Source organism: Pan troglodytes, chromosome 7, assembly GCF_028858775.2.
Source record: "Pan troglodytes isolate AG18354 chromosome 7, NHGRI_mPanTro3-v2.0_pri, whole genome shotgun sequence".
NCBI lineage: Eukaryota > Metazoa > Chordata > Mammalia > Primates > Hominidae > Pan > Pan troglodytes.
In genome coordinates, this window is record NC_072405.2 from 121,050,295 (window position 1) to 121,122,383 (window position 72,089).

The 72,089-nt window shown below is 34.4% G+C and overlaps 1 long non-coding RNA gene across 1 annotated transcript; it reads right to left on the reverse strand.

The window, feature by feature from the left end:
- Positions 1 to 4,855: 4,855 nt before the first annotated feature.
- Positions 4,856 to 44,996, reverse strand: LOC107976518 (uncharacterized). Its single transcript, XR_001720563.3, has 4 exons — positions 44,765 to 44,996; positions 42,923 to 43,422; positions 8,135 to 8,215; positions 4,856 to 5,112 (listed from the first exon to the last, which is right to left on the reverse strand). It is a non-coding gene; the product is annotated as an uncharacterized LOC107976518 (long non-coding RNA).
- Positions 44,997 to 72,089: the final 27,093 nt, after the last annotated feature.

The following is a 72,089-nucleotide window of genomic DNA, read 5'->3' on the forward strand; positions in this document are numbered from 1 at the left end:
GTGAATAGTGCTGCAATAAACATGGGAGTGCAGAGATCTCTTTGCTATGTTAGTGGAAGGTGAAGGGGAGCTGGCGTCTGCAGAGAAAACATGGTGAGAGAAGAAGCAGGGAGGGGTGTGGAGGTTCCAGGAACTTTAATAAGCAGCTCTCATGGGAACTGAGTGAGAACTCACTCCTTACTGGGAAAATGGTAAGAAATCATTCATGAGGGACCTACCCCCATGACTTCAACTGCCATTGGGCACCACCTCCAACATTGGGGATCAAGTTTCAACACAAGGTTTGGGGAACAAATGTCCAAACTATAGCAGTGTATGTATATTTTCAATTCATATATCCTTTTGCTGAATTGACCTGTTTATCATTATATAGTTACCATCTTTGTCTCTTTATAGTCTTCAGCTTATAGTCTATTTTATGTAAGTTATATTCATTCCTGTTTTTTTTGGTTTGGTTTTACATGAAATATATTTTTCTATCCATTTTCTTTCAGTCTATGTTTGTCTTTATAGGTGCAGTGTGTTTCTTGTAGGCAGCATGCAGTTAGGTCATTTTTCAAAAAAAAACATTTAGCTATTCTGTCTTTTAATTAGATAATTTAGCCCTTTGCCTTCAATGTTATTATTTATAGGAAGGGAATATTGCCATTTTCCTACTTGTTTTCCAGTTGTTTTGTAATTCCTCTCTTCCTTTGTTTCTTATTGTCTCTTTTTTTGTGGATAAGTAATCTTCTATAATAATAAAATTTAAGTTGTTGCCTTTTACTTTCAGTATATCCATCACAGGTTTTTCCTTTGTGGTTATCATAAGGCTTACAAGAAAAATCTTAACAGATGTAACACATTATTTCAAACCAAAGACAAGTAATTCTTGATCACAAAGAAAAGAAACAAACAAACACGGAAAAATTGAAAAAAAATCTACACATTAACTTCAATCCCCACCCCCAACATTTTTAGTTTTTGTTTTCTCAGTTTACATATTTTATATTGCCTATCTCTTAACAAGTTGCTGTAGCTGTTGTTATTTTTGATAGATTTGTCTTTTAGTCTTTATACTAGAGACCTTAGTGATTTACATACCACAATTACAGTATTAGAGTATTCTGGGTTTGTTCATGTGCTTACTTTTACCACTGGTTTTGTACTTTCAATTTTTTTTTCACATTGTCCTTTCTCTTTCATATTTAAGAATTCTCTTTAGCATTTCTTGTAACATTGAGTGTGGTGATGAAGAATTGTCTCAGTTTTATTTGTCTAGGGGAGGCTTTATCTTTTCCTGTTTGAATGAGACTATATCCTGGTCACAAGACTGCTTCAGGACTCACACCATAACCAACCAAGGTTGGTAGGCCTGCCTTTGTTGTAGGATTGTTTCTCCTGCTGTGTCCCTGAGTGGAAAGAACTGTTCTTGATCTGTAGCTGAAAGAAGCTAGAGCCAAGTGACATGGCTGTCTTAGGATCTACAGTTGAAGTGAGGTTGGCTGGTTTCCCTCCCAGTTTCCCTCCCAGGACATGGATAGGTATGTCTCCCAACAGGTTCCTGAATGGGCAGGAATATGCCAGAACCATAGTTGAGAAGGCTTTAGCTGGATCACAGGCTATTTCCAGGTCCACAGCCGTGATCAAAGTCATTGAACCTGTTTTCTGAGACATGAGTGAATGTGACTGCTCTTGCATCTTTGGCAATGGTGGACCAAAGCCAATGGGGCTTTAGCTTAGTCCACAAAGGTTCATGGATGTTTTCCATTGTATAGCTAGTACCATGATCAGTGAACCTGCCATCTGGGCACAGTCCTCCCTATCAAAATGGCTTTTCTCAGTCTTGGGCTCCACTGGGGTTTTGCAACCACATCCTGAGTTCTAAATCTCCCACAAAGTCATGTTAGTTTATAGATAGCTTTCAAATTATTGTTTTTGTGTGGTCTATAAGTAGAGGATTTCTTATTCTATCAACTTACGGGAATTAGTCCTTCAGGCTTTTCTTAAATGTCATTTTCTCATTGAGCTCAAAGGGGAGGGAGAAATTAAAAACAAACCAACCTATTTTCATAGTTACACTTACATGCACTTGAACAAAGTAAGTACAGGTGAGATTTTTTTTTTTTTTAACCAGTGGTATTTAAAGTGTGGTCCAAGGAAACGTAAAGTTTCTGTTGAGACCAGGCAATCTGAATCACCAAAAATATGTTTTGTAATAATAATAAAATGATATTTGCCTTTAATATGATGACACCATCATTTTGACAGCTAACAGAATATATGAATATGTATTCCTGTTTTCTCAAGAAGTTGGATAATTTTAGGGCATATATGTGTACATTTTCAGATATTAACTCAGATTGTACTCAGTATTACTGATATGCTCTTGCTGCCAGCTTTCTGTTATATGTGTTATCTTTTTAACTTCATTTTCATCCAGAATGTTGATATTTTGAAATCCCTAAATTTTCCTTGAGCCCATGTGGAAGGACACACACACACATAAACAAGTGTACTTTGTTGTCTTAAAAGCATTTAAAATTTAAAGTTTAAAATGACTATTATTTTAGTATTTGACAATTATTCTGGAACAAGTACTTGCCTTTTATCTTTAAAAATTGATTACTGAATTAAGAAAAATATTAGAAGACTCACTTTCTCAATCGCAGCTGAACTGTCTAGATCCAAATATGGTTAAAATGATATAACTGACATATCAGAGAGTTCTTTGACTTATGGAAACAAGAAACTCTTCTGGACAGAATTGTAAATAAGGAATAAAAATACAAAAAGGAAAACAATAAAAACAAAAAAGAAAAAATAAAAAACATGATAATAAAAATTTTTAAAAGAAATAAGAATATGACAGATCTATATTTGACTTTGTAAATGTCAAGTAATTTGTTTAATCTTTTGAAATAGAACTTTATTGAATAGTATACATAATGCTAGTTGTGTCATCATTTGAAGATCAATGTTTTAAAATTTAAAAGAAAATGTTAAATTTACATGAAGATCTTTGTTACAAATTTTACACTGGAAACAAAAAATATGGAAACACAGACTAAGTTATTATATTGCATTTCTTGAAGATGTGAGCCCAAAAAGCTAAAAGACTAAAAAAGTTGTGTACATTTTATATTGTTAAATGCTAGCAGAATAAAAAGTTAGTAAAGGAAACCACAGAAATGCCACTTTTAAATGATACAGTAACTTGTCAAATTGAAGATTTATTAGTAAATGTATGAATAATGTTAGTACCTCATTTAGAGTATTGTACTTTGTGCTAGTGGCAAAAAGCAACGGTAGGTAAAACTGTTGACATTTACACACAAATCAGTAATTGGCAATACATTGTACTAGTTATTGCATTCTTTACTACCACATAATCTTAGGAGAAAAAATAAATTCTTTTGGTTTTCAGTTCAGTATGTAAGGAGCTTGGAAGTCATCAATCTTGTTCTCACAACAGAAAATAGTTGAATATACTGAAATTTAATAGGTCTTCCTTGATCAATCAAAGAATTGAGGTCACGGGGCAAACTGCTGTCCTCAGAATTGTAGAGACAGAGGTATACGCGGAATCACAACATACTGAAGCAGAAGCCCAAGATAAAAAACCTCCACTGGGGAGTCCCCATAGAGCTCAACACATTGAATGCTCCTGGCGGGTGGTGTGCCTGGGGAGGGCAGGGAAACTTGGCACCCCTTCCTCCATACCTCAACCTGAGGTCTCTTCATCTGTATCCTTTTTAATAACCTTTATCATAAACCAGTAAATGTAAGTTTTTTCCTGAGTTCTATGAGACACTCAAACTAATCAAACTCAAAGAAGGGGTGATGAGAACCTCAATTCGGAGCCAGGTGGTCATAAGTTCTGAAGGCCCAGACTTGTGGCCGGTATCTGGGAGGAAGGGAGTACAGTTTTAGACTGAGACCTCATCCTGTGGGATATGATGCTATAGTATAGGACTGAATTGGAAGACACCCAGCTGGGGTCTGTTGCTTGATGTGTGGGGAAAGAAACCCCACACATTTGGACAAAGAAGTCTTCTGTGTTGATAGTTGTGGTGTGAGAACAGAGAAAAAACCTGGTTTGAGAGATTTTTTTTTTCCTAAATAATTGGTATCAGATTAGTGCGATTTGTTGGAATAGCCTAGGCTCAGGGAAACATGTAGTTTAGGAACAGAAAAGATGAAAGGGTGGCAAGTGAGGAACATTTGGTTCCTCAGTGGCTACCTGGTCACCCATGGCATGAAGCTATATTGTTCTCAGTTACTAAAGGTAAAAGTTATCAGTGGAATTTGGTATCAGATGGAATATAGAGATGGATCAAACTCCCAGGAAGATGGTTCACTAGATGCATAAAGAAATCTACACTAATAAGAAAAAAGGCAAAATCAATCCCTTGGTTATCATTATCTATAATAGCTAAAATGAAATTGAAGCAGAGTGCTGGGTCTGACCTTGATGGTACACCAAGCTTAGATTTCAGCGAGTGTGACTTTTAGCCCCCAGCCTCAGACCTGATACCTAAGGACAAAATTATGCAGAGACAACAGAAAGTACCTCTGAGACCTGTGGTTACCAAGAAAGTAGTCAATGTGGGGGAAGGACAAAACCACAAAACTATTGAAACCAAATGGTAAAGTGTGAAGAAATTATTCCATTTTGTTGTTCCGTATCATCAGCTTTCTGAGGAACCTTTACTAAAATTGATTGTGCTAATAACTAATTTAGGAGCAGTGTCTTCAGTTTTAAACTCTGCAGAGTGGAAGAGCATGTTTAGTTGATACAGGACTTACAGCTACAGTCACCTGACAGGCTCTTCCTGCCTCCAACACACATAAAACCAGTTCACTGAGACAATGGTATTGCAGTAGAGTTTTATTGTCAAGAGGCCAGCCCACATGGGAGAACTGGAGTTACCACTTAAATCAGATCAGTCTCCAGGAAGGCTCAAAGATTAGAGTTTTTATGGGCAATTTGGTGGGCAGTAGGCCAGGGAACAAGTGCTGCTGATTGGTTGAGGATGAAATCATAGGAGTGTGGAAAATGGTCCCTATGTGCCTCTGGGTGGGGCCACAGAATCTGTTGAGTCATCAGTCATAAGTCTGGGTGGAATCAGTCTGAAAGATTCAGAAAAACAATCTTAGGTTCTACAATCTTAGGTTCTTAGCTTTATCATTTTTAGGAGAAATTGGGGAATTCACAAATCTTGTGACCTCTGGCCACATAATGCCTGAGCAGTAAGGGATTATAGAAACTATGCCTACAGAGTAGCAGAGTTCATGACCCTCCCATAATCCTGTTCTTGTGGCCTTTCATTAGTCTTACAAAGGGAATCTTTGGTCCCTGAGCAAGGAGGGGATTAGGGAGAGACTATTTTCATCCTTGCTTTCAAGTTAAACTATAAACTAAATTCTCCCCAAAGTTAGCCTGGCCTATACCCAGAAATGAGCAAAGACACAGCTTGGAAGTCAGAAGCAAGATGGAGTCAACTAAGTCAGATTTCTTTTTCTGTCATAATTTTGAAAAGGTGATTTCACATCTCATTATCAAATAATTACAGATTATCTGGACACACAGGAAGTTATTCTTGAGGAAATGGCCAGCCTATTGGACTGGATAAAAGCCACTGTAAGATATTTATACCCTGAGAAGGAGGATGTCCAACTTGACCTATAAATGCCAAGTGGAGTACCCTAGATGAAGCAGCTGATATGCTTCATATGCCCAAGCCATGTGGGATTGGCTTTATGATGACAGGGAGATTCACCCACTGAATATTCCCATTACTCAGGTCATGGAATATGCTATGGTTAAGGGGGCGCTTTGTACATGGGCACCCCAAATGACATTAATCCTGCAGACTCAAACAATAGTTCAAGAAGTTTTATCAAATTTGTCACCTCAGCCTCTCCTCATGGGTCTTATGATGCTAATAAAAACATTAGGTTAATTAACAAGAGAATGGTGAAGGGTAGAGGGGAGAGTCAAAGGATTCATCCAGAAAAGTAGAAATTTTTACATGGCTATTTGAAAATAAGATGGATAAGGAGAACATTGATAGTGGTAAAACTAAGAGGAAAAAGAATGAGGAGCGTTATGGGACTTGTCCCATAGAGTGGAAATCTTTAGATGATTATTTAAAAATGGAATGAATAAAATGGGAATTGGTAAGGTTAAAACAAACGTCTTAATACAATATTACCAATGGTTGGGTGGACCAAAGGGAGTCCTGCTGTTCCTCCAACATTAAAGAGCCCCAAACCAGTTTGCTGCGTTTCTCCCCACTTGGAGACATTTTAAAAGCACAAAGGTAAACATTACAATTAGGAACTGCATCTAAAATTGCCTAGGGACAATGGTTAGACAGGTTAATCAAGGTAAAAATTCACAGAGAGGCCAGGGTCTCTTGGCCCAATCCTTGGCTGTGAACCCAAAACCTTTTGTACAAGAGAGGGTAAAATGGTCTGGGGGTGGAAAAGAGAAGTTTCTGGGAATAGAACATAAAAATGTAAGGGTTGATAAGATTATGAAAGTTGGTATATGCTTGTTGTGCCTGTTTTAACTGACTGTATTATTGAAATGCACATTGTATCTGACTGGGGAATGTTGCCCCTACCTAGCACTGTGAAACAGCAGGCATGTAAATCCACCATTCAAGCAACTTTAATTGGACAAACTTAATGGGAATCAGTAATACTGTCTGAGCCCACACAGTGTAGAGTAGAACCTGGAATGCTGGTAGGAAGGAATTCTCCACCTGATAGTCCTCTGTGGAATGTGTGTACTAGGGCTTATGGCAAAAGCCTGTGAGCACCTCCCAGTGACTTTGGACTTTGGGCTGCAGGATTTTCACTTGAGGTGCATTTACTGCCTTAATATGGGAAGTTCACTGAAGCTCCTATTACTGAAAGATGTAAAATGATCTCAACACCTGAACTACCCCTGCTGTCTTGAATGAAGTTAGAGAAACATTCTAATGGGGACAGTAGTACCCAGAAGAATACTGTAATAAAATAGAAATGGTTTATTCAAGATTATGCTATCTGGAAAATGCAAAAAGAGAATACTAAAAAGTAGAGAGCTTTTTAATCCTAGGGCTGTCTTTGGAGTGGTGTGAGGAGCTGCTGGATTTTATGGATAACTAGACAATGTCCTAGGAACAGCTCTTGATTGACCAACAAAGATTTTCTTGGTTTACTGACAGCAGTTCCAATGTGAATAGACAAAATTCTGTTTGGAAGTCTGTTACTTTGGTCAAAGAAGGTTAAAAACAGATCAACTCAGTGGGCTGAATTGCATGAATTAAATAGTGGTAGAAGCCCCTGTTTTGGGATTTTACTGACTCATGGGCAGTGACCAATGGCCTGGCCATAGAGTCAGGCAGAATGGCAATGAATGCCTGACCTATTAAAAGAATGTCCATATGGTGTATGGCCCTATGGAAATTTATCTGAACATTAAAGTCAAATAAGTCAATGTCCATCAGGATAATTTCCTTACAGGCTCGGAAGGTGACTGGAATTGACAAGCAGGTATCCTCTTGTGCTCCTTTAATGTGGTCACCTGGGTCCATGAAATAAATGGATGTGGGGGTACTGCAGCAGTGCAGAGAAGGGCTGAATCTAGATAATGTTCCTTTTGTACCTTCTCAGGTACACAATGCCAGTAAGAACTGTTCTGATTTTCAACAAAAGAGAGACTGACCATGGCTGTGGGGCAGATTCCCTAGTGGGAAAGCCATGAACATACCTGGAAAGACCTGTGAGGTAAACTGACATTGATAGCCCTAAGGGGCTACAAACGGGTCTTGACAGGAATAGACACAGACAGGCTTTGCTTTCCCAGTAGAGGATGTAAATAATGAGAGTGACAAAAAAAACAAAAACAAACAAACAAAAACACCACGTGCGCGCGCGCACACACACACACACACAAAACAGAAGATATTGCATGGTCAGGCATTACTTTTTCAGATCAAGGAACACATTATACATCTCATAATGTCCAATAATGGGCAGAGAGAGAGAGAGAGAGTTAGCCTGCTCAGTGCAATAGTTTGATAGAGAAGTAGAACAGGCAATTAAAACATTGGTTGTCTAAACAGGAGGAAATGAAAACATGAAGGGCTGGCTTACTCACCTTCATGAATGTGTGCTCACATTCAACATGAGTGGGAATAAAGGTGTTTCCCCAGTAAATTTTTCTGTTTTCCTGGGTGATCTGGGGAAGAAAGGGTGGGGAGGATGGATACTACTATGACTATGTAACTCTTGACAAAGGGAGAGTACATTGGTATAATGAATCAATTTTGTTCTTTTTTCCCCAAATTACCTATAATAATAATTATTTTTTTAATTTACTACTTGATGCAGTGGTCCTAGGACCAGGGCTACAAAAAGTGCTAGAAACAGGTATGGTTTCTAAGCAAGAAACTGTAACCATGTTTTCAAACATTATGTTAAAATTTCTAAAGGCCTAATGGGGGGTAGGTTATACTTTCACCCCATCTAGCAAAGTTGGAGCTAATCATGAATGCACCTATATTACCTGGTGGCAAAAATAGCTCATTAGTTCTGTACCTATATAACCTTCCCCTATCTGAATGAGAGTAGTCTGAGGAGGGGGTACTTGCTAGACTAGTATTGAAGCCTAAATACAGATCAACACAATGGCAATTCAAATGATAGCCATTTCAAAGGTGAAAAAATTTGAATAATAATAGAGAGAAGAAGGAATCATAGCTGAGAATAAGGAAGTCAATAAGTGGATTATTAACCGAGGGAAATTCAATACTACATTAACAACTCCAAAGAGTCTCAGAGCAAGAGATGACACTGTGTCCTAGCTCAGTTATTCCAGATGCCTGACAGTGTGAAGCTGTGTATTTACCAATGGCACTCCTGCTTTTGGAACCTGACAAGTTTGAAAGGAAGACTACAAAGCTGAGTGATCTTATACTGAGAGATACTCATTCACCATAATGGACCAGACTAAGTATTAATGACTGAATGGGATTCTAGTAATGTGGTGGTGCCTTTTGAGTTGTATGTTCTTTTGATGTAAGGGATCTGCTCTCAAAAACCATGTGGAGGCCTGTGTTGTTGTAATATATTTATATATTGGCTTTTGTCCAAGGTTCCTGGCTCCTAACTTTCATAGTCTTTGTTATAACGTTGAAGCACTTTAGGGCTTCAGGAAACAGAATCTCTCTCTCTAAGCTTCTTCTGTTCTTCTTTCACCTGTCCAAGGCAGGACTCTAATCCAATTGTGGGTCAAAAGACCTTTATTCCAGAGTGCGTCCAGCTGGGGCCGCATACCCTAGAGGAAGGAATGCTACACAGGCCAAGAAAAGTCTGAACAGATCGGCCTTGCTGGGTTTAGATCCTGTGATTTTTGACCAATCACATTTCTAAACAGTTGTCAATCATGCCTATGTAATAAAGCCTCCATAAAGACCACAGAGGACAGGATTCCAAGAGCTTCTGGATAGCTAAACAAGTCATGATTCCTGGAGGGTAGAGCCCCTAGGGAGGGAGGGCATGGAAGCTCTTCTCCACCACCTTGCTCTAGGCATCTGTTCATCTGTGTTCCTTCTAATATTCTTTATAATAAACTGGTAAACATTAAAAAAAAACAAGCTTCCATGGGAGTTACTATCAGATGTATCATGTCCATTTTCAACAGAAAAATGACAAGGGATTCTAAGACAAAAAATATACCTTGAAAAGACGGAGTAAGTGTGAGACTGAAACTTACACATGACAGATATTGCTATTATAAAACTAAAAATTTAAAAGAACTATGATTAATATGCTAAAGGCTATAATAGAAAAAAGTGCACTGTATGCAAGAATACATGGGTAGTGTAAGCAGAGAAATGAGAAAGTATAAGAAATAATTAAAAGGAAATGCTAGAGGCCAGGCACTATGGCTCACGCCTGTAATCCCAGCACTTTGGGAGTCCGAGGCAGGTGGATCACGAGGTCAGGAGATCGAGACCATCCTGGCTAACATGGTGAAACCCCGTCTTTACTCAAAATACAAAAAAATTAGCCAGGCATGGTGGCGGGCGCCTGTAGTCCCAGCTACTCTGGAGGCTGAGGCAGGAGAATGGTGTGAACCCCCGAGGAGGAGCTTGCAGTGAGCCGAGATCATGCCACTGCACTCCAGCCTGGGTGACAGAGAGAGACTCCTTCTCAAAAAAAAAAAAAAAAAAAAAAAAAGGAAATGCTAGAAATCTGGAATAGCTGTATAACTCATCAAACCAATATTTTCCAAATGACCAATGCGTTATGGTTGAAAATTATGAAAGAATCGTAAGATCTATTTAAAGTACAAGATATATACTTTTAAAAAATTTAACAGTGTATTAAAAGACCATTCATATTATTTCAGATGCCACATTGCAAGTGCCCTGTAAGAAACAACTGCTGGCCAATTTTGGTATAGAATCAGTAAAGAATATTCAAAATTGTATGAAAGCCTATAAATATACTGTGCTCTTTTTCAACTGTATCTGTGTGAGCCCAGAATTCTTTGAAATTTTTAGCCAATATCACAACATATTGCAAGAAAATGCAGATAAGACAATCCAGTCTTCTTTTATTAAATCAGATGTTAAAGAAATTTGCAAAAATATAAATTTTCATTGTTCTTCTCAGTAAATTTTATTTTATTTAGGAAAATATGGTCATTTTTAAATTTGAAATTGTTCTTATACTAAGACATTTTTGTGTCTTTAATACTTGCGTAATCAAATGTCTTTTTAAACATTTTACAGTTTTAATTACTAACAACTCACATAAACTAAAGTTGTTTGGGTTTCTGAATTATTTTAAAAGTGTGAAGTGATATTGACATCAACAATTTCAAGAATCACTGCTGTTACCAAATGGGTAAATTTTCCCACCATCTAATTAAAACAGTAAAGATGGGGTGATACTTGATGACTTAAACTCAAAATTGAATTTTTTTAAGTTTTGTTTCTACACATATCGAATATAATTTCCATTTTAATTTACTTTTTATTTATTTGACAATGGGTACATATTTTACCCCAGTATGCATTTTTATAAATGTAACAGATTATTATTTAACTTATCTATTTTTTGTTACTGAATGTACAAAAATGATTATTTTATCATCCTTGCTTTAAGCCATACTTAAAATGCTGTGGTATAGGTCTCCTTCCAAAGCAATATAAAAAGTGCTGTGACAGATGACTTCAAAGGATTATAAGATCATAGCAAAGGTTTGCCTAGAATAATAAATACCTGCCTCATAGAACTTTTATGAGGTAAAATAATATTATTAATAGCTTGAAATATTGTCTAAAAAATAATTCTAAGTTCTATATAAATGTTTGTTAAACATATTCATACTTTATTGGTAAAATAAAGCTCAGAGAATACCATCCTTTCCACTTCCTCCCAGAAAAATTGGAACTTCTCTTGACCTTTTAATTAGAGACCTAGCCCAAAGGAATGTTCAGTCTGAGCGTTTTAAGTTAGATGCCCTTCTCTCAGCTTTTTCAGAATAAAATTTATTCTCATCAAATGAGAAGTACTAGTGAAGCATTACACTTAAGAATTGTTAAAGAATGTCTGTTGCTTATGATATAAAAGTTCAGCCAATTGGCATTTTAGGGCATTTCATTTTTTATTGACTCCTGCTCTTCTGAACAACTCTTACAGAAAGTGCACTACTGTAGTCATTATTTTGTGATGTAGAAAATAGAAAAGTAATAATCTCTAACTCTACACAACTACTGTATAGAATACAATAAACATAAACTTTCTTCGGAGCTGGGATGGATATTTTCTAAAGATAATATAAATGTTTACTATTTATATAAATGTTTACTATTTAGCAACGACTTGTACCTAAGAGGGAGGTGACTGAATTTGACCACAGTATGTTGTATCTTGAAAGGAAGGAAGATATTTTGATAAGTAATCAATTTGTGTGTGTGTGTGTGTGTGTGTAAATGTACATGCATGAATATATGTAAGCAGGTATATATGTATGTGCGTATATATGTATGTGTCTACTTTTAAAGTGCTAACTCACTTTAAAACTATAGGTGATCATTTTAATATATTAGAATATCATAAAATGCCATAAAACTTGATAAATGAAACATTGGGTAATTTGAATGCTTATTATATATGATAATCAAAGCTGATCATGATGATTTTCTAAAACATTATTTATGTGAATTTATCATATTTGTTCCACTTTCTTAATAATGTTTGACATTTCTTAATAATATTTATAATAGCAATACATCCATTTGGCATTATTATTCATTTTGTAGGAGATGACTATATTATTTATTCCTTTACATCTTGACAATGGCATGACATACAATAGAAGATAATAATAATTCTATTTAAGCCAAGTCATTTGACATTCTAGGATATGTTATATAATTAATAGAATAATGATATTTACTATTTTCATAGAACAAACTATTTTGTATTTCACAACATTTCAGTCAGTAGTCTTGAAGTTAATACAAAAAATTTTATGTATTTCTCAGACTTAGTTTTGATTGAAGCAATTAACTTTTTTGAAGTTATCAGCAAAAATTAAAAAAGAAAACAAAATATCTTGGAATATTCATGGTATGTCACTTATTCCACACTGTATTAAATTGCTCAAATCACTTCTATATGTGACTCTTATTCTCTTGCTAGATACAAATCAATGAAAGAAAGTTCATAATCTTCTATAATATCAAAGGATAGAGTATTATGAAAGGACCAAAGGATAGTGCCATACACACAAAAAAAGCATCATTTTAAATACGTTAAATACGTTTAAAAACGTATTTTAACTTATTTCTCTAACTTAAGTCTCACTTTGATCTTTCTTTATTTTCCTTATAGTCAGTATCATTTTGGTAAAATGCAAACCTATGCATGTCATTCATCATCTGAAAATGTCTCTGTGGGTCTTCTTTGCATATGATATTAAGAAAAAGTAAAAAAATGACACAAGACATTTTTCATAACCAAAATTTGACGTTTCTTTTATCTCCTAGTATTGATCCTTCTCTTTAGATGACCAATGTTTTTCTGACCACCCAGTCCACTAAGTAAATTGCTCATTAATATTAATTATCTTTTGCCATTATTTTCCTCATATCAAAAAAGAAAGTAATCCTGTTGTTTTAATTCAATTGTAATTCAGTATTTCACCTTATAGCACTTACCATATGTTCTGTAATGGTAAGTGTGCGCATATATATAATATATATAGTGTGTGTGTGTGTGTTTGTGTCTGTGTATAAAATCACATATGTGTAGAGGAGAAAATATAAATATATATAAAACATAAGACTTGAAAATTTTGAAATTTGAGCCTTTCAAAACCAGAAAACTTTTAATTTATATCAGTGGTGTCTAGTTGTCTCCATGAATTTTCATTTGTTTTCATGAGGTAATAAGCTAGCATCAAACTTATAAAAGTTGTTATTTCTTATCGGGGAAACCAGCCCCCAATATTTCAATGTAGGTTCTTTTCTATTTTCCCTAAATGTCGGCTGCTCTGAGAAATAAAGAGAAAGAGTACAAATGAGAGAATTTTTACAGCTGAGTCTCCAGGGGTGACATGACATGTCAGCAGGTTCCATTATGCCCCCGAGCCACAAAGCCAGCAAGTTTTTATTAGCGATTTTCAAAGGGGAGGGAGTGTATGAATAGGGTGTGGTTCACAGAGATCACATGCTTCAAAGGCAATAAAATATCACAAGGCAAATGGGGGCAGAGCGAGATCACAAGTCCAGGGCGAAATTAGAATTGCTGACGAGGTTTCATGTCCCACTGTGCATGCATTGTCATTGATAAACATCTTAACAGGAAACAGGGTTCGAGAGCAGACAACCAGTCTGACTAAAATTTCACCAGGCTGGAATTTCCCAATCCTAGCAAGTCTGGGGGCGCTGCAGGAGACTAGGGCATATTTCATCCCTTATCTACAAATGCATAAGCCAGACACTCATAGAGCGGCCATTTTAGAGTCTGCCCCTGGGAATGCATTCTTTTCCCAGGGCTGTTCCTTGCTGAGAAAAAGAATTCAGTGATATTTCTCCTATTTCCTTTGCAAGAAGAGAAATATGACTCTGTTCTGCCCGGCCCCGCAGGCAGTCAGACCTTATGTTTATCTCCCTTGCTCCCTGAAAATCACTGTTATCCTGTTCTTTTCAAGGTGCCCAGATTTCATATTGTTCAAACACACATGTTTTACAAACAATTTATCCAGATAACGCAATCATCACAGGGTCCTAAGGCAACCTACATCCTCAGCTTACAAAGATGACAGGATTAAGAGATTAAAGACAGGCATAGGAAATTATAAGAGTATTGATTGGGGAAGTGATAAATGTCCGTGAAATCTTCACAATTTATGTTCAAAGACTGCAGTAAAGACAGGCGTAAGAAATTATAAAAGTAGTAATTTGGGGAGCTAATCAATGTCCATGAAATCTTCCCAATTTATGTTCTTCTGCTGTGGCTTCAGCTGGTCCCTCTGTTCAGGGTCCCTGACTTCCCGCAACAATTTCTTTTTTTTTTTTTTTACATTAATTACTCCACAAATATCCATTGAGTGTGTAATATTTGTCAGAAACTAAATTTGGTACAAGGATTTAAATGGGTCAAAGCCATACCCTATCCTTGCCTTTGAGAAACTTGTAAGCCCATGGGAAACATGCATATTAAAAAAATCCCATAATAATAAGAATAATAAATGTCTACACATGGAGATAGATTTAATATAACTTAATATAACCTTTCCATCTGTAAGAAATATATATGAATGTGTGTTTTATATATATGTGTATATATATATAGAGAGAGAGAGAATGAGAGAGAGAGAGAGATCTCCATCTCTTCACTCTGCACTTACTCCTATTTGCACTTTTATTTTCTGTCAATCTACCACTCTGGGTTTTCAGACAATTAGTTCTCTAGCAATACTGTTAATAGTGCTTCCTTGTCTACTAACCATCCTAGCATTTTTAATTCCCACTAACTTTTGATACTTGGTAGATGCATGAAATCAGAATCTACATCTATTTTTTTCTCATTTTAAAATTGTTAAATGAACTTCAAAAACTGTATAGACCACAAATTGCAGACTTTTTCTTCCCTCAAGCATTTTTATTATTGATTACTCTACAAAAATATCATTTCATTTATCATTATCATTTTGAAATAATGTTTGTAATGAGTGACATGTATTTTCCCCTTACCCCCATTTCAGAGCCTTATATTTCAGATCACAGTCTTACTACATGGTCATGCAAACACCTTTAATAGGAATATTGAGGATAACCAGGAAGTTAACATTCAGTTGTCCTCATGTTAATCTCAAGAGCTGTTTCTAGTTTTCTTTCCTTTTTTTCTATCTCTCTGAAGAATTATAACTCCATTACTCTAATGCTAAGCCTTTTTAAAAATAGTTCATGTTGTCATCTTCTTTGCTTCTGTTTATTTGTAATTATTATCTGAATTGAATATCATATACATCAATGCTTCTGTTAAATAACTTAGTCACTTAAAATATGTTGGCTTTTATTTAGAAGTACATTTTCATACAGCCCGTCTCCTTTTATTGATTTAAGGTTAGTATGCTTTTACTTATAAATTGTTATTAAAACCAATTTAAATTCAGTGGCAGAAAGAGGAAGTGCTTTTACAGAAAAATACAAGATGGAAAAAACTGTTCAAAAATACTTTCCTTTTTCTTTTAACTCTTAAATTCAGGGGTACATGTACATATTTATTACACAGGTAAATTTTCATGGTAGCTTGTTGTACAGATTAATTCATCACCCAGGTATTAAGCCTAGTACACAATAGCAATGAGATAGAATCAGCACAAATGCCCATTAAAGATAGAGTAGATAAAGAAAATGTCATACTATACACCATGGAATACCATGCAGCTATAAAAAAGAATGAGATCATGTCATTTTCAGGGACATAGATGGAGCTGGAGAGAATGTCTATGGATAGACATTCTTGCCTTTCAATTTTATGCCTATTTCTTTCTTTATTTTTTTGAGATGGAGTTTTTGTAAATTAACACAGGAAGAGAAAAACCAAATACTGCATGTTCTCACTAGTAAGTAGGAGCTAAATGATGAGAACACATGGACACATAGAGGGGAACAACTCACACTGGGGCCTATCAGAGAGTGAGAAGAGTTAGAGAATCAGGAAACATAGTTTTCTTTTATAAATAATTTAGAGTTTGTCTCATCGATGTTGCAGGCAGAAAACTTGAGTGCAGAATAACCCAGTTATGATTATAGGACTCTACAGTGGTCACCAATGCACTTTTGTGAATGTTTGCTCTTCACTGTAGTGAACGAACATCAGAAGTTTCTAAAGACACTGCATTTGTCAGTATCGTAATTCAACTTCATTTTAAGCTGATTTTGCAGGGGTGAAAACAAAACAACTTTTTATAATTGATGAATTGGGTAACTGTATATGTAAGACTTTTCATAATTCAGAATGGGAGAGGACATTTAAGGTAGAAATAGAAGCACTGTTTCTTTCCCAGTGATGAAAAGACATGCCAGGGACGTAAGAGAGAAGATGAATTTAGTGGATCCTAGTGCTTCTGTTGTAAATACATATGGCTTTTACTTGGTTAATAAGACCAATAAATTGTGTATTGAAAATGTGCTGAGAGTAGGTTTTAAGAGCTCTTATCACACACGAAAATTAGTTCTAGAAGGTGATGGATAGGTTAAGTTCTTTACCTGTAGTAATTGTTTCACTCTGGATATGTATTTCAAAACATTGTGTGGTACACCTCAAATTTATGCAATAAAAAATAAGTCTCTGTTGCTCCTACAGTTACTGAGTTACTACACATTCATTTACACGTCCTTGTCTTTCAATTTTATGCCTTTTTTTTTTTTGGAGGCAGAGTCTTTCTTTGTCACCCAGGCTAGAGTGCAGTGGCACCATCTCAGCTCACTGCAACCTCCACCTCCCGGGTTAAAGTGATTTTCCTGCCTCAGCCTCCTGAGTAGCTGGAATTACAGGCCCACCACCACACCTGACTAATTTTTGTATTTTTAGTAGAGATGGGGTTTCACCATGTCGGCCAGGCTGGTCTTGAACTCCTGATGTCAAGTGATCCACCCGCCTGGGTCTCCCAGAGTGCTGGGATTACAGGCATGAGTCACCACACCCAGCCAATTTTATGCCTATTTCTTGAAAAAGAAATTTAAACACATTCCAGGGAGTAATTTATCTAAATATTGAAAACTTACAGTACATAAAATTTCCATGTCAGCTAAAGTGGTTTCCAGATTGGTTTGGGCATTTGGATCAATGACATCATAGTTTGGTTAGAAATCTATCAATAATTTTTTTTCTAAAAAGTAATATTTAGTACTATTAGTGACATGACATTGTGAAGAGCATACAATACTAAGAAAATATTTATTCTCTTCGTATCTGCAGAATAATATAATTTAGATATTTAAACCTATATCTAAATTAGGAATGCTCTTTCCAACTAATAGAAAAAAATCTATTTATATACATATATACAGTAAAATATCCATAAATATTTCTGTCTCTATATCTGTGTATCTTCTCCCATTGTTGTAGGGTGATATGACTGATGCTGTTTTTTTTTTCTAAGCCTCTAGAAAACAGAAAATAACACTGTATAAAAGTCACTTTTCTGTGATTTTCCCCCCATCCTTTTTTGTTTTACTATATTTATGAGGGTAGGGAGCCAAGACCCCTGAAAATTATATTTCTTAGATACCCTTCCAGACCACTAGTTAAATTCTGACAGTGAGAAGTGCTTGTTGGAGATGGGAAGGCCTTTGGAAGGGGGCTTAAGTGCTCTCTCTCTCTCTCTCTCTCTACTGCTGGCTCTTATTAGCACTTCATCAGCATCAAAACAGAGCGTTGCTGAACCTCTTCCTGTGTCCAGGCATCGGCACTCTGAGGCTTCTTGGTGGCTTTTCCACCTCCACTGATTTGTTCCCTGTCCTTATGATTTTGTCATTTTTCAGAATGTCATATAGATGGAATCATGTAACATGAAGCTTTTTAAGTCTGGCTTCTTTCACATATCATAATGCATTTGGAATTCATCCATATTGTTGTATTGATCAATAGTTTATGTTTGTTCCCCCTTGTTGTGGCTGAGTTCTATTATATACCTGTGAAACAGTATTGTTTATTTATTTAGCAGTTGAAAGATATTTCAGTAACTTCCAGTTTTAGGTAACTGTGAATAAAGGTATTTTAAACATTCACAAACATAGTTTTGTATGAATATGCATTTTCATTATCCTGAGGTAAATAGAGCAAGATTACTGGATCATATGGTGAGTGCACAATATATTATAAAATAAAATGCTAGCTGTTTTCCAAAGTGGCTATACTATCTTGCAACCCAGAAGTAAAAATGAGGGTTGCAATTATTCATCATCCTCACCAGAACATGAACTAGTTTTTAAGCATTAAAATAATTAGCAGCTACCAAATAGCCATTTTAAAAATAAATAAATAATTGAAAAAAAATTAAATTCATTCCTAATAATCTCAATTACTAATATGATATGGTTGTTTGTTGAGGATGCACAGCTTCTCAAACCTTGGAATCAAATTGGACACTACCATCCTCATTTTCTGTTTTACATTGTAGATTAGACTTTTCTCAGGTTTATACAAAATGTATGTTAGTATCCTTTGTATCAATGCCTTATGTATTGCTAAGGAGTTTTGTTTCCTTTAATGTGCCTTGCACAGTGCTTGAGACCAGATACATGTAGTTGGTTATTATTAGAGATGGCTTCTGCCTCTGTTTCTCCTGGAATTTGTCCTGATTAATAACAAAAATGACCTCTGCTCCATCATTTCATCATACCGTGTTTTGGGTTTTTTTTTCTAAATTATTTGGCAAACTACAACATGTTATATGGAAAGTTTGAGATTGAAAATGAAAAGATATGTGCTTAATTGACAGAAACAGGAAGGCTAAGTAAGTTGTTTTGTAACAAACAACAAAAGAACAATACCTTTGTATTGTTAAAGAACCCAGAGAAATTGCTGTCTAAATAAAGCCCAATATTGTGTAGTTATACAAATAATTTAAATTATATTGGTGCAATGTTCACTGTTTGGTAATGAGTGTACTAGAAGCCCAAACGTCACCATTACACAATGTATCCATGTAACAAACCTGCACGTGGTTTCTCAAATAAAAAATAAAATAAAAGATCTAAAATTTATTTTCAAAATAGCAATTCAACCAAAGCAGCCAGGTTTATATATATCAATGTTCATTCTAAGACAAGTAGCAGCTGTTTGGTTATTAATATATCATCAATGTACATTTTCATCACAAATTATCAAATAGATAAATGCAATTTGAAAATTACTGTACTCTGATCATATGAAATTAATTTGAATTGATTAAAGCTAGAAAATTAAAATGGAAACCCTTTTTTGTTCTAAATTATTTTAGTTCTCTTCAACTGTCACCCTTGAAAAACTGCATAGAGCTTTTATGATCTCTATAAAGACCTCATACAGTTTTCATGATGATTGCATAAGTACTATATTAAAGTGCTTAGAGTGTCTTTTACATGGCAGCTATTAACAATTTGGTGTACTAATATTCTACTAAACAATTGTAATATTTTTTATCATCTATAAGACAAATTTTAAGTACCTTTAGAAGTAATAATTTTTTAAGCTCTAACCTCAATTAACCTTTCTAATCCTCTTTCTGCAAGTACACACCAAACTAAATTATTCCTAGTCTCTGAGTATTCACTGTGTCTTTCTAAATTTCTGTGTTTGACATGTCCTTTATTTTGAATCTTTGCAAATTTAAATCTAAAATCCCCAGGATAAAATTTATTTCCTGTAACAATTGAATCCTAATATTTATAATCGATCGATCTATCTGGTTTATCACATTGTGTGTGCACTTTTTGTATTCTGTACAAAAGTAAGTATCTTGTATATCTTTCTTTGTACTATTTTGTGCTTTGAAATTAATGTTACAGTTGGAATCCAAAGCATGTCTCTTTTGAGAAATTATTAATCTACTAAAGTGGGCCAGCAAATATTTATTTTTTGAATAGTTTAATCAATTGGCATATGAATAATTGTACGTTAAGGAGATGGTTGGCCAACTGTACATGAGTGTTCATTACCAATTTATTACACCTGGACAGGAAATAACTAAAGTTATTTCTATCTTTATTGGAGTAGCATCAATCTAGTAGTGTGTAAACAATTCTTTTTCACCTTTCCATGAAAATATCAGTAAAGAAGAATTTGTAAACACTAAAATTTAAATTTAAATAAAATTAGAAAATTACATGCAATTAAAATGAAACATTCATCAAATAATCATTGGTCTCTGGTAGGAAAAGGCAAAGTTAATGGGTTAAGAAACTACTGGAGCTCAAATTGTGCATTAATCTTTGAAGTGAGAGACAGGGATACTGAAAGGTGGCAAGAGGTTGATCTCCTCTGCCACACTAAATATCCACACATTTAATGGCTTTTGTTAATGGCCACGAAACCAAGCAGTCACATCATCTTTAGGATAACTCTTTTTGAGACATCCATTGAATATCTCTATCACGTACTTTCCATCCACAACCCTCTAATTCTAAGGTACCCCTTTCCATATTCATTCTGGTGGTAAGAGATCCTAAGATGACATTGTAACTGGTAGTGTGAAGAGACAGAATCCTCACCCAATCCTCTTGTGTGAAATCAGCAATATATATAAGCAAATATAATAATGGTAACAATATCACTTGTGTGCATGTATGTATATAAATATGTGTGTATATACATATACATACACATAACTTAACCAGAATACCTTCTGAGAAATGCATCATTAGATGATTCCATCATTGCCTAAAATATCATAGAATATAGTTACACAAACTTAGCTGGTATATATATTTTTATTCACATATTTTTATATAAAAAAACAAATGTCCCAGCACCACTATTGATTATCAGTGATGTCCTCTACTTGACCTGCAGTGCCAATATCAAGTGCCATATATAAGATTTATATATATGCTCACTTATAATCATATGGAACCACCATTTTATATGTGGTCTATTATTGACCAAAAGGTGATTATACAGTGCATGACTGTATATAGATAGGTAGATAGATAAATGGATATTGTTAAACATACCTGTATCTATCTACCTATCTATATATGTACACATACATAAATATACATACATATACTGTGTTTCTTCATATTACCAACATCTCTGATTAAAGGTAACATTAGCCTCATAGCATGTGTGTTATAGGACAGGTTTAATGAAAGAGAACCACAGGCTGGAGTTTTTTTATTATTATTATTATACTTTAAGTTCTAGGGTACATGTGCAGAACGTGCAGTTTTGTTACATAGGCATACATGTGCCATGGTGATTTGCTGCACCCATCAATTTGTCACCTACATTAGGTATTTCTCCTAATGCTATCCCTCCCCTTGCCCCCAATCCCCCGACAGGCCCTGGTGTGTAATGTTCCCCTCCCTGTGTCCATGTGTTCTTATTGTTCAACTCCCACTGAGTTATTCTTTAAATGACTGTAGAGGAAGAGTTTTTTGGAGATAGGAAATAAAAGATGCAGGGCAAAGGAGCAGAAGAAAGCTATGCAAGAATCTGAATTGAGCTTTAGTCGGTCTCCAGGGAGAACTCTAGGCCTCAAATTTTTCCGTTCATTTGGTTCCTCATTGAGGCAAGGAAGACAACTATTGTCTTGCCATTAGCCATTCTCTGTTCCTTATGAGTGAGGAAAGGAAACCTTGACAGGGCAGCTCCCAAGGGACTGAGGGCAATTCTACAGAGAAGGCCACAGTGTGCCTTTCAGAACCAACACTTACAGAAACTGGGGGCTGGGTATACTGGCCGATAAAGGAAAGAGGACAATTTTGGGCCTTTTTTTTCTTCTGGATTTATTTTAGAATTGACTGCGGATATTTTCATTATGATTGTACTGAACGCATAGCTTAATCTGAGTAAGATTGAGATATTTATGTTAAATAATTACCTTGTGTATGTACATTGCATTTGTTAAACTATCCTTCTGCAAAGTTTTGTATTTTGTTTCAATAAATGTCTTGGATATCTTTGGTTAAATTGATTGTTTCCCACTTGGCACTCCATCAATTTCACAGTATTTCACAATTGAAAGAACTCTTAAAACTCCACAGAGCATGTAGATTTAATAAATGTGAATGACATGGTACAGTAGCAGAAAGCACACGCAAGAATGGGACTCCTAAAATATTTCCAGGCAAAATTTTACACACAGCATCCTTTCTAAGTCACACAGGATGAGATTTTCTTCCCAATTATGAATCACCAGGTAGCATCTGGTTTAGGATAGTTTGGGTGATAGTTCACAGAGGGATCTTTTATATTCCACTGCTCATATAGCCATGCCAGACTGTGTAATTACCTAAAACAAGTGTTTAAGTTCTCTGAACAATGTAAACATGCAGGTCATGTGCCACCAAGGGCATTTCAAACATTAAATAGCTCATGATCAATTACTAGTTAGCCCATCTTGGCTTATCTTCTCCTCAGGTCAGTACTGAACTCACAGGCATTCCAGAAGATAAATCTGATCTCAGTCCATTTTTAAGTTAATTTGCCTTAAAAGAGGCCACATTCACGATTCTTCTTCAATTTTAAACTACCCAATGTCATTCTGTTTTCTGCACCTTTGCACCATTTTTAGAAAGAAAAAAATCACGAATATAAAAATACTCATTATTTTTATGATTCAATATAGTTTAGGCATAACTTTAAAGAAATATTTGAGTTTTCCACATTATCTAGCATAAGTTTGTTCAAATTATATACAAGCTTAACATCTGTAAAAGAGGGGGAAAGGTAAAACTTCCTTCATTATAAAAAGTTGAACTTTTATAAGATATATCAATAAATATATTTACTATAACAATTAACTGATTATTAACAAAAGGTACTTTGACTAATAATCTTTCATCAGAACAATATCTTGTGAGGTTTTAAATTTAATCTCCTAAGGCATTTGATCATAGATGTCAGCATTATAGAAGATTTTGTTACAATTAATGAAATTAATTTTAGCAATTGAACAAATATTATACCAAATAGCAGATATATTGTGAGTCAGACTAAGGTCATTAAAAGAAATCACTCAATTAAAATTACAGCAATATTTTCTAGGCCCCTGTCTACATAACAAATGGTGTTATAGATTGATATCTACTGACTAATACTGAGGACTAAGTTTCAGTTAATTCTTAACTCTAAGTCTCTTGTGGGAATAGCCATATACCTTTGTATTAGTTTTCCAATTCTGAGTAGAAACATTATCACACACTTAGTAGCTTAAATAATACAAATACATCATCTTAAAATTCTGTTGCTCAGAAGTCCGACACAAGTCTGACTATATAAGTTGTTGGGAGAACTGTATTCCTTCATGTAATCTCTACTTGAGGGTCTGTTTCCTGGCTGACTGATTAATAGGCAGAATTCAGCTCCTTTTGGTTATAGAACTAAGATCCTGTTTTTGGCTGACTGTTAGCTGAGGCCCATTCCCACTTATAGAGGTCATCCAAATTCCTTGGCTCCTGGTCTTCTTCTTCCAGCTTCAAAGATAACAGTGGCGGGTTGTGTCCCTTTCGTGCATCAGATCTCTCTTTTTTCTTCAGTCTTATCTCTCACTGACCCAGCCAGAAAAAGCTCTTTACTTTTAAAGGCTGTGTGATAATCCAGGATGACATCAGCATCTCAAAATTTGTAACCCGAATCACTTCTGCAAAGTTCGTTTTTCCATGTAAGGTAATAAGTTCCAAGGATTAGGAGGAGCCATTATTGTGTTGAGCACAATTCTGTTTTATACTAATATACTGATAAAGATTTCCTGTAGAATTTATCTGTAAGTCATTTCTATTTTTCATTTCCTGGTAAAATTTTGGTCAAGTTTAACTTGACTCTCCATTCCTAGTAACTGCATTATTGCATACATTTGGTTGTTATTTATATGTAGGGCTTTGGCAGTCAAAATCACCTGTGCAAATTACATTATATATTTATGAATTCCTTGAAGCTATAGATCATGTCACGAGTGTATTTCTTGTATTTACACTGCCAAAATCTTAGACTATCCTTGTTTCTAAAGAAGCATGCTAAATAGATCCTCTTGGTTCAGAATGTATGGTATCTCCTATATTTGTTTCCTAGTGTATTGTTTACATATCTTTTGAGTTTGTCTCATGCATTTCTATAGCTGTGTTGAATGTCCAAGCCAGTTGCCAATCTTTCTCTTTCTTCCAGAATAACATCTCTTTTAAGTATCCAATGCAGGCTAAGTCTGTATGGCTCCTCTCCTTCAAAGTAATTTCAGCTTGTCCTGAGACTCGACCTGTATTAATTTCTTTCTTTATTTTTAATTTTTTACCAGACCACTTCAATTATTTTTACTATGACAAGCATATGAATGTCCTGTAACTTATTTCAATAGCAACAATAAAGGGTGAGGTGTTTCTCTCTCTCTCTACATGGGCTACTCCCTGGAGTCTGGTCACAATACACAACTGCAATGGGAGTAAATTGCTTTCCTTTCCTGAAGGGAGCAGAGCTTAATCTTAGGACCACCGGGTGGGATTTCTTCTTGCTGCTGCTTAACTTCTCACTCCCAGCTTTCTCTCCACAGTTACTTCCACTGCTCTCTCTTGGCACAGTAGTCAGGATACATTGCCTTCTCAGAAGGAAGCCAATCATCTAAGAACCACTCTGGAACCTTGTAGCACTTATATCTCTCATTGGAGGTACCCTCCAGACAGCCATGGAAGATTCATGACTGTGGAGGCTGACAGTGCCAGAATTCTTCCTCTGTCCCCCTCAGCAGCTGGGTGGTCCTGATTATATCCTTTTCATTCTGGGCTCTCATCAAACAAGGAAAATACTGGTCTTTGTCCTTGTGAATGCACCATGAATCGAGGTGTCACAGCACCCACTTATAAACCCACAACAACTTCTGCTGATGGGTCAGGTAGGCTACCTGAGCTGAGAACACCATGACTGACTACTCACCTTTCCTGTGTTATAATAATTCCACCCGTGGTTATTGTAGAATGTTTTGGCCAATGTTTGCTTATCCATCAATCATATCGATGAACCACCAATATTGTTTATACACCAAACATATTGTCCTTTGTGTGCATAAATGGGGCAACAGTTATTACATATTACTTTTACAAAAGCATTTATAATATACAATGAAGATATAATATTATTCTTTAGCTGTGCACTTTCAACATAATATTATATTTTCATTTTTACATTATGAACTTACTGGCTGTCTTTCAATCAGCAATTCCTTTCCTTTCTTTCCATTTGTCAAAAAATTTTAACCCAGACCCATCCCCCAACTTAAGGGTGAGACTGTCGGATTCAGCTAAAAGATTTACCAGTAGACCTGTGTGAAAGTTGCAGACACCAGGTGAAATCACCTTTGTTAGAACCAAACAAGTTGAAGCTGAGAAAGTATGAAGGAGGAGAGCTCATGCTTGTATATATAAGATATGGAATGTCTCAGGGTCATTTCTAACATAACCCCACAATAAATTTCTTATTTTGACCTGTAGCAATTCAGATAAGATGTTCTTGAAAGAATACTTGCCCTGTAAGGGTATCTACACCAATGAACTGATGCCAGCTCTGGCTTTGAGCCTCTGGAGGTAATGAACTCTGTTTTCAAGCAGTTTGTGTGAACTTCTCCTTTTTGCCAGCAAAGGCTTTGTTCTACCCTCTCCTGTCTGAATGCATCCGTGGCTTTGTCATAGCTGTTATTTCTGCTTACTCCTTTAGTCCTTTCTGCTTTTTAATGAATAAAATCATTATTATTAGACAATATTTTCTCTGATTTTTCTTTAGGCTGACACCTGATGGAAGTATGAGTTTGCCTAATGCCCTCACTTCATACATTACCAACCATAAAAACTAGATGGGAAAAATGTAAATGTATTAGAGTGTCATTCAGTGGGCAGTATAGAGATAGACACTTCTAATTTCAGTTTATACAAGTAAGAAAAAGCAGCAGCTCATCCCATCATTTCCTTAGAAATTCAAAATAATACAGTAGTCTCTCAGTACCTATGAGGGACTGGTTCTAGGATTCCTTCAGATACCAAAATCTGGGGATGCTCAAGTCCCTTAGATAAAGTGGTGTGATATTTGGAAATAATCTATGCACATCATCCTGAACATTTTAAATCATCTCTAGATTATTTCTAGCATCCAGTACAATATAAATATATATAGTTTTCTACTTTATTATATTTGTATTTTTATTCTTCTATTTTTATTTTGTGCTTTTAAAAAATATTTTTGATCCATAATTGGTTGAACCTGCAGATGAAGAACCCACAGATGTGAGAGGCCAACTGTATTTTGAGATGTTGTCATGTTGTTAGGGTAGCAACTGATCTTTTCTCTCTGAGTCATAAATATAATCCAATTGCTGGCACCACAGGATCAAGCAAATATGGAGAATAAAAAATAGATGCAGAGAAGAGTATATATAGTTCCTCTGTCACTTCTCACATCCTCTGTTCTACTTTTTGCATAATACCTTAACAATTTTTCCAAAGCTGATCACCTTTAGTATTACATATATTGTTTTATTATATATTTATTTAAATAGTCAAACCAATGTATCCCCTTATTTTTTAGCCACAACTCTCCCTACCCTCATTTAAAAAGTGGGTGTTACAAGTGCCCATTGCAGTATTCATTCAGTGCACTACATTGTGGTATTAAGATATATAAGTTCATGGTAAATGATGCTTCTTAGCACATTGGTGCACTGCATTTGTAGTAAAATAAATTCTTTGATCATATATGATACCAAATGAAAGATTTTCTCTCTAGATATCTATTTGTTTGAAGGCATTTACTTCAGTTACTGGATATACAAGTAAAACTTCAGATTATGTATCTATCCTAGTCAAGATTCACCTGTAATCACATGGAACCATAAGCAGCAGACCAGTGTAATTCACCTACCAGCTAAGGTTGGTCCAGACCATCCTGGTAGATTAGATATATTTTCTAATTTTCTTATTCACAAAGAAACAAATGTTAGTCATATTTCAAGCTTCTGAAAGAGATAATGTAATACATGTTTATTTATTTGTTTGTTTGTTTTTCCTGCTTATTGTTACATTGCTTGAATGCCATCATGCTGCAGCTACTTATCCTGTGTACTTAAGAGAACACTTCCAAAAACAAATATTAAAAGAAGGCATATTATTGTTGGTTTCAGTCATATTTCAAATTTGAAATAATATCCTTTTGATGTGCACATGCATGCCCCACTTTCATTTTATCCCCTACTCTGCTTTCACTTTCTCCCTCCCACCAAAGGTCATGAAGTTTTTCATAACATAGTATTTTATACTAGGGTTGCCTTTTTCTCCTAGTTTTCTAAGATCAGCCTTTCAGATAATACTGTTAGTCCATTGTTTACTATCCAAAAAGCCATGAAATTTATATCATTATTGTTACTATCCAATTTCTATAGTGCCATAAGAAGCACATCTTTTAAGTCTGCCCATTGAACAGGTATATCTTTTCTCAACTTGAGCCCAAAAGGAGTCATCACTCAGTCACAATGTAACTGCTTTTTAAACTGCATGCTGGTCTCCCGCTCTTGAGCTACCATGCTGCTTTTTGGCAATCCTTCAATAACTGCAAACCATGCTGCTCTTTGTCCAATTCACCTATAGTATTTAAAGTAGGACCAAAGGATTGTGTCAGCTGCCTATTTGTGGGTGATGAATAGATACTTAGTAAGTCCACACCATTCCCATCTAATGAGGGAATTCTGAGCATTTTCTTCCTGATGGAATAGTATTCTGATATAACCAGAACTGGCTATTTCAGACCTGAAAAATGTTATTTCTTCTGTAATGTTATTTCAACTAAAGCCTCGTAACCATCAACAATTCCCTTTTAAATTATGTGTAAATTTTTACTTGGCATCATTTTAATTTGGCTTTGTACTTTCATTGAGTTAATCAGCCATCCTCGATTAGATTAACAAGAAACTGTAGTTTAGTTTTAGCTCTGAATTCAGTTTGAAATATCAACATTGTATCATGAGAATAATAGATAAGTCCTTCTCCATGGAATCAAATTTAAGTGTGTTCTTACTAGTACTTACTACAGGAAGTTGTAGAATTTACATATCCCTGTAAAAGGACAGTAAATGTGTGTTGGAGTCCATCCCATGTGAATGCAAAATGGCTTTGATGTTATTCCAAAATAGAAGAAAAAAAAGCATTAGAAAAATCAGTCAAGGAATACCAACCTCCCTGAGCTTTCTGCACAACGTACATTGTTAATTTCATATAAGGCACAGCTGATACTAAAAAGAAGTATTATTTTGTTAAAATCTCCAAAATCCATCAACTTATCTTACATGCCTCAGTAATGTATTAAACAAGGAATTTTATGGACACTAGTACACATGTATCCAACATATTTTAATTAATACCAGAATATCTTGATGTCCTCTAATTGTTTCTATATACTTTTAAATTAACCCCTTGATTTTCCAAAGATAATTGTATTATCCCACATATCAAATTAAAACATGAATGAAAATGGATGTGCATAGCAATCCATTCTTTCATGATTTCTGTAACAGAAATGTCCTACATACAGGCACTCCACTCATGCCAATAATATATTTGATAAAGGTGAAAAAGAACCATAACTGTCTATTCAAATATTGCCAAATTTTAGTAGTCTCTTGATTCTTTATTCCTGTGGCTTATATAATTTTTTACTGAATATCAATAAGACAAGGACCATATTCCAATCAAAATGGGTATCTCCCCAACTCCCGTTTGTTGGTATATGCATTGCATTTATAGACTGAAACATTATTCATATCCTGAGAGTTCAAACAGCCTTGAAATGTTTCTTATTTATTTTCATTTTTTTGCTAAAACAAGCAAAAGTGCTCAAGAAACCACAAACTTGGTTGAATTATCTTCCATATGATTTCCTTTATGATCTATTTATTAACTTTCTCCACCTCAGATCTTCCAACTCCAAGAGTCATTGATATGTTTTTATTCCTCTCACTGATTAGAACATGATCTCCCACAGGAATGGCCAGGAATTCAACCTGGCAACAGTGGTTTCTCACCTCACTTCTTTTCTCATCTTTCTTGTCCTCAAATAGAGCCTTAGCCATTTTAAACATTATAGAAACAGAAATCAGTTTAAATGTCCTGCAAACTACACCAACTACACGTATTTCACATATTGGATAGTTTACAGGACTCCATAGAGCATATGCAATTATAGATTTAATAAAGGGATCTTAAATAAGTTTCTTACAGCTTTGCTACTATTCTTTTCTTAAAATACTTATAACAGTTTGTTGCTGTAATATTAGAGTGGAACTGAATTATGTATATTAAGATTATATCCAGCAACCTTGCTGAAATCTTATTAATTCAAATAAATTTCTCTGGTGATTCTCTAGAGTTTTCTCTGTGTATAATCACATTATCTAAAAATAATGTAATTTTTTTCCCTTTCTAAAGTTTATATTTTATTGTGTCTTACTATACCTCTTTGAAATATTGGTATATTATCATAAAGGAAGACATAACTTTAGCAAGCATCACTGTGTTGTTTCCTGTTTTTTATTTGAAATGGTGTGTACTAATTTTACACTATTATGAATGACCTGAGCTTTGACGGATAAATGTCTATTCCTGTAGAATGTGCAGAAAGTTTCTTCTCTATCTGGTATTATGAGTTTTTTGTTTTATTTCTAATAATAAATGCACATAAAAATTTATCAAAAGGTTTTGTTATACAATGGGCTTGGGTAATCTTTAGAAAATGTCATTTCTTTTGAATGACTGGAACTTGTGGGCAGCATCCTTAGTAGAAAGAGTTCAGAAGAACATAAAAATGCACTGGTTATATGCTTCATGTCACATTTTATTTAAACATGTATGCATATATCTATATAAAGTCTAAAATTATTTTTAGGAATATCTATCCTATACTAAGTAAAAGAAAAGCCTCTGACTAATTTATGCACTATATTCTCCATTGCATGTGTGCACACTGGTATAGGTCCAGAAGAACAAATAGAAAATTGAGAGGATTACAAAACAGACTATTAAGCTTGGTTAATTCTATGTTATTGGGATGGGGCATGAAGCAGGGGAAGACAGAGAAAATACATATTTTTATTTATATATTATTCTATTATTTCTCTTGTTCCAAAAGCATATATCACATTTATCCTTTAATTTCTAAAATGATAAATATAAAAATGGTGAAAATAATAACTCTCAATTTTTAAGTCAATTATGTGAAAACATTAAACTTTTCAGACATATAATTTGATGGAAAAAGTCTCTCTAGTTGCTTTTCTAAAAATATAATTAATATAGTTGTAATAAGCAACTCTCTTTCATAATAGACCATATACTCTAGTGAATAGATTAAGAAAAAAATCTGGGCTCTAACCTTAGTTCTGCTTTTTATCAACTAGGTGAATTTAGGAAACTTATTTAATCCACCATACTTCCCTCTTACTTATAAAATATGCATAATAATGTCAGGCTTACCATGGTGATAAAAGATATAATGCATACAAAGTGTCACAGACCCTTGCACTCTAAATTTACCCACTCATAGAAAATATAAAGCAAGTCCTTTTAGGAACAGGTCACTTTCCAAGTAGGTTAGCTGCAAGTTTCACTAAAAGCAGCTCTTCATATACTTAGAGCATGAATGAGGAAGCAACCAGGGGAAAATAATTTTTTATTTCCACCAAGCTCCTGTACATGTCAAGTTCTTTACTATGTGATTCCACAAATGCTATTTTATTTAATACATCTACACTACACGAATGTTTCAAATTCCTTCATATCTGTATAAGAAAAGCATGCAACATACTATTATAAAAGTAATACACAGTTTTTTTTAATAGAGCCCCCTATGTATTTGTTGCATCAAGACTTTGAGGCTGAACTGTTTTTTTTTTTCATGTTAGAAATAGGATCACTAGAAGAACTAGAAGTATCATCATAACTAGAAAAACAAACAACTCGATAAGAACATGAAGGCAGAAAGTTTATGATATTTAGTTTATTTATTCTTTATCTTCTATAAATATGGAGTTAATACATGCTTTTTACATTTAATAAATATGGAAATCAAAAGATGAAAATAGAGCTAAACTTTTATCACAATATAAATTATTTAGCACAATAGAATCACTATAGTTAACAACAATATACCGTATATTTTAAAATTGCCAGAAGAGAAGATTTGAAATGTTCCCAACGCAAGAAATGATAAGTGCTCCAGGTAATAGATATCCTAAATACTGAGACTTAATAATTACATATTTTATGTATTTATCAAAATATCACACATACCCCATAAGTATGTATAAATATTATATATTAATAAAAAATTTAAAAATTACCAACCACAAATATGTATTTTTATAATCATTAAAATATATAAAATTAATTTTAAAATTTCAATGTGTTTGCCCTTGCCTCAAAATCAAGGTTCCTAGGTCATAAGACAATACTCTTTGTATTTGTTACTGGTTTATTTTCCATTCCAAATCACTACTTCTGTTTTTAAAATTTTCATCTCAAAAATACTAATTTATTATTTAGGTATTTGGAGTACTATAAAAACTTAAACCTCTATCAAATGAGATACTAAGTCTTAAAAAGAAAAAATCAATAAAGTTTTAACTATGAAATAAAAGTAAATTTGCAGCCTTTGGCAGTGTGTTGTAGTAGAAAAATTTTAAGTCTGCAGTAGAGTTGTGTCCTGGTTCAGGTTTACATGATTTTTGAAATAGTCTTTGAAATACATTGCTGTGAAGTATAGTTTCCTATACATGAAATAATAGTGTTAGCTGAAAAGATTAAGTTTAGCAATAAAGGCAAAACCCAAGTATGCAGCCTAGTCTTGAATTTACGTATTTTTCCTATTAATAAGCAAATAAGGCAAAGAACTAAAAAATCAATGCTAATTTTATTCAATAAATTTAGAGAAATATGTTAAAATACAAACCTGGATAGCCAACAAAGTGATCCAATAAAGAAAAACTTTACATAGTAGGTATTATGCATCATGCGTGTCTTTTTTTTTTTTTTTTTTTTTTTAAGTAATACAGAGTCTCGTTCTGTCACCAGGCTGGAGTGTAGTGGCACTATCTCGGCTCACTGCAACCTCCATCTCCTGAGTTCAAGTGATTCTTCTGCCTCAGCCTCCCGAGTAGCTGGGATTACAGGCATTTTATGATTAAATGATTATACACCATAACCAAGTAGAAACGCAATGGTGGTCTAACATATGAAAATCAATCAATGTAATAATGCACCACAGATTATATAGATTAATTTAATTTAGAGATATAATTAATTTAATATATATTATATCTATATAGATATATAGATTTGAATTGATCTATATATCATTTTAATATACTGGTAGGTTTGGCTTACTAGCATTTTCCTTCTTCTATATTTATAAGGGCTGTTATCTGTAGTTCTTTTTAATATATAAATTAAATATAAATTAAATTATGTATAGTTCTTTTTAATTATATTAATATAGATATATTAAATTCATCTATAATTAAATTAATCTATAATTAATTTAATATAGATATGTAGATATATATTATATAATATGTAATAATGCACCACATCAATAGAATAAAGAGGAAAAATAATTATCATAATGTATGCAGAAAAAGCATTTCACAAAATTTCACACTGTTTCATGGTGTAAAAAAATTCAGAAAACTAGAAATATAGGAGTGCAAGGCTTATTGAATGAAAGAAAAAAATAGGAAAAAAAAGAAAACTAGAAATAGAGGGTGGTTTGATGCACTCATTTGCTTGTACCTAATGAGTGAAAACCCAAGCTTTCTGATTAGATTGATGTGGGAAATAGCAACCACCCAAAATGGTGTGAGACGCCTTGTTAAAATGTGAAAAGAAAGGAGCTAGACTATATATTATCATATCTCCTCCTATTATTAGCATATTCTACCAGGGAAATTGAATATTTCTGATTCTTTTTTTTATTATACTTTAAGTTTTAGGGTACATGTGCACTAGGGTATTGCAGCACTATTCACAATAGCAAAGACTTGAAACCAAGCCAAATGTCCAACAATGATAGACTGGATTAAGAAAATCTGGCACATATACACCATGGAATACTATGCAGCCATAAAAAATGATGAGTTCATGTCCTTTGTAGGGACATGGATGAAGCTGGAAACCATCATTCTCAGCAAACTATCGCAAGGAATATTTCTGATTCTTACACTGTATCCCATTCTACTAGGAGAGGAAAGGACAAGTCTCTTTCCTGATTGAGAAAAATATGTTGCAGTATTAGTGAGGACAAGGGAGGTACCATGGGTTCCTCAGAAAAGAAGACATAATGTAGAGAAACTAAAGCAGAGCATTGTAAGAAGACCTTATACCATTGAAAGAAAAGGTGTCAGTACTCTAAATTGCTTGAGTCATGGACCACTGAGATAATAATACTTAATAAAAAGTTTTCTTGGGTCCTAAAATCTGATAGCAGAGAATACCAGAAACCAGGGTAATGCATTTCTGCATGTAGGAGGCACATCTCTTATGGGCATTCTAAAGTGTCTGATTATATTAAATGTTAAATAATTGAGGCACTGAGAAATGTGTGCCATACAATTAATAAGAAGTTCTCTTCTCTTTCATCAGCTCAAATGTAATAGTAAAATATCTCCAAATGGTAAAAGGAAACAGGTCACAGAAATAACATTAATCATGTTCAAATATAGTAATGAGTTGCATGGAAATCCCATGAAAAGATAATGTTTTAGTAAAGCAGTTTAATCCTCACCTTGAGACAAAATAAATGAACCATATTTAGATTCAAATTTAAATATTAGATTCAAAGCTAATAGGCAATAGAAAGATTTATGACACCCTACAATGGTATGAAAATATTGTGAGTGTATGTGTATTTTAGATAATTTCCTCCATGGCAATCTCTTTGTTGTTACCTAGTTTTCAAAAGTAATTGAAATAGCGAAATTGTTGCAACAGAATCACAAGACTTCCACTATGTTAATGCATATTGTGCTGCCTGTCCAGTGCTTTTTCAAAGTTAAGTAGTCATGATACTGGATAAAACCCATTTTGTATCATTAGTTTTATTCTCAAAGAAAAACCAAGTTTGATTCTCAAAGTGGCATCAGCGAATCTTTCAATTTGCGTTGTTAACAGAAGAGTAACCATTACACAAGTATTTTTGAATGTATGAAATTAACAATAAAGCACAGAACAATATGGCTCTGGTTGCAAAAAAAATCAGCGGTTTATATTTATTAACTGGATATATCAAATTATTATTAGAATGGATATATAAACAGCATTGTGTAACACATGAATCTGATCCAATATTTTATGCCCTTTTGATTTAAATATGAAATATTGCTACAGTTGATATAATAAAGCACTTATATTAGTAATGGTTACTGTCAACTGACACCCTTCTTTTGTTTTTTGGGTTTTTTTTTTTTTTTTGAGACAGAGTCTGTCTCTGTCACCCATGCTGGAGTGCAGTGGCGCCATCTTGGCTCACTGCAAGCTCCACCTCCTGGGTTCACGCCGTTCTCCTGCCTCAGCCTCCCGAGTAGCTGGGACTGCAGGTGCCCGCCACCATGCCTGGCTAATTTTTTTTGTATTTTTATTAGAGACAAGGTTTCACCGTGTTAGCCAGGATGGTCTCGATCTCCTAACCTTGTGATCCGCCTGCCCCGGCCTCCCAAAGTGCTGGGATTACGGGCGTGAGCCACCTCGCCCGGCCTGACATCCTTCTGTATCTCAAACATTGCCCTGGGAATTTTTCAGATAGTCTACATTAATTAAGACTCAGAAAATCTAACAGATTCTTACTGCTATTCCTGTTTTTAAGTGGAAAATATGTTAGTTTAGAATCTCTAATAACTTTTTCCACAGAAACTAGATTGAAGTTGAAAGAATTAAAATTAAATCAAAGCCCAGTATGCCTCTAGACTCTAGATCCTAGAAATGTTTTGTAATATAAGAGTAGTGTATTGTCTAGATCGCATATTAGTTTTAAATAAATGTGTTTTGGTTTTAAAATTTCATTTGTAAATGGATTCCTAACTTAAAACTGACAAGGTCTAAGCTTGTATTTCTATTAAAATTTTGTTAAGGCATATTGCGGGATACATAATTACTTTGAAACTTATTTTGGAAAAACAGAATAAAGAAATAGTCACTTTCAAAGAGATTCTTTAAAATCAGTCAATCAACTTATTGAACGTAATTTTATTTAGATTTGAATACAAAACAAAGCAGAGTTACCTCGATGGGTTTAGCATAAAACACACAAGTGCACATGCTTGCACAAGTAATTTAGTAAAATAAGTTTTAGTATGACATAAACATAAAGTTTATTCATATTCTAAAGTTAATTTTTCTCAGCTCTTACAGAATGTATTATTACCATCTCCTATTCTCTAATTTTAGGAATAACTGACAGTATTCACAAGAGTGTGTGAAAATGGTATTCTATATTAATACTAATTTCTAATTCAAAATAATGTGTTGTTGCAAATTTTTTAAAAGGGTCAGTAATTTTTACATTGTTAAACTACACAGGTTTTAAATTAAAAAATAGGTTATGTTATTGTGTCAGGGAAAAATAAAACATCTTGTTTATTTTAATTTATATCATTTCATTATAAGATTCAAAGCAACTCTAAACACTCATAAACTACAGCAAGGTTAAGTGAGATAAATATAAGGCAGATTAAGTTAAGGTAGAGGAATACTGAAAGCCATGTGAAACAGCTTTCACATGTGAAACGCAAATAAACTAGAAAATCTGGAGGAAATGTACAAACTCCTGGACACATACACCCTCCAAAACTAAACCAGGAAGAAGTCGAATCCCTGAACAGACCAATAACAAGTTCTGAAATTGAGGCAGTAATTAATAGCCTACCAACCAAAAAAAGTCCAGGACCAGATGAATTTACAGACAAATTCTACGAGAGGTACAAAGAGGAGCTGGTACCATTCCTTGTGAAACTATTCCAAACAATAGAGAAGGAGGGAATCCTCCCTAACTAATTTTATGAGGCCAGCATCATCCTGATACCAAAACCTGGCAGAGACAGAACAAAAAAAGAAAATTTCAGCCAATATTCCTGATGAACATCGATGCTAAAATGCTTAATAAAATACTGGCGAACCAAATGCAGCAGCACATCAAAAAGCTTATCCACCACGATCAAGTCGGCTTCTTCCCTGGGATGCAAGGCTGGTTCAACATATGCAAATCAATAAATGTAATCCATCACCTAAACAGAACCAATGACGAAAACCACATGATTATCTCAATAGATGCAGAAAAGGCCTTCGACAAAATTCAACAGCTCTTCATGCTAAAAACTCTCAATAAACTAGGTATTGATGGAACGTATCTCAAAATAATAAGAGCTATTTATGACAAATCCACAGCCAATATCATACTGAATGGGCAAAAAACGGAAGCATTCTTTTGAAAACTGGCAGAAGACAAGGATGCTCTCTCTCACCACTCTCATTCAACATAGTATTGAAAGTTCTGACCAGGGGAATCAGGCAAGAGAAAGATAGAAAGGCTATTCAATTAGGAAAAGAGGAAGTCAAATTGTCTCTGTTTGCAGATGACATGATTGTATATTTAGAAAACCCCATCGTCTCAGCCCAAAATCTCCTTAGAGTGATAAGCAACTTCGGCAAAGTCTCAGGGTACAAAATCAATGTGCAAAAATCACAAGCATTCCTATACGCCAATAATAGACAAAAAGAGAGCCAAATCATGAGTGAACCGCGATTCACAATGTGCAAAAATCAGAAGCATTCCTATACGCCAATAATAGACAAACAGCCAAATCATGAGTGAACCGCAATTCACAATTGCTACAAAGAGAATAAAGTACCTAGGAATACAACTTACAAGGGATGTGAAGGACCTCTTCAAGAAGAACTACAAACCACTGCTCAAGAAGTAAGAGAGTGTGGGCGGCAAGCCACCCAGGTGCCGGGGCAAGAGACTGGAGGCACAAGCTGTTCCAGTATAATAAAGAAAATATATAGAACAAGAATAGTTATACTAGAAATAGAATATGGATATGATTATATATGAATATTATTAATCATTCGTTTGTAGCATTACTCTTTATTCCAAAATTATAATAATCTCTGTTCTACACTTATAACCTAGGAAAAACCAGGCCATACAGAGATAGGAGATGAAGGGACACGGTGAGAAGTGACCAGAAGACAATTGTGTGAGCCCTCTGTCACGCCCGGACAGGGCCACTAGAGGGCTCCTTGGTCTAGCGGTAACGACAGTGCCTGGGAAGGCACCTGTTCCTTAGCAGACCTTGGCCTAGCAGTAGCACCAGTGCCTGGGAACTTAGCTGACCGGGAAAGGGAGTCTCCCTTTCCCTGGGGGAGTTAGAGAAGACTGTTCCACCACCTCTTGTGGAAGGCCTGACATCAGTCAAGCTCACCCGCAACCATCCAGAGGCCTAAACGTCTCCCTGTGATGCTGTGCTTCCGCGGTCACGCTCCTGGTCCACTTTCATGTTCCGCCCTGTATACCTGGCTCCGACTTCTAGATAACAGTAGCAGAATTAGTGAGAATATTCAAATCTTTGATCTCTCCGAGAAATGCATAGAAGAAATAATGACGTAAGTTGTGCCCTCTCTCTCTCCGCCTCGGCTACCAAACAGGGAAGGGCCCCCTGTCCGGTGGACACATGACTCACGTGACCTTACCTATCATTGGAGATGACTCACACTCCTTACCCTGCCCTCTTGCCTTGTATATAATAAATAACATCCAAGCCAGGCATTCGGGGCCGCCACCGGTCTCCGCATCTTGGTGGTAGTGGTCCCCCGGGCCCAGCTGTCTTTTCTTCTATTTCTTAGTCTTGTGTCTTTATTTCTACGATCTCTCGTCTCTGCACACGAGGAGGAAAACCCACAGGCACTGTAGGGCTGGACCCCACAGAAAAGACAAAAACAAATGAAAAAAACATTCTATGCTCATGGATAGGAAGAATCAGTATCGTGAAAATGGCCATACTGCCCAAAGTAATTTGTAGATTCAATGCTATCACCATCAAGCTACCATTGACTTTCATCACAGAATTGGAAAAAACTACTTTACATTTCATATGGAAACAAAAAAGAGCCCGCATAGCCAAGACTCTTAACCACCTTTCTTATGCATAATATTATGGTTCCCTTTTATAAGCAGGGAGAATTTTTCACATAAACTTTATCTAATTCATCAATATAAAAATTATCGCCCATTTTTTAAAGATTTAATGATATAAATATACATTTTAGTGTTCATTTGCCAATTTTAGAGGTATAATATTTAAAGCTCAACAGATGTCCCTACAATAATTACAAAAATTTATCAAGTAGATAAATATTCAAAGAGGCTTTGTACTCTATACTAGTCAGCAGTTGACCAATATACAGTATTCTTTCAAAACAAAATCTCTAAAGAATAAATATGGATAAAATTTGTAATACATTCCACAGTTCCAGATATAACATGAATTTGTGGGTAAGTAAAGCAAAAAAAAAAAAAAAAAAAAAAAAAAATCTGATCAAAAGAGGTTGCAAAAATGACAGAGGACTAGATTGAAAAACTCCAGGACTGTGAGAGCCTTTAAAGGATTTTAGGAAGCCAAAATATTTTGTAATTATGGTAATTAAAATGTGTAACTCTAATTGTATTTCATATGTGCTCTAGAACTTAGAAATAAGCATTTACTTATTATTTTAGAAATTAGCATCTCAAATTACTATTTTATTGAGACATCTTGTATAATGAATGAGTTATTTTCTGACATTATATTGAATCAGTGAAATATTTAACTGTCATTTTTTCCACATTCAGTTAATTACTTCAGTGGATTTTATGGTAAACAGAAAGCTGAAGCGTTTGAAATAATTTCTATGCTATATTATTTATATTGTCAGATATATTCTGTGAAAATTTTAATGTTATATGAAATGATATATATTAAATAAGTTAATAAAAAGATAATAAAATCAGAATGTGATATCTTTTTGAAAATGTGAAAACTATGTACACCTTGGAAATAACATGTATACTCATCAACCATCAACGTTCTCTTTATACTACTATTTTTAGTATACTAAATTATCAGCAAATACATTATTCACATGCTTTAGTGCTATTGGTTTAAGTTTATGGCAATCTTGTGAATACAGATTGACATTCTAGAAACTCAAAGCCATGGCAAGGTTTTCCTTCCTTACATCAGATAAGAGTACTTTTCAGCAAGGTACACCAGGATAAATTAATAAATCTGGGACCATTTGAATCATACTGAATTTCAATAGCAACTGATATTTCAGAATTGCCAACTAAGATAAATACCTCTATAGTCTGCTTTGCAATGCCTTTTCTCAACATATTAAGGTCTAGCCACAACAAAAGGCCATAATTGCAATAGTTACATTATTACCCTCTTTTTAGCAATTGATTATTTACTTGCCATTTGCAAAATTTTATTTTTGTAAGAATTTTATAAACATGCAACTTTTGTAAGCTGGTGATACAAAACTATAAAAGCTGAACAAAAGTATGTATTAACAAGCTGATGTTCTTCTTGGCCAAAATTACAGAAACATATTAAGATGATGTCTATTATAAAAGTCTTACTTCAGAATCACAAATATTACACATTTTACTTTATTATCTTTCAATGATTCTACCTCCCTTAGCATTAGCTTATCTTTAAAAGTAGAAATTAAAATTCTAAAATCAAAAAGTTTAGCTAATTATATACATATAACCATGAAAAGGACAGTAGAAAAACAACATAATTTTTAAAAAGTTACATTTTTTCATTGCAGTTAAGTGGTAAAAATATTACATACATATTACAGGTTTCAGAATCAGATGGACAATAATGAGGTATGGTGGATTTTAGTTCGATGAGCTATTTTGGGCCTTTTCAGGGAAATAGCTGCTGGTTAAAATATTTAGTTAGTATAAAAACAGATGATGCAAATAAATGTGTGATGAAAAGAGTAATAAAAAATTCCCTGTTAAATAATCTCTATCTCACTTTTCAGGCAAATGTGTTTGTGGCAGACATCGCAATCTATCACTGGCAAAAAAAAAAAAAAAAAAAATCTAAAAAGCTCCAAAGTGGTAAAAATCAGAAAGCCATAAAGAGACTCTAAAAAGCATCCAGCATGAATTTTAACTTAAGCAACTTCAGATGTAGTTCAAATATTTTATGTCTCATCATGTTTACTTAGATCCCCTACACACATTCAGTGACCATCAAAGTTGTCAGCAGGCTATTCCCTCACAAATAAAAAATATATGCACCTCTCACATTAATAGTATTTTTCCTCCTCTCCACAATCTTGTCAACTTCCTGGCTCTCATACTTTGTGCTCTGTGACTATATACCTGAGGTCTCAAGGAAACTGATTTTGAAAAATATTTACAAATTCTTATAAATAAATATTATAGATCTTATTATTTGACTAAATGAATATATTATCTCAAAAATAATTGTTGATTACTCTTTTTGGCCTAATAATTAGACAGAGGCTATAGCAATACAAATTAAAAAAGAAAATATTCAGACATTCAGGAGTATATGTTGTGGGGCCCAAGTGAATTTTCCAAATCCATAAATATATCATTTATTTCAAATAATGTGCTATTGAACAGCAAAGTCAATTTGACATTAGTTTCTGAAGAGCCCCCAAAAAGCCAATTGCCAATTGGCAGTTAGCAAGACTACCATTTTTAGTCTAGATGCTCAAAAGAAAGTGCTGAGGTCAAAAAGGGTGAAAAGAGTTAATCTGTAGTTTAGCTTGATCTTTAGTTTTGTAACATTACCATTGAACTGTAATCCAAAGTTTTTTGTTCAATAATAATATTTTCCCTTGAACAATTGTGTTGTAAGTCTGTGCAGAGTAGGCTTCTAAAATGTTAAGACATGTTTATATACACATTTACACTTTAAAAAGTAGGTCTCTCAGTGAATAAATTTTCATTTATCTATACAATATTCTTTCTACTTGTAAACATGTTTCATTCCAGTGTTCATGTTTAAGAATGCCTATAATTAATTGTTTGTAATAGTCATCCATCAAGAATAAAATTGCAAAATAAATATTTTACATACATATAATAAATATCAGAGAAGAATGAAAACTAAAAATTATAAATTATGACAGGGATTAATCTATAAAACATAATATGAAGCAAACAAGACAACATCAAATATAATACATCCGTTAAGATTGTATCCACATTAGTTTAAATTGAGCAAAACTTAACTCTGTTATGTAGAGATGCATACAACTATTAAACAAAAAAGCATAAAAATAATTATCAAAAGGTAAAGCACAGGGATTACCTCTAAGAAAAGCAATGACAATTAAAAACATATATTTTAATAAAAGTAAAAAATGTTAATCTGATATCACAATTTGAGATTGAATAAATTTTTTTGTTCAACCCTCCTGAAATTAACTCCTCTGATCTCACTGTGCCATTTAGACAACTCCAAATAATGCTATTTTCTTTGAGAAATATGAAATTTACACACATAAAACCCACCATCATCCAAAAATTTAAAAGAATATAATTCACTCAAAATTTTGCAATGTACATTTTTCATGAAAAGAAAGGGCATTTTAGCAGCCAATCTTGTCAATTTTCCTTAGGAAACTTCACTCCCTGCATCACATTTATAATTTGTATTAATAAGAAAACAAACTTATTTTTCTGGTGTTTCAAAAATTGCATATTCTGTTGCCATCAAACTAATCATCAAGTAACTTGTTTAGGTCATTTTTTTCCTTTTTTTTTTTTTTTGAGCTGGAATTTTACTCCTCTTCCTTAGGCTGGAGTCAATAGTGTTAGCTCACTGCAACCTCCGCCTCCCAGGTTCAAGGGATTCTACTGCCTCAGCCTCCCGAGTAGCTGGGATTACAGGCACCCATCACCATGCTCGGCTAATTTTTTGTGTTTTTTAGTAGAGATGAGGTTTCACCATGTTGGCCAGGCTGGTCTCAAACTCCTGAACTCAAGTGATCACCCCACCTCAGCCTCCCAAAGCATGCTTGTTTTCTTTAAAAATGACTATATTACCACCTTGTTTGAATTTTTCTAAGAAATTGAAATTTCATTGTCTATCCAGATTATATTTTCTCTTGCCTTGAAACATGCCTTGTAATTTTTTGTTGTTGCTGGAAGTCAGATATGTTATATTTGGAAATAGAAATTGTGTATAAGAGTTTACATTCACGAGGTTGAGAGTTGTTTAGTCTTTACTGTTTGCTGTGCGCACCAATGCATGACTTAAATTTCCTCTGCTGCCTTTGTTTTGTCTTTCCTGTTGTCTTTAGGTTTCCCTAGAAATTCTTCATTAAATATACTCTGAGCCTTGTAGTTCTATCAGATGTAATCTTCTGCTATGACACAGATACTCTGTTGATGTGGTGGTAAGGTGTGTGGGGAGAGGAAGCATTCAATAATGCCATGATTCAGTCTCAGTCTTTTAGTGGGCCTGTGTCCCTAGGGTGTGATGTTTGTAAGTGCCCCTCAGTCCCTCCGTCCTCCCACACCACACACACAGACTGACACCATACACACAGAACTAACTTTCTCAACTAAGACCAGAGAAGGCTGAAACTGAGTATTTACCTACCTTTACTTTAGTTAACTTCGTGCAAAGTGGTTTCCTTTGAGGACAGAGAAAAATAATCTTTTAGTATATTTCAAATTAGTTACTTTCTCATGAGCATTCGCCATGATGGTTAGTTTTCCTCTCCTTTTGCTGAAGCATGAGGGGCTTTTTTCATATTTTCACCGTGAGAATCTGGATGAGCTCCTGGGGATAAAGCTCACTACAGTGACCCTTAAGGCTGAATCTTCAGTAGTTTTTAACTCTGAAGCTTCTACACACAACGTGACCAACACTTGATCAGCAACCGTTTAAGTTTTCCTCTTCTTCCTCTTCTAGCATCTTCTGTTCTTGGTGAGCTGCAACTTTCTGTATTTGAAAGTCTCTCTGCTTTTAAGAGCATCAGTCCGTTATGTAACCTTAATTCTAGGATGCACTTAAGAATGCTTTTCGATTTTTAGTTTGTTCCGTTTTTCTTTTTTCTTGAAGGAAGGATGACAGTGATGCCTTCTAAGGTCTTCATACTGTAGCAGAAATAGAAATTCCTGAACATATATATTTAAAATAAGGTTTCTGAATCTGAAAATGGTTTAGAGACTTTCATGTAGTTTAAAAAATTGAAATCTAATCAAAATATGCAACTGAAAATAACTTCAGTGGTTAATACTATATTATACACTGTTATGTTAGGAAAGCATAGATTTCGTACATAACAGCTTGACTATAGCAGTTATGTAATAACTTTGAGATAAGAAATGATGTTCAAAATTATAAGACTGTAATTTTTAATTTTCTCTAGCCTAAAATCTATTATCACCACATCAAGCATCATATAGCAAATGTTTTTTTTATGGCCCTGTTTTGGATGTGATGAGATGTAAATACAGTTACTATGAACTTGCCAACTATTAGAGAGACTAGAGCCAGTGTCTTACTTCTCTTTCTGGAAAGAGTATTTACAAACTTAGAGTATGAAAACATATGCACAATGTACATTACACCATAATGTATGTACCCTGTACAATATGTATAGTATGTTTCAAAGCATTGTTTAAGAATAAGACAAAATATGTGTTAAGTGTATTCATAAAAATACACAACTTCGTGATATTATAATAATCTTATGCTAGGAAAACCAAAATAAATATCTAAATTATATTATAGCCTTAAGGCAAGTGAAAGAGAAAGTGAGGCATTAGAAAGTATAAAGTTTCCATTAAAGGGGAAAAGAAGGTAGAAGATAGCAAAATTTTGCGGTGGGGGTTTGATAGCTTCAGTAGACAGAGTAAGAGAAGTAGAAAGGCAAGAGGACTAACTGAGAAAAATTTAATTTTTAATTTGATGTCCAAAAAATGTACCAGTTAATTCCTCTCATCCTGTCGAAATTGTCATCTTTTTTCTCCCAAAAATGTCCATAATTATTTTGAGATTTATGTTAGTTTATAAGCTAACATTTTGGAATATTTAAAACTTAGATGTACTCATCAGGTTCTCAAACCTCAGGGCTCCAAAGATAAAAATGCTATTTCATTAAACTAATCAATTTTGAAAAAATATGATTTTTTATTTGGAGGCTAGTAATTTCTTGAATTGGATTTCTTCACCTGCTCTTCACTGACCAATAATTTTAATATGCTATGTGTTTCATAGGCTTATTAGAATTTGAACAAATCCAACAGATTTTTAGGAAGTTCTGTCACTGCAATAAATAGTAATTGTATCAATGTTATCAGTTATCATTACTCAGTGAGTAATGATATAAATGAGAGGCTCATGTCTATTTAACATTCTTGAAAAATGTAATGCCATTTATCTCACAATCAGGAAATTACAAATGAATAAAAAATCGAATATATGTATACATACAAAATCATGGAAGTCATATTATTACATGAATAATCTGGTTTTGATATTAAAAACGTGAGCTTTTATCACGGATAATGTCAGCTGTTTGGTAGTATAAGAAGCCGCAGACTCCATCTCAAAAAAAAAAAAAAAAAAAGAAGCCGCAGACCTCACTGCCCCACAGAAGCACTGACTTAGCAACATATATTTGTCCAAAAAACCTTTAAAAGAACTCCAGAAACCAGTTATGAAGTCATAGTGAAACAGCTCCATTGTCTGAGGAATTATCCGTGGTTCGTTGTCTCACGCTGAGAAAGAATTCAGGACGCAGACACAGCCGAGGAGTGGGTTTAGGAGTGGAAAGTTTAATAGACAAAGAAGAAGAAGAGAGAGAGAAAGCTTCCTCATGCTGAGAAAGTGGGCTGCCCAAGAGAGGGTTTCTGGGTTAGGGGCAGAACGTGGTTGGTTTTGTACAGAGGCTTAAGGAGGCAGTAATTGATTTACATCGGGACCAGGAGATTGTTTTGACCAGGTGTGCCATTTACATAGCCAAAAAAAGAGTGGCCCTCCCACCCTAATTTTTATTATGGAAATGCGGCTTCCACCTGATGGTCACCATGAAACCTGCACAAGTGGTTTCATCTGGCCGGTGCCCTGATACCTGCACACCTGGCCACAAGAAAAAAGGGAGCGGGAACCGCCATATTAAATGTACCTGGTTTCCAGGTAGCGCTGCTGGCATTTAAATAGGAAAGCTTCTAGCTCGCATATCTATGCTTTCAGCTTGACTTTTCAGGCTGCTTTCTGTTAGAAAAATGGTTTGAGGGCTGCATTTTATTAAAGGAAAATTCCACTGAGAACTCTTTTACCCTTTCTAGCTGCCTAAATTTAATTCCTTAACAACTCCTGTATTATTCTCCCCTCAGGAGATGTAACCCTAACTGCTTTTAGGGGGTGTTGGATGGCGATTCTTTCTGGCTACTTCCTGCTTAAAAGGGGCATCACGTGAGGGGACAGCAGTTGGGGCTCCTCCTGAGGCTGATCTAAGGGTTCTCAGAAGAATGGCAAGTCCGTGTGCGGCTCTGTTCGCAGCACCATTTGGAGTTTGCTTCTCAGTGAAAAGAGACAAATTTTATAAGAAGGTTTAAAACATAGGGCTAGAATATGAGTATTAAGATTACCACTATTAGTGGGGTTATTATGGACCATAACTATGTTATATACTAGAGTTTGATGGCTATTAGTTACACCAATTGATTGTAATATCACTTTCCCTCCACCAGATGTCACTGTACAATACCAGAAATATTAATATGGCAGTAACATTTTATTTGAGAAAAAACATACATGCCTCCCTTGACTTGTCATTAGGGAATAATTTTAGATTTAGGCCATTTTTATAACTTGGAATACGATTGGGAGAAATATATTATCAGGTAGTTAAATTTAGTGTTAATCTTGGCAATTCCTTTCATTTAATTATTAAATTATTTCATGACTTCCATAGACAATCTTACAACATACTTAAACTTTCTGATTTGTCCTATACATCCTTCCATTAAACAACCAGTCATTTCGTTTTAGGACAAGAATTTGCCATATAAGATCCTTCCTTATATAAAATCTCTTTCTTTATAATTTTCTTTTCATAGCTTAAGAGTCCACTACATTACCAATCTTTAATAAAAAGTTATAACAAACTTAATGATAGCAAAACTTTCATGCTTACTTCTTGTCTATAACTATTACTCCTGCTATAAGCAAAAAACCTTGATTAAATCTTTCCTGCAATTATTAATCCTGTTATAAAGATGATAATTAGGCAAAATATTGTAGCAAGTAGAGTTTTACAACCAGAATTTCACATTGTGGGTTCCACAGTGTATAGTTCTATTGCAAATAGTAGAGTAAGTATAACAATTACTGCAAGAGTGGTATAATAAAATAATTTACATTTAAAACTTTACTTGCCAAGATATAATATTTCCCTTTGGGGATTTATGATGTTACAAATGCAATCCCATATATAATTAAAATCTCCCTGCATGTATGCTTTAAAAAGGAGTTCTAATATTTGGCAGTGAATTTTGAGAGGAAAGGTAGAAATGATAAAGAAGTATCTGGTAAGGTGGAACGGGACTGAGTAGGATGAGTAGCGTTCACTCAGTTGCTTATCTTTTATGATTATCAGCTCAAGATCTTCTGTTTCTTCACATCGCTATTCAGGACATTCCTCTGGCCTGTCAGGGGTTCCTTCCTCAGCTCTTCAGGCTTTGAGTTGAGTGTGACGCATTCAGAAGTTGATACCTGTAACTTTTACTGCCAGGGGGGTTGAAAGAAGAACAGTGTGGGGCCCTTTCTAGCTTGGGTTTAGGGAAGGAGAGAGAGAGGAGATTTTCACTAATACCAAATGTCCTGGGTTAAGTAAAAGTGGTCCTATTTTATTGGGGTTGGGCTTTTGCTAGTTGTGTTAATTCCTGTTGGAAGTGAGCTAGAGAGGCTACATGCTTAACCAATTTAGAGGTTTTCTTCCTGAAAACAATCTCTGAGCACATTGATAAGTTTTATCCTTTCTTAAGTGAAAAGCTTGGCTAAGGATTTTAAGGACTTTCCATTGGCTGGAGGCTAACAAATGGAGTTTGCCATCCTCTGACTGCCCCCATCCTGAGGGCTGGAAAGAATACCCTTGAGAAGCGGCCTATTTTATGTCTGCAGGGGAATACTGAGGTTTAATTTGTCTTATGGAGCCTTCCTAGATTAGAAGGGCTTCAAGTGTGCTGATGCCTTGAAGCTTCCTTGCTGCTCACTTATGTGCCTCATTAGCTAACCTATTTCCTTTGGCTGCTTTATTTGTTCACTTTTGATGTTCCATATAATGTATCACTCATATTTCTTGTGGAGGGAAAACTGAGGACAGTAACCTATTTATTTCCTGGTGATATTTTATAGAAGATTCATTAGTGGTAAGAAAATGTCTTTCCTTTTAAAGGGCAGCATGAGCATGGAGAACTAAGAAAGAATACTTGGAGTCAGTGTGAATGTTAACTACCTTTCCCGTGCTTAATTTAACTGCTCTGTAAGAGCTATTAGTCCAGCTAATTGAGCACTTGTGCCTGGAGAGAGATGTTATTTAGAGTGACTAGTGCATATCCTGCCTTTACGCATCGCTTGCTTTACTGGCTGTTTGTGAGCTAAGGGCTCCCCCTAGAGTACACTAATTTTGCCACATTATGTTGGGTATAAACAGTTATTTCCTAGGGCTAATTTTGAGGCTTTTCTGACTAGTAGAGCCATGGTGACAATGGCTTGGAGGCATGTGTAAACAGTAGGTTCTCCTAACTGTAACTAAGAGGTTGAGAAAAATGTTGGATTAGAGTTTTTCCTGAGATGCGCCTTATGGTGCTATGGGAAGAGGGGAGGCCTGGATTAGAGAAGTGAAGAGAGAGAGAGAGACTAGCTGTAGAGCTTAGAAGGAAGTCTACTTTACTTCCTTCAGTTTACAGAATCACCCAGGGCTCTTGTGCTGTAATGGCAGTTTGAGCTACTGAAGCCGGGGGTTTGAGCCCTGGGATCCATCGGTCCTGCTGGAATATCTGTGAAACTGGTTCCGAACCTGGTGACCTCTACCTCCGGGGTCAGTTTGATCTCCAGTGGTCTCCACCACAGGCTGGACAGGGTCAAGGTGGCTTCCTCTTGCTGTTTGGGCACTCCTTAAAATGCCCTTGCTTGCCACACTGATAGCAACTAGCGATGTACCTCAGGGGTCCTGGACTTTGTAATCCTGCAAAGCAGCTGCTAGAGCCTTTGTTCTTCTCCTGAGCTTCCTCTTTTTCTCTTAGGCCTCCTCCTGGTCCCTATTATAAAAGACCAAAGTGGCCACCTTCAGGAGGTTCTCTAAGGTGCTCTCTGGTCCTATAACTTGCTTCTGTAGTTTCTTTGTAATATTGGGAGCTGCCTGTGCCATAAATTTGTCCTTTAGAATGAGCTGTCCCTTGACTGAATCGGGGGATAAGGAGGTGGGCACTATTCATGCCTCTTTCAGTCTTTCCATAAAGGCTGCAGGATTCTCATCAGGATTTTGGTGTATCATACACAGTTTAGAATAATTGAGAGATTTGGCCTTAGTTCTTCGTACGCCCTTTAATATGCATTTTAAAAAGTCCTTTCTTTTCCATTTATCTGCAGAGCCATTGAGGTTCCAATCAAGGTTGTCAAGAGGAACTGCTTCACTCCCTATTGGGAATGGAGTTTCTGCTATTTCTTCACTTTCCCTATCTCCTTTCTTCCCTTTTAGTGTATTATAAGAGACACGTTGCTCATCTCTGAAATTCTCTACTGCCTGCAGAGCTGCCTGCTTTTTATTTGTGGTTAAGGTTTGGATTAGGAGCAGCATAACATCCTTCTATCTGAGGTAAAACATCTGAGTTAAATCCTGAAAAGCTACGTACCTATTGGAGTTGTCAGAAAATTGGTCTAAGTCTTTATTTGCCTAAGGGCCTGTAATGAGAAGGGAACTTGAGGTGGCCCCAAATAAGGGGGATTCTCAGATGAATCCCTTGGAAGTTGCTTTTTTAATTCTGGGGGATTATTCTCTATAGGCCTGCCTGATATGCCTGTTAAAAAGGCTGGGTTGACCTTACAATGCTTGCAAATGTTTAGTAGAAATGCCATGCCTTTGTGCAAAAGAAAATGAGTTGCTTTTCTCTTCAAAGTCCTGAAGTTAAAGGAGTACCAGTGTTTCAGAGTGCACTCCAGTGGGGTGCAAGCTGAAGTTGGTTTGTTACCTATCTACAAAAATAAATGAGAATAAAAGTGTCCTTTTAGTTTCTCTCCTTTCACTGTGACCCAGGGTGGAGTGGAATACAGTGGGAGCGTCCGCCTGACTGTTTTCTCTCCTGGGTTCCTGAGTTCTGGCACCATGTTAAATGTCCTGGCCATGGTTGCAAGTGTGGCCCTCCAAGCCATGGAAGTGGATGAACTAAGTAATGGGATTTAACCACGCTTTACCCACACAGCCTTAGTTATCCTCCTGTGAATCCGTTTTGATTTCCAAAACTTGTGTGATCTGCCTGGCTCTCTGAAAAAATGGATCTCTGAAAGACTGTAATAGTCACTTTTGAGCAAGGCTTCTTTAACGGAGGGAATGTGCTAGTTGCCTGCTATTACGGCCCCGTGCTAAAACATTCACCCTTAAGGAAAATGGTTCCGGTTACATTCTAAACTTAAAATCCCCTTACCTAATCAAGTACTATTTTAATTGGGAGACAGAATAGGTGCCTGAAATGAACGTAGAGGCCTAATGGCAATTTCTTCTGTAGATGGGACAGTATTGGAACTAAAATTTGGCTACAAAGGACATTTTACTCCTAACTGTTGAAGGCAGAGCTTTCCCATTCACAGAAGGGGCTTTTCTAGAGGCACGAAAAGAGAGAATTGGGAAGCTGCTGTATTAACAGCAAAGGACCTACAATGTGCCCAATCAAAAGGGTTTCTATTTCCACTAGGTGGTGGTATTGGCTGAGAAATACCATGTGCTCACCAGTACTATGGCATTTTCCCAACAGAACTGTTTACATGAACTGTAAAACTTCCTGCACATTGCATAAACAGAGAGGATAGAAGACATAGCAACTGTGGTTAGAAAAGAAGGAAAATTTTGTGACAGGATAGCTGGAGATCCATTACCAACAACCAGATGGGCTGTTGGAGGCCTTTGAATAATGCCATGTTGTGCTTTGGCCAAAAATCCTCAGTTGCTCCAGTATTTCTCCCACCCGCACATGATGTCAAGGTTCTCTATGAAAGCATATTTGTTTGAAGACAGTCTTGAGACTAAAGGACAGATTTGAGGTTCGCTCCATACTTACCACTCCAAAGTTTCTATCTCCCTTCTGATCCAGATCCCAAAAGAGTCCCCAAATGAAATGGCTTTGTTGTCTGGGGAATTACCTGTGGTTTGTTGTCTCACACCTAGAAATAATTCAGTACACAGACACACATGAGGAGTGGGTTTAGGAGAAGGAAGTTTATTGACAAAGAAGGAGAAAGAGAGAAATCTTCCTCATGCTGAGAAAGCAAGTTGCCCAAGAGGACGTCTCAGGGTTTTGGATGGAACACAATTGATTTTGTACATAGGCTTGAGAAGGCAGTAATTGATTTACATAGGGCCCAGGGGATTGGCTTGACCAGGTGTGCCATCTACATAGCCCACAAAAAGACTGGGCCTTCTCACCCTAATCTTTTATTATGCAAATGTGGCTTCTACCCAAAGGTCACCATGACACCTACACACGTGGTTTTACCTGGCTGATGCCATGGTTCCATGACACCCGCACACATGGTGACAAGAAAAAAGGAGCAGGAACTACCATATTGAATGTACCTGGCTTCTAGGTAGAGCTGCTGGCATTTACATATGAAAGCCGATGGCTTGCATATCTATGCTTGCAGCTTGACTTTTAAGACTGCTTTCTGTTAGAACAGAAATGGTTTGGGGGCTGCTTTTTATTAAAGGAAAATTCCACTAAGAACTCTTTTACCCTTTCTAGCTGCCTAAAAATAATTTCTTAATAACTCTTGTATTAATAGTAACCAGGTAAGCTCAAAGCCAGAAATAGCCTCATTTAAAGGAACAAGAAAATTGTTCCAGTTCAACTGTTTCTTCTCCCTCAAAGCAGAACAGCTCACATTTGAGGAGGATAAGCCCAACTTGTGGCTGCTTCCTCAGGAGGGAAAGGAAAGAGTGGAGTATGCTTCAAATGTTTTAGCTTTGGGGGTTAGATGCCTGAGGAGCTGATTTCTGTCTCATCTATTTCATGGCACTGATGGGAAAAAACACATACTTTGAATGCCTGTGGTTGCTGAGCACAAAAGACAGCTCACTGGATTTGTTGCAGCACCAGAGAATCTACAATGCCACAGTTAGACGACAGGGGAAGTAAGAAACGACAAGGCCTCAAAAAGAAAAAAAAAAGGAAGAAGAGAAAAAACCCTGCAAACCTCTCTAATTCAAAAATTATATTCCAAGCCCAGAGAAGAAGAATCTCCATGAAAAATTGAGAGGTCCCTAGAATTTCCAGCTTGGCTGATTTATGGAAGTGTTTCCCTGTATACAACTGATTCATGAGGACTGAGACAGGAGGTTGTTTTTTAAAAAGGCAAGAATCATAACAAAAAATAAAAAGACACCCAAAGAAACAGAGAAGCATGACCCAAACAAGGAAAAAAAAAACATCTCCAAAACTGCTCCTATCTATGAAATATAAAACAAGGAATTCCAAATAACTATTCTAAAGGAGCTAAGGGTGATATGATAACACAGATAGAAAACTAAATGAAATTAGGAAAATGGTGCATGAACAAAATAAAAATATTAAGAAAGAGATAGAAACTATAAAAAAGAACCAAATAGAAATTCTGGAGAATATAAACTTTTAAAAAATACCAGAAGGACTCATTAGCAAACTTGATCAAACAGATGAAGAAGTCATTAAACTTAAAAGGTCGTTTACAAATATTGAGTCAGAGGAACAACAACAATGAAAATAAAAAACATAAAGAGGTCCAAAGGACTCATGGAACACCAGCATGCTGATAAATGTATCCATTATTGGTATCTCACAAGGAGCAGAGAAAAAAAAATAAAGAAGAAAGCTTATTTTGAAAAATAATAAATTCTGATGTCTGAGAGCCTGTGAAGATGCATGTCCCAGCTCAAGAGAAAAAAGAAAGGTTTGCCTTTTCCCCAAATGTTTATTCTATTAAGGCTCTCAAGGCATTGGATGATGCTCACCCAAATTGGTGAGTGCATATCTTCTTTACCAGTCTACTGATTCACACTAATCTCTTCCGGAAACACTCTCACAGATACACCCAGAAGTAACATCAATCAACTATCTGGGTAACACTTAATTCAGTCAAGGTGACACGTAAATTTAACAATCATAATGTGGACTTAAAAGGATCCCAAATTGCCAAAACAATCTTGCAAAAGAAAGCAAAACTGGAGTTCTCACACTAATTAAAAAAGATATCATAAAGCAGTAGTAATCAAAAAGGTATGGTACTCACATAAAGACAGGCATAGAGACTAATGGAACAGAATAGAGAACCTAGAAATAAACCCACACTTATGTAATCAGATGATCTTTGAAAATGATGCCAAGTCATAAAATGGGGAAAGGATAGTCTTTCCAACAAAGAGATGCCCACCTGGAAAAGAGTCAAGTTAGACACTTAATTAAAAACATAAAAATTAACTAAAAATGAATTAAAGGCCAAAATGTACTACATAAAACTATAAAATTCCTAGAAGAAAAAATAGAGAAAAACCTTGCTGATATTGGTATTGGCAATAATCTCCTGCATATGACACCAATAGCACAGGCAACAAAAAGAGAAATAGGCAAAAGGGACTACATCAAACTTAAGAACTTCTCCATGGCAAAGAGAGTGAAAAGCAACCTACATAACTGGAGAAAATATTTGCATACCATGCATATGATAAAAGCATAAAATTCAAAATATATAAAGAACTCCTACAAGTAAACAACAACCACCGCAACAACAGCAACAGCAAAAACAACAGCAATAAAAATATTAAAAATGGGAAAAGAACTTGAACAAACATTTGTTCAAGGAAGACATACAAATGGCCAACAAGCATATGAGAATATGGTAATTGTCACTAATAATCAGGATAATCAGGGAGATACAAATCAAATCCACAATAAGATATTACCTCACAACTGTTAAGATGGATACTCCTTTTTAAAAACCAAACTAAACCAAACCAAAAAGAAAATGCATATTTGAAAAGATATGGAGAAACTGGAACTCTTATGCACTGTTGCTGGGAATGCAAAATGGGGCAGCCACTATGGAAAACAATATAGAGGTTCCTCAAAAAATTAAATTTATAGCTACAATAATGTTCCAGCAATCCTACATATGGGTATATATCCAAAGGAATTAAAAATGAGATATTGGAGAGATATTGTCATATTTATGTTTTTTACAACATTATTTACAATATTCAATTCATAAGCAAACTAAATGTTTGTTAGTGGATGAATGAATAAAGAAAATGTGTCATATAAACATGATGGAATATTATTTAGTCTTAAAAAAAGGAAGAAAATCCATTCATATGCTACAACATGAATGATCTTTGAGGACATTATGCCAAGTAAAATAAGCCAATCACAAAAAAAAATTTGTGTGATACCATTCATATAAGATTTCTAAAACAGTCAAATTCTTAGAAACAGAAAATAGCATTAGGTAGTAGCTAGGGACTAGGGAAGGGGAAAAGTAAAATCTTTCAACGAGTACAGAGTTTCAGTGTTACTACATAAATTAGTTCCAGAAATCTGTTGTCCAACAACGTACATGTAGTTAACTTTACTATACTATGTACTTAAAAATGGCTAAGACGGTAAGTGTTATATCCATGTTTTCATCACAATGAAAAAATAAAGATGAAGTCTTTAGGGTGGGCTTGTATCCCAATATGCCTGGTGTCCTTGTAAGAAGACAATGTGAAATTAACCCACAGGAAGGAAACCCTGTGAAGATGGAGGGAGTCATACAACTATAAGCCAATGAATAGCAAGGCTTTATGGCCACCACCAGAAGCTAGAAAGAGGCAAGGAAGGAGTCTCAGAAGGACCACAACCCTGCCAACACCTTGATTTTGGAATTCTGACCTCCAGAACTGTGAGAGAAGACATTTCTGTTGTTGTAAGCCCCTCAGTTTGTGGTACTTTGTTATGGAAGCCCCAGGAAATGGAGGCACCCCACTTCAAGGCTGCTTTGTTATCCATGGGGCAGAGAAAATGCAATATTGCTTAGTACTGTTCCTTCTTTTTTTTTTTTCTTTTTGCTTGTAATCTACCAAGCACATAGCAGTGTTCCTTTCAAATGAAGAGATTCCCAAGTGCAAAATAAACAACTTTTAAGTATCACTATTTACTTATGATGACGACGACTACTAGTAGGAAAGCCTTTAGTCATTGCCGGTGAATATCACAGAATAGTGGGGGAATATTTATATAATCACCCCCTGTAGGGCTTTGGTAAATCAGATTGTAAATTCAAATATTTTCATAGTTATATTAATCTTATGCACAAAAGTGAAAAGTACAAACATGTATGAAAAGTCATGCAGAAATGAATTTGAATTCTAATTTTAGTACTTGTTGGTATTTTTTACGTATGATACCATTAGTTGCTAAACTTTGTTGCCTTCATCCTTAGTCAAGACACATTATAGTTATAAGGTGAGTGTGAATATTAAAAAATATCCCTATGCACCTAAATTACCAGGGAGGTAGCGAGCAAGTGTGAGAGAGAGACACAGAGAGAGCAAGAAAGAGAGAAAGGATGGGCTGGGCCCCATTCCTAACCAATTGAATCAGAATCTTCATAGTGCTAGGGTATCAGTATTGTTTCAAAATTTCTCTAGGTAATTCTGTCACACACAGAAGGTAGAGAACAACTATTCATAATGTGAGGTTTGTTACATAAAATATTCTTTTTTTTTTTTTTTTTTTTTTGAGACGGAGTCTCGCTCTGTCGCCCAGGCTGGAGTGCAGTGGCGCGATCTCGGCTCACTGCAAGCTCCGCCTCCCGGGTTCACGCCATTCTCCTGCCTCAGCCTCCCGAGCAGCTGGGACTACAGGCGCCCGCTACCACACCCGGCTAATTTTTTGTATTTTTAGTAGAGACGGGGTTTCACCGTGTTAGCCAGGATGGTCTCGATCTCCTGACCTCGTGATCCGCCCGCCTCGGCCTCCCAAAGTGCTGGGATTACAGGCGTGAGCCACCGCGCCCGGCCTACATAAAATATTCTTAATGAATTGAAGCTCTGATTATTCATTTCCCTATCTCTTCTTATCAAATGACCCTCAGAATCTCTGCTGTAAGTGTTAAAATGTATGGGCATTTATATGAATCATAATTAAATAGACACTTTTGAGTAGCAGCCTAAATCCTCATAATGTAATTTATATTTTCCTAATATGTTGCCTTGTCATATGGTTATGTGAGCAAAAATTAAAAAAATTGAAGAGCGTAATTGTGACATAATTTTTAGTAAACCGCTAGCTGAGAGCCTCTTAAAAGTCTGAAGTTTTGGTGTCTTAATAATTATATTCAGTGTTAAATACAAATGGCTTTATTGAACTATTGGATCTTAGATGGTGTGTAGTCCATGAATCTCATGGAATTTGAAGCTTATGCTTTATAAATATTTGCCACTGGGTAGCATTACCCATATAATTTTGCTTTTTTGCTTGTCAGAATATTGTTTCTCATTTCTTCTCTCTTCTGGTTTTGTTGCCTGACCAAACATAAAGATATAAGAAAACTCATGGCAATTTTGTTTAAAAACATCCAATTTATATGTAAGTATGTTTAAATTGAACCTTTGATTAACTACTTTAATAAATCTGTCGCAATCAATAAACTAAGTTGTCCAAAAAATTCAGCTCCATGTACCATTTCCAGTTAATGATATCAGCTGAAATTAGAATGTCTTAAGTATTATCTTTTCATGGAGTCAGCAATAATATCAAATGAAATATGAAGTTACTGTATTGTACATTTTAACATATACCTAATCTTCGATTTTTGATATTTTTATTTAATCTCATTACTCAATCCCTATTAAATAATTAACAATCATATTTCACTTTCAAAGCATTACATACTCATTTTATGTAGAGACCATATGACCTTTTTTGGTGATCTAAAAAGGCCGTTGGAGGGCTGCTTGTGGGAAGGTCAGATGTGTGAGATCCAAAGTCTTGAAGATTTAAAGTATTTAAAAAATAAAATGTGGCTATTAAAGGGATTATAAAGTTAGAAATTTTCTTTATTTGTATTGGCTGGTATTGCTTTGAGAGACAAAGGATATATCAATTTCAGATTCTCTATTCAGATTTTGAAGTGTTATTGAATCTAAAAGATTCCCCTAGAAACTTCTGTTTTCTAGAACCTCACAAATATTTTATTGTATCACATACATGTATATATGTATATACTTAAAATACTTATGCATATGTGCTCAAATGTAGTTATATGTTTACATACTTATCGCATTCTTTGAAAGTTGCATAAGGTGCCTTTTAGCTAATCATAAATACAGTTTTTGTTACTTTTAGCAGAAATTTACTTTTTTTATACCTATTATCAACTAATAGGTTATATTTTTAAATATTGATTTTATTACATTATCCTTAATTTACAGAGCAATAATTCATAAGCATTTTCTTAACCACTATTAGAAAAAGTACATTCTATGATGAACTATTCTTAAGGAGGTATGGTGTTAGATTTAAAATAAATTTTAGAAAAAATATCTCTAGGTTTTAAGGCTATTTCAGTTTGTTTTGAAACAATGCATTTCTTCACTTTAGCTGAATATCAAGAAGCACTTTAAAAATATGGGCTTTTGTGAATAACAGTTTGATCACTAGAATTTCTCAACATGATAGTAATGAGATTTTGTGAACATTATATAGGTCATCATTATTAAATTTTCAAGTGAGTGTTACTTCCTGAAATGTTACCAGAGACAAGTCAATGAAGATATTCAGAAAATGCAAAAGCAAGGATAAGTAATTTTTTTAAAGCCAGATTATCTTATATTCAAAAATAATAAAATGCTGAAAGCTGAAATTTCAATTTATTAGAAGTTGCTGGAATTACAATTGTGAGCCACCACACTCAGCTATGGATAATATTTTTAAAGCCTAATTTGGACATATCACATATTAGGAGGGTAGAGTTTAATAAATTAATCATAAACATTCAGGTTTTTACACTAAAATATTTGTAGAAGTCACTTTTAAGAAGTTACCCAGCAATGATCAGGAGAGATAACCAATTTTGTCCTAAAGTTCAAAGGAATAAAGAATTAAAAATAAATCTATAGCAGTCATATACTAAGAGTATTCTAGTAGAAAGTAGAATAAAGGATTGTGCTCTGTTTGTGAAGCAAGATTAGACACAGTGAAATAAACAGCCAAAGAGTGCATCACTATGAATTGATACTGTGAAATCAGTGGGGTAGAGGAGACTACAAAAAAATGTATCCTTGGACAATTTTCACGAGATGTAAGGATGGTGAGTGATTTTTCACAGTACTTGGGATAACAGCTTGGGCCATTTTCCTTGTATTTCATTGATACCTTTATACAGTTCCTTTGCAAGAGTATACCCCATTTAGCATTTTAGGTATTACCAATATTGTTAGTAAGTGAAACCAATTTCTTAGTGACAACTTTGGTTGCTGTTACTCTTTGACACATTCTTGAATATACTGAATTAAATTTTTAAGTGTATTTTATAACTGATTTAATATAAAGACACAGTCTATCCTGGCATTTTAATTGTAATTTTAAAAGAAATTAAAACATTTCTGAGCCTCTAATTTGTGACTTGTCCAAATTAGGTTTTAAAAATATTACCCTTAGCTGAGTGTGGTGGCTCACACTTGTAACTCCAGCAACTAGAAGGGCTGAAAGGGGAGGATGATTTGAGGTCAGAAGTTTAAGACTAGGCTGGGAAACATAGTGAGACTACGTTTCTAAAAAAATTTTTCTTAAATCAATAAAAACATTACCCTGACAGCAGTGCTGAGGATAGAAATGGGAGAAGGAATTCAAAACTAGGAGCAATTAGTGTAGAATCTGACAGCCATGTTGAGATCAAATAAGGTAGATACATTTCAAGGTAGCAACAAACAAATATTAAAAAACTGAATATAGAAGCCTGTTTCAAAGATGTTTGAATCAAAATATTGAACATTTTGGGATATTACTTCATTATTAAATTACTACATCTCAGATGCCAACATAAAATAATTTTTTCTTGGTTACTTACTATTTTTTTCACCTTTTAATTTCATTAGTTTAATGACCTATTTTCTTCTTTAGATTTCTCAGGAATAATTACCTGCTGCCAGTGTTATACATATGGTTCCCCAAACCATTAAAATAGATGAATTTCCTTGTCTCTAAGAATCAATTCTAAATTAATGTTCAAACAAGTAGAAAAGAATACCTCAAATATTTATTTATTCTGTCATGCCAGAAGAATATATGTCAGGTAGACTCTAAGGTAGACACTGAGGAGCAACCAATAAACATAACATGTGCAGATCTTGGCTGATAATGCTACATGTTCGTACAGCAAGAGCCAATAATAAATCACATTATTTGATGTGCAAGAGTAAAGTAAAACGTATAAAAACTTGAAATAAAATAGGCTGTTCTATTTTGCTAAACAAGGCTGTATTTATAACATTTGATATTTATGTCTTTTTGTATTTATTTAGAGATGACGTCTCACTGTCATCCAGGTTGGAATGCAGTAGTTTGATAACAGCTCAGTGCAGCCTCGAACTTCTGAGTGCAAGTGGTCCAATCACCTCAATCTCCTGAGTAGTGGGGGCTACAGGCATGTGCCACCATGCCTCACTAATTTTTTAAGCTTTCTGTATACACAAGGTCTTCCCATGTTGTCCATGATGGTCTCAAGAGATTTTCCTGCCTCAGCCTCCAGAGTAGCTGGGATTACAGTCCTGAGTCACCATGTCAACTCCAATATTTGACATTTGAAAGAGTAATTTTTCAAACATATACCAGAAGAGACATAAAAAATTAGAACTCTCTTTCTTCTTCTAAGGTGTAGTTTTGAATGTGTAAAGACTCATAGACCAGAGGAATTCCAGTATCTTAGCTATTCTGTTATGTAAATTACATTATTAAAAATTATTGTATTTCTGAAAAAGTTTAATGTTAGTTGTGGAATAATAGTACTCTATTAATGTCACTATGGAATAATTTTAGATGTCTTAACAAGATATCAACTAGAACATTTTATGACTGACAATCTTAGAAATAGCACAATTTTTATTTAATATATAAACCAATATTTATAACTACTTGTGTAGTTAATATTATGTCACAATGTAATGCTTCATCTTTCCAAAATAATGTTCTCTCATATGTATGTGAGCTCTGTATTTACAGTAAGCAGTGTCATTAAATAACTTAAAATTTAAAAAACTGAAATATAAATTTATTACCTTCCTTTTGTTATACAATATATGTTTTAATTTAAATAAATGGAAACACACCACAGAACTGGTAAAAATATGTGAAGAGTTGAAGACCCTTGTCTCAAAATTTTGATTGTGTAACATGAAGAATACATTATGAATTTACTAAACAAATAATTTTGTCTGATTATGTAGCAATGATAGATGAGAGATAAAGAGGTCAAGATAGATTTTTACAGTTTGCTTAGAGTGAATAAAAAGATAAATAGAAGGAAGAAAAGAGAGAGAAATAAAAGAAACACAGCTGAAATTCTGAACTTGCTTCATTGGCTTGTCAAATATATTTATGTCTGATAATCTTGGTCCAGATAAGCAGCTTCATTGTGTTAGGGATAGTATTATGTACTTCAGCAATATCTGATAGTTTCAAAGACCTATTACCAAATGATGAATGTTGGAGCATACATTTAGATTTCATTTGTTAATTTCACATTTTATAACAAAAATTTACATGAAATAAAATACAAACTCTTATACAAATATACGTACATTTACCTTTATACAAACATAAACATATATGCCTAAAAATCTTCAGATAGTTCTACTCCAAGTGGTTGTAAAAAGGCCATAAAAATGTAATTAAAAGTGACCTATGTATAAGGCATATTGAATAATATATTTTGTGATATAAAGTGAGGTTGAAATAAGCAAAGAGGCAATATTGAAGGAATTTGATCTCAATAATAATTATTGAATTTAATTTTATTGATGAAATTTTTTCTGTTTCTCTTCATTCTGATGTGATACTTTCAGATTATGCTTGGGTATTATGTTTTATAATTGTAAAACTTAAGACAATAATATATTAACAATATAAAAATAAATATATCAATGTGCATTTCTACATGTTAAATGCAAATCTTAAGATATCTGTAATAGAGCTAAATAGAATACTTAAAAATACTATAAGCTAAATCTATTAGAAGGAATTACAATTATCATAATTCACAAAATAAGTAAAACAATAACAAAAAATAGTATATTTAAATTTTAAAATGTAGTAATATCTTGTAATTTTTCTGAACTTCATAACCAAAGAAATTGACCATAATTCTAATATTATATATGACTATTTTATTGTCTGTTATTGAAGTGTTCACATTTCTCAGCAGCTACTACGATGTTTTAATATAGTTTCTTTGGGGAGTGATTTGATCATTAGTCTTCAGTAAGTGGTCAAAAAATATATATATTCAAATTATTAGTATCTTTTTAATAATATCACTGAAATTATGTTTGAGTAATCGCAAATTATTATATTTGTTTATTCATGGCTCACCTGGCCATTTATTAAGTAATTAATTTTACATTAATCCATAGACTCAATAGGTATTTATTGTGCCTCTCCCATTCTAAAACATAGTGTGGGCCGGGTGTAGTGGCCCACACCTGTAATCCTGCACTTTGGGAGGCTGAGGCGGGCGGATCACAAGGTCAGGAGTTCCAGACAAGTCTGGCCAACATAATGAAACCCTGTCTCTACTAAAAATACAAAAGATTAGCCGGGCGTGGTAGTGGGCGCCCGTAATCCCAACTACTTGGGAGGCTGAGGCAGAAGAATCGCTTGAACCCAGGAGGCAGAGGTTGCAGTGAGCTGAGATCATGCCATTGCACTCCGGCCCAGGAGACAGTGCGAGACTCCATCTCAAAAAAATAAATAAATAAAAATAAAAATAAAATATAGTGTGGTATAAAAGGTAAATTTGAGACAACATTAATGAACATAAAAAGTGATATATCATTTTTATGATACTGATACTAAATATTATAGAAACAAAGAAAATTACTTACTAGAATGAATTAGGTAATTTAGAAAAAGCTATCTCTTGATAAGAATGTTAATAAAAACAAATTTCCAAACATAGAAATTTTTATTGTTTTTTCAGTTAGAAGTGAAAAACTTTCTTTTTAGATTAACATATTATTAGAGAGAGTGAGATAGAGTTTGGGTAAGTAAATGTTACCATATTTGGAAAGTGTTAGTATTAAGCCAAGTAATTTGGAATAAATGTGGTAGGCAAGGCACAAACTGCATTATGAAAATGCATTAGAAATATTATCTGGCAGTTCAAAAATTAAAATTGTGCAAAGATGCTGTCTTCAAACGTATCAATCTGGAAGTTGAACCAAAACCACGTTTGAACTAACAGTGAAAAACTTACTTTAGAAAAAGTAGAAATAAATTCTAAGAGGCTGTGCAGAGTTTTTTAGCTTGATGTAATCCTATTTGTCATTTTTTGCTTTGCTTGCTTGTACTTTTGAGGTCTTATTCTAGAAATATTTGCCCAGACCAGTGTCCAGTAGTGTTTTCTGAATGTCTTATTCTAGCAATTAAAAGTAGCAGGTCTTAAATTTAGGTATTTAATCAATTTTTATTTTTTTTCATATGGTGGGAGACAGGGGTTTCCAGCTAGAAAGCTTCTTCAGAGTAAAGGAAACAATCGAAAAAATGAAGAAACAACCTACAGGATGAGAGAAGATATATTTGCAAACTATTCATCCAACAAGGGATTCATAACTTGACTATATAAGAAGCTCAGACAACTCAATAATGAAACAAATAATCCAATTAAAAATGCGCAAAATAATTGAACAGATATTTCTCAAAACAAGACGTACAAAGGGACGACTAGTATATAAAAAAAAGCTCGACATCTCTAATCATCTTGGAAATGAAAATCAAAACTACAATGCAATATCATGTCAACCTGGTTAAATTGGCTATCATCAAAAACACAGAAAATAACAAATGCTGGCAAGAATGCAGTGAAAGAACGCTTGTACACTGTTAGTAGGAATATAAATTAGTACAGCGACCACGGAAAACAGTATGGAGGTTCATCAGGAAACTAAAAATAGAACTACCATATCATCCAGCAATTCTACTGCTGGGTATATATCTAAAATAAAGAAAATCAGTATATCAAGGACATAGCTGCACTCCCAAGTTTATTGAAGCACTATTCACAAAATCCAAGATATGGAGTCAACCTGTGTCCATCAATGGATGACTGGATAAAAAAAAAATAGTATATATACATACAATGGAATACTATTCAGCCTTAAAAAAAGAAACGAATCCTGTAATTTGAAGCAATATTAATGAAACTAGAGGACATTATATTAAGTGACATAATCAGAGCATAGAAAGACAAAAATCACGTGTTTTCATTCATATGTGGGAGCTAAAATATTTGATCTCATGAAGGCAGTGTGTAGAATGGTGGTTACCAGAGCTGGAAATAGCAGTGGGGAGGGGTGGATGAAGGACTTGGTTGATGGGTACAAAAATACTATTAGATAGAAGAAATAAGTTATAGTGTTTGATAGAACAATAGGGTGACCACAGTCAACGATAATTTATTGTATAATTCAAAATAGCTAGAGAAGAAGATTTAGCATGCTCCTAATACAAAGGAATGATAAATGTTTGAGATAATGAATATCACGATTACCCAGATTTAATTATTGCACATCGTATGTTTGTATCAAAATATCACATGTACCCATAAATATGTACAACTCTTATGTGTATAAAAATTAAAAATAGAAAAATTATAAGGAGAAAAATTGGTGATGATTTAAAGTAAACAAATTCAAAAATAGTAATACATTGAATGTAGGCAATCAAAGATAGAATATTATCAAATATAGCACCACAACCCCTATAGCAAATATTTTATGAATATTTACTGTGAATTTTCATTAATTAGTACAACCTCCAACAGTATTACTACTATGCTCTGTATTTAAGTTTTAGTTGCCAATTAATGTCTCTGTAGGAAACTGGACAATCTATGTATTATTCATCATTTTGATAATAAATTTTATATACAATATTTGAGGAAAGTGAGAAAATGGAAACTGATATTCATTTTTTCTACTACGTGCCATGGAATTGGTTAAGTGTTTTAAATGAATATCAATTAAAACCATATGAAGTAAGTGTATTCATCTACTTTAAGGAAGGAGAAAAGCTTGGTTTAAAGGGAATGTTAATAAAATATATTTTACTCCAAATTCAGTTGTGCTTTCTTGTCACTGTACACTCAAAGTGTCTGCGTCTACTGCTCTATTTCAGTCATCGATGATTCATGCAAGAGGAATGGATATGTCACTATCGGGAGCAGAAATGACTCAGAAAGAAATAAATGAGAGGACAAAGATCAAATTTATTGAGAGAAAAAATAAAAATCTCCCTAGGAGAGTGTTTGCTGTCACTAGTAGAAAAAGACCCAACTACATTATTCTTTTACCCTGAATCCACCTGTATTTTCAGCTACAACATGAAAGCCTGTAATCTGCAACTTTGTTTTGTGCTATACAGCTGAGAAATATGCTGCTGAAAAGTAACAACCTTCTTTTTTCTATAAAAGGTCACTTTTAGTAATTGACATTAGCATAATCTTCTAAAAACACTAAGGGGAATGGTTATATAACTTGAAGATTGCAGCAAAGAGGTATATAAAATATGCAACATAAATAGGGAAACAATTTCAGCCTCAAGTCACCCAGTGTATCTTTACTTTAACAACTCAGAAGATAGCTGGAGGTTTTTTAAAAAGAAACTAAAAATGATGTTTAATCGGTGTGGCTGGAAGCTACATGGGAATTATCTGTGCTTGTCAAAGACACAATACTCTTCAGTGTTTCAACTGTATAGGCCCATTCTGAATAGGTGATTCAATCTTGCTTTATAATTTAAGATATTGTGCGTAGGTTTTATGAAAAAAAAATGTATTGGAACATTAAGGAAGTGTGATCTTCATACCCCTAACGAGAAATGAATCAAGTGTTATTGCTATCAATCGCCTTGCTTACTGAGGTCGTGGCCATGACATATCACTCTGGAAAAAGAGTGCTGTGCAAGATTGTCTATCAGTGAGCTTCATTCCATCTGCCTCTAGTCTTTACTTTTCAGCTATCTGAAAGTAAGAGAAAATTCACCAGCAAAGGCCTAAAAAATTCAGTGGCGGTAATGTCTAATTTTCCCTTAAAAAAATCACTTTCTGTAGAATGTATAAGAAGATTTCTTGTAATATTGTTTGATTTCTGTCCTTTGATATCACGAAACTTTCTCACATTGCCACGTGAAATAAATTAATTTATAACATAGGAAAGTAATTCCTCTGGTAGCAGGCTATTGTTTTTCAAAAACTTGATATTTAAGTCAAAGTGGTAATTCATATATGTGTATAATAGAAAGTACACTTATTTAACTGTATTTGGAACTATGACCAGATAGAGCCCTAGGAATTAATTAATTAATGTTTCTTAAAAATTTGATTGACTTAATAATATGATTTGAAGTAAATGAATTCTTTAAGTATAATGAAAGAAATTAAAGGACACAAATAGTTTGGGTTATAATTAGTCTCAGTGAAAACAGGACATTTCAAGTGTAAGAACAAAGTGATAATAAATAAAATGATTAAATATGATAAGAAAATAATTTTAAAATTCCACATAATATAAATATAAACAAAATTGAAAGTCAGAATGTTAAAATTCACACATAGTGTACTTTGAAACATCAGTAATTAAAAAAATAGTCCAGATATTAAAGGACTTAAGTAGGCAATTTTCAAAAGTTGACATAAGAATATAATCAGTAATTATCCATTCATCCACTTCTGCCAGTCCAGTTATTAAGCCACTTGCTCAGCAAACGTCTACTGAGTCTCTAGTATGTTTCAGGAAATAAGCACAGAAACACATTTATCCTCATTTGTAATGACTGAAATTAAAATTTTAAGTAAAATAATGAAGCATATTATAATACACTATTGTAAAATGAAAATGCAATGAAACCTGAATAAGCTGAAACATGAAACCAGGTTTCATTTAAGAGGGAACACATGGACATTTTCACAAAAAATTTCATGGAAATCTACATTGCTGCAACATTTCTTCAGAAAAGGGAAATCACCACATTGTGTTTCATCTTAAAGAACCAATTGTTCAGCTTAATTTATAGAAGATGTACAATAGATTTCCATAGCCCAACTTTACTCTGTCATGTTGTCACTTTTCTACGTTGCTTCTTGGATAGTGTTTTAATATGACGATAAAATATTCTTGGGCAAAAAGCAATTCAGATACCATTGATTTTTACCAATCAAGTTAAGTCATTATTTCTCATGGGATGCATCAGGTCATTTGGAACATTCTGCTTGATGGCTCCATCTCAGTCTGGAATCTCAGGCATTTGAAAGGTAATTCTAAGTTAGTCAAATAAGATTTCTCTTGTTAAATAAATTATTACCTTGGCTGCCTAACAGGAAAAAAAATCCCCCCTTAATGTCCAATTACCCCCTTAAAACAAACACATGAATAAACCTATTTTGTAAGTGAATAGGTTGAAACATTATTATTTGTTCAGCTTAGGCAAGATCTGAATACATTTCCATTTATATAAATCCTGAAGCAGAAATTTTAATGATGGTAGTTAAATTCCTATTTATACCTCTATTGTCAGGACAAATGATTGTGTTTTACATGTGATCCTGCATTTAATTAACAGCCATTTTCTTAATTATGTGTATTTGCATATGAGAGTATTTGCTCAGATGCATCTGAACATGAAATATGTTGTTTTTGAAATTTTGAAAAGCAGCTTACAAAACAACTTAAGTTTATTAATTTTCCCTAACACAATTAATACTTATTAAAAGTAAGTAGTGATCAAAATAAGTTATAAAGTCAAATTTTTTTTTATTTGTTTGTTCCAAGAAACAAACTTGAGATTCATTAAGCAAGAAAAAAAATCATTAGAAGTTTACCAGGCTAAATATAAGAGAGTATTCTGACCACCAAAAATATGGAAATGAGGAACCTGGTCTTGACTGCAGAAAGCCACTCTTTCAGGCTCTTTCTTCTGCAGTCTGGTGCCAAAATTTCATTCTCCATGTCTTTCTCAGTAGTCTGAACTTTTTTTTTTTTTTTTTTTTTTTTGAGACAGAGTCTTGCTCTGTCACCCAGGCTGGAGTGCAGTGGCGCAATCTTGGCTCACTGCAACCTCCGCCTCCTGGGTCCAAGCGATTCTACTGCCTCAGCCCCCTGAGTAGCTGAGATTACAGGCGTGCGCCACCACTCCTGGCTAATTTTTTTGTATTTTTAGTACAGACGGGGTTTCACCATGTTGGTCAGGCTGGTCTCGAACTCCTGACCTTGTGATCCGCCCACCTTGGCCTCCCAGAGTGCTGGGATTACAGGCGTGAGCCACCACACCAGGCCAGTAGTCTGAACTTTTCACATGGTGAAAAACTACCTGCCACGTTTAAATAATCATGCTTTAAAAGTATACTCAGAAGAAACTAGAATCTCTCCCAATTTCAAATCACTAGAACATGAACCAGTATTCCTGTTTTCAACAGGTATCCCCTCCTGTTATCATAAGCCATAGCCAGACAGTGGGACAGATCAAGGAGTATAAACATGGTTGTTTTCACCCAGTCTTGAGAGAGGGCAGTCCTCAGAGCAGGAGTGATTATTTCAGCAGATCATCCACTGCCAAGTGTTTTGTTTGGTATCTACTGTATGATTACAGTCAGAGAAAATTGGAAGTATGTGTAACAAATGTTAACATTGCTTTATGAATCGTTTGTTTTCCCTCTCTGACTCCCACTTTCCTTTTATAATGATTTGAAAGTACTAAGTATGGGGACGACAAAAAGCTGAAGATTTATTTATTTTTAAATACAGGTCATTTTGGTTGAATTTTAGTTTTGCTTTCATTATGTCATCTATATGATCAAATCGTGGCATTAATTCTGAATGTGAGTAGAGCCGAGAGGACTAAAGGGAGGCTGGAGGAAAATGGCAAAGAAAATCTATAAGCCAGTTTGACATTGCCTATTGAATGGCTTCAACTTGGCTGATATGTACGTCTCAGGTTCTAAATTTGTTTTTATTATTATTATTATTTCAATTGATTTTTGGAGAAACAGGTGGTGTTTTGTTACACGGATAAGTTTTTTAGTGGGGATTTCGGAGATTTTGGTGCACTCATCCACTCGAACAATGTACACGGTACACAATACGTAGTCTGTTATCTCTCACACTGCTCTCACCCTTCCCTCAAAGACCCCAAAGTCTGTTGTATTGTTTCTATGCCTTTGCATCCTGATAGTTTAGCTTCCACTTATAAGGTTCTAAATTTTAATCCTGTTTTGGGCATGAATGGTGCATATTTAAAATGCCCAAGAAATAGCTGTATTTCCTTCTAACTAAAGGTCCTTAAAATTAACCAGGAAGACCATTGGCTAAGTGAATAATTAATCATGCTTTGGAAAGTTTTTCTTCTCATCATTATGAGACTTTTTATGCTCAATCATTAAATTATAAAAATTTGGAGACTTTTTATGCTCAATCATTAAATTGTAGCCTAACAATATTTGTGGAGAGCAGAGGTCAGTAATTCTTTCACTGTATGTTTTTGTTGTTGTTGTTCTCATTTTTCTCCCTTCCACATGCATTCTTATCATGCTGGTGTTTTTTTTTTTCCTTTAATCCCCATTAGGAAGAAAGAAGCTTAATACCACAATAAACAGTGAAAAACAAGGGCTAAAAAATGTATCTTCTCAAACTTTATTTTTGAGACACAGAAAGTATTTTAGTTACTTCTTAATCAGTTTCACATTGATGTAGTCAACTGCTGACAGTGAGAACCAATCTGTTTGGGGCTAGTGTTGACATATTTATAAATATATCTGCCTAAATTAGAAAGAGATAGATGCTCCCACACAATTTCTACCTTTCTACCTTATTCGTGTATGTTTTTTAAAGTGAGCAAATATATTTGCTTTTCTGTTTACTTTTGAGATTGTGAAGCTACTTTTTTCTATGCTATGTGAATAGATGACCTATTTATATATAGTCATAGCTAAATAGTGTTTGCCTCTATGTGTTCCTCCCATCCACTGGCTATGGAGACCTATTTCTCCATTTACTAATATATTCACTGTGAAGGTCTGGTGTTTTATCCTAATAATCTACAGGTCTGATGTTCAGATTGTTTTAAAATAAAATCAAGGGTCTACTGCTACATGACACTTTTGTAGAAGGCTTAATAATGTAAGCACTATGCAGCATTTATGTTTGATCTACATATCATACTCATATGGGCAGGCTTGTGTGAAAAAAATCTCAAACAGCTTAGTGCAACCTACAAATTCAGCTCTTTTTCTGGCCTCTTTCATTTTCCCCTTTTCATGTTTCCTTCCACTGCTCCTCATTCTCAACTTATTTTTTGTCTTTCTTCCTGGTCTGTGTTTAAATCAAAATGTAGTAACTATTTTTGAATCCGAATTGCTAGTCCAATAATTTGACCATGTGAAAAATATATTGATCTTCCTTTGGATTATTAGTCTACAAGATTAACCTTTAGAATTTTTCACTAATTTAAGAATATTACTAATATGCTTAAAGCTTGTATATCAGAAAAAAATGAGACCCTGGAAGACTAGCTAAATGAAGCAAAGATTAACAAATGAATGATTTCGATTTTAGTCTGTTGTGCATTTTTAGTACTCTGAAAAACTTTACTTTCTTGTAATTTTATAATAAAATCACAACGTTCTCACAGGAATTAAATTTCAATAGTTTATAATTCTGAAACCAAAATGAATATCCATAGAGTAAACAACATATGGGTTAATTTTGATTATTGATACATTAAATGCATGATAAGAGTAATTTTGTTATTTGGCTAACATTATAGGTTATATTATCTCTCATAAATACTGAAAGCTTAAAAATGTAAAGGAAGTAACAGCAAATAGTTCAAATGAAAAAAAATTATAGCAAAGCCCCTGTTTTAGTTGCATAGCAACTTACAAAAGTAACAAAAAGAGAAAGTAAATTTTTTGAAATCACAAGTTTTTAGAGCAAGACAGGAGACATGCAAAAGAAAAATGTCATCTTTTCAGATACATTAAAATGTCAAGATAACACAATTTGAGAAAATAGAATACTTACATAAACCTGTAATACATATTCGATAGACAATAAGTCCAATAGTCATATTTTATTCATTTGAATATGAAATAAAAATGTAGAATTTCAGTTTATAGGAGGAAATGTAAATGTTTCTAAATGCTATAATATACCAAGTATAACTAATCAAATAGATACAATGATAATAAAGAGAAAATTCAATAATGCCAGATATAATGTTACTTTTACTTTGCTCTATTTTATTATTTTTATTGTTCTCTCCCTGCCCCCCAGATCTAAAGGTATGGTATTCACTATATGAGGAAAAATTATGACTTAGTATCAATAAAACCTTTATGAAATATCAAAGATGACTTTTTTAAATATTTGCAATGATGGCCAATAAGCATAAATATATGTTGCAAGTTTTCAACAAATCTAACTCAAGGACCTGTTTGGAAAGGTATATTTCTTTATAGAAATTTGAAAGAAAAAGTTTTATTTTTTAAAACATGGCACACTAATGTTATAGATCTTCTGAAAAATAAGCATTGACTCTTCTAGTATGTGGAAGATATTATCATATGAGAATAACTGCTGTTTTAATGATTTATGTTGAAGACATAAAAATAAAATGTTAGTTTTATTAGAGATCACTGAGGTAGGCAAGATTAAATTTACAAATTTAAATTTGAGTTGTTTTCTTAACAAGTTATAAAACAGAATAATAAACTCAATCAATTACATCAAAGACTCAGAAGAAAACATTGAAGTTAAAATGACAACAAATATAAATTACTTTGGAATAGATTAGAAAAGAAAATCACAGCACAATTCAGTAGAAATTGTTAGAAATGATGTTAGAAATCATCTAAACACAGTACAGAAATGACATAAAATATACAGAAATCAGACATAAAATATACAGAAATCAGACATAAAATATTCTCCAAAGACATCCTAGTGATAAGTAGTGATAAAAGTATTTCAAGATGCAGACAAGGTGAAAGATGAAGCCATTTCATAAAGAAGAAAATAATAATTGGCCAGTATTTAATATGATGAGTGTTTTTTAACTTGAAATTTTTCAAGGGCAGATAAAGAGATAGATTGGAATTTTGTTAGAAATTTGGATGCATAGAGGAAGTACATGTGACAGACAAGGTAGTTGTGATAACCATAATGGGCAGTAGAGTTGAAAAACAAAGCAGAATGGTTTGATAAGCAGATATGTTTAATGTTATTGACTAATCATTCTTGGTCACCTGAGGGCTAAAATGATGGACAATCTCTCTCCAAAAGTAGTGTTACTTGATCTGTTTAAGTGGAAAATCTTTAGGTATTTTTAACAGGTGATCACATGACATTAACCAATTGTTTGTTTTGTTTTAATAGGACCTTGCTCTGTGACACAGGCTGGAGTGCAGTGGTGCAATCACAGATTACTGTAGACTGGAATTCCTGAGGCTCAAGAAGTCCTCTGGCCTCAGCCTCCTAAATAGTTGGAACTAAATGTGCATACCACCATGACCATCTAATTATTTTTATATTATTATTATTATTATTATTATTATTATTATTTGTAGAGAGCAGGGCTTGCTATGTTGCCCAGGCTGATCTCAAACTCCTTGGCTTTACGTGACGTTTCCACCTTATCCACTCAAGATGCTGGGACTATAGGTGAGAGCTACCATGCCCAACCATCTGTTCTTAAATTCAGACTCAAAGCCTCTTTCATGGAGAAGAATACAGTAATCTGAAGAATAATCCTGCTATGATGCTGAAATTTGTATTTAAGTGTTTCTTTTGGTCTTTTCCAAGTGACCTGAAATCATTTACTAGTATAATTAAGCACTGGGAAAAAGGGAAACATAATTTTATGGAACTGTGGGCAGTGGTTCAGAATTAACACTAATTCCTGAATCCTCAAAAGTCATTGGGATTAACCAATTAGAAAACTGCGAAAGTCAGAAGATTAATTGAATTTTGGTTGTGGTTTGTCTCTCAGTGAACTCATTAGTCTCCATGTCTTCTCTGTGTCTGTGTTTCAGACATACTCAGACCCAAACACAACCGGCACATTTTTTCCCTAACCTGTGAAGTGAGGGTTATCGTTACATGAAAGACCTAGTAGAAGCCCCTAGAATTGCCTGTATCTACCAATATAGTAAATCAAAACTAATGTCCACTTTTTGGAGATATTAAAGTGTTAAGTACCACTGTAAATAATCTTCAGTAGTGGTAAATCACATTGAATGTTAAAGTTTTGTAGTTTCAAATTTA